Genomic DNA, 72,089 nt, shown 5'->3' on the forward strand with positions numbered 1-72,089 from the left:
TCCAACCTTGAACCCTCAAAGAATTTCAAGGACTGTAGTTTTAGGTTATGTCACCATAGACCAATCATTCACAGGAGTTTCATCAGGAGATGTCCCATCACAACAGCGGATGACAAATTATATCTGGTTACCAGCTCTCTTCTTTACCAGCTTTTTATGTGACTGGAGATACTTCATCTTAATTTATTCATATGAGATGTGTGATGTTTGTGTGTGTGAAAGCCAGCAATTTATTCGATATTGACATTTGACCAGTAGAGACAAGATACTCCTGAAATTGAGACAGGACTTCCTAAAACCAAAGATCCTGCTAACAAAAATCTCCATTTTAGTTGCCTTTGAGGATAGTAATGATTACTTCTAGTTGTTTAAATTAAATGCTATACATGCTTTGGCTTTGCTTGGTGACCACCACCCCAAAGCAATAAATGAATAAATAAATGAAACATTGTCCATACAGGAGATGCTCACAACATGTGCTGAGTTGGATGTCATTTTATCAATGAAGTTTTTCATAGGTTCTTCAAGGAACCTGTTAAATGCTACCTCTGACAATTTCCCTAGAAATCCTTAAGTACTTCAGTGACATGTGAAACAGTCTGCTATAGTGGAAAGAGCTTTGGGTTTGCAGTCAGATTCAAGGTTCATCTTCTTTCACTAAGAACCTCACTCTAGGCAAGCCAGTTCTTTCCAGAGCCTTATCCTCTGGTAAATTGTGCTAATTCTTGCCCTGCCTCTCTCACAATAGTTGTGAGAACAAAAAGCCTCAGTGGAGAACATGCTCCACTGTATGCTCTTTGGTGGATCTATTTATACATATTTTATATAAGAATTCATTCTGGTTGTTTTATTTTTTTTCCCAGTGATTCTGTTTCTGTCCCAAGTTTTCTCTGTTCTATTCCTCCAAAAAGTTCTCTACCCATCTCAACTGCTCTAGAAGAAACTATAAGAGTATTTTTTCCTGTGTATACTATGGAATAGTAATATGCATTACATAATTAAAAATTGACCCCATGACCAAAATATGTCTTGGAAATTTTATGTTAAAGAAAGTTAAGAAATGTTCTTCTACCGAGGGCTTTCTGTATCTCTGGTATGGCAATATGTTGTAAATCTCCAAAAGGTGAGTGTAGGATATAGCATCCAAATGTTCCTGAGCTTATTTGCTTGAGCTTCTTCCTCCCCAAAAAACACTTTCCAGAAACAGATTTCTAAGGAACCCTCTTGAGAGGTATAACTCTCTGTCATTCCTCCAGATCATTTTACAACATGACACATGCAGAAGGGGATAACATTTGCCCAGATGGGCAGTGACAGAAGAGTTTGCTGTGGCTAGATGGCATGGTTTTGGGGCTCCATACAGCCTCATTGAGGGTTCAGAGGAGCCACATTCAAGGCACACTTGCCACTCCTTCCTTTATGGCATGAATTTGCACAGGCACACAAGCTAGACAGCTCTGCTCTGTCAGATTTTTTCCCTATTTTAAATATAACCACAAACCAGTAACTTGAGGCTGTTGGTGTGATGATATCATTTCCTCCTAACTTTCATCCTCTTCTGGCTCCGGGGCTTTATAATAGCTGCACTGAGGCAAGAAACTCTCACAACTAGGCACAACTGTGGTCAAACCACGACCAAGTTTTTTTTTTTCCTTCCTCCAACCTCATCAGAAAAGTTAGAGTGACGCTATTCAAAACATAAATGCCATGGTGACCTTTCTGCCAAATACTCATTCACCCGATCTTTGCAGAGGAAATGCTAAATGCTTTTCAGGGCTGCACTCTTGTCCTTCAGGGTGGCTCTCCCTGACTATTGGCTGAAGCAGGCCCCTACTTCTGATATTCTCTCTCAGAGCATGAGCCAGACCATTGCCCCTTTGAGCCCCTTGTTTGTCAATTTCATTGCATCTCTCCCAGGGGCCCACTAGTTTCTTTCAGTATTGTCTTGTCAATGCTTGGCACTTTGGTACTTGATAAACATTTTTTTGAATGGATGAAAGAATGAAAGGAGTACTCAAGATAAATCACATGCAGATATTTCCTACTAGGAGCTTCCAAGCCATCTGGGGAAACACTTATGTGCACAACTATGCTGTGAGAAGTGAGGCCTTGGCAAATGAAACTGGAACACACTAAGTACTACAGAAGCACGGTGGTTAGTGGTGTAGGGAGAGATGACTGTGAAGTCTGAAAAGCATCACGAAACAGGTGACATATGAGTTCTTAAAGGACTGCACATCTAGAAAGGTGCTCTTAGGGGTTTAAGAAAAGTGGAAGACATATTAAATCTTCCCTGAATAAATCAGCTATCAAGGGGCTGACCACATGTTAAATATTGTCAGCATTTAAACTTATATGAATAAAAATAGATAATTAGAAAACACATTTCCTGGTATTATGTATATAACTTGAGTGTCATCTGTCCTTAATCTAAAGAGAATGTTATGCTTGCCTGCTACAGAATGACCAATGCATCAACATTTATCTTTTCAAGCCATTTCTTCCCTTCCCTTCCCTTCCCTTCCCTTCCCTTCCCTTCCCTTCCCTTCTCACCCTTCTCTTTCCTTCCCTCCCCTCCCCTTCTTCCTTCCTTCCTTCTTTCTTTCCTTCCTAAAAAAAAATATTTATTCCTAAAAAAAGCTACCCCAAAACAATTTGTTTCTTATTGAATTATGTTAACACCTCTATTTAAAAATCAACTGATCCTATACATGTGATTATATTTTGTGCGAATCCATCATGATGCATTAATCCATATGCCTATTCTTATGTTAATACCACACTGTCTTGATTAGTAAATCTTGAACCCTGTTAGTGTACCTTCTCTAATTTTGTTCTGTTTCATCAAATTTGTTTGGCTATTCTAAGTTCTTTGCATGTTTATATAAATTTTAGGATCAGTTTATCAATTTTTATTAAAGAGGTATCAGTATTTTGATTAGCACTGAGTTTAATTTATAGTTCAACATGTAATCTGTAGATCAATATGACACATTAACAGTATTTCATCTTCTAATCTGTAAACATAATATAGCTCTTGATTTCCTTGTCTTCGATCATTTTTATCAGTCATGTTTTATAGTTTTAATGTGTATGTCTTGAACCTCTTTCATCATATTTATCCCTTCACTGATTTTTCTATATTGACCTTATATTCTGTGGTCTTACTAAATTCACTTATTTTAATAGCTGTTTGTTTAGGTAAATTCATGTGTTCCCTTTCCATATCATCTTCCAGCCTTCCCAAACCAGTCCCCACGAGTGGCTCACCAGGCAACATTGCCACTATTCCCACTAGGAAACATTATTGAAATATTTTCTTGACATGGTTACCAATCTCTGCATATGGCTGGTGTGCTGCAAACTGTGATCACTAAAAGTAGAGCCGGTAGTGGAGGGTAGGGCTGGAGCAAAGCCCCATTTCCTGGTCTCCCCAGACTGGTGAAAGAATATCTAGAACACCTAGCTCGATACCCAGCTCTGATAAGGAAGGGCTCAGTTAGTGGTTGATTTAATTATTATAACTATTAGAATTGTTCATATGATTATTTTTGTTATTATATAAAAATTGAGTTTTGGGAAATCTAAATCAGAGACAAAACATCATGCATTTTTTTCTTCTTCTTAGCCAACTCTAGAGCATTACTGCAACATGGTGGGTCTCTCCTCTAACTAGGGCTGCCCCACCTTGGGAGCAGTCAGAGAAGTGGGAAGGTCAGACAAGGCAAACAACAGACGGGCTGCTTCTGGGTAGGCATCTTCCTGATCTGGCTTTCAAGTGAAGTATCTCTCCTGTAAAGGCTATCTGCCTGCTATCTCTCCTTGGTGCTGTTGCATTTCTACAACTGTCCCCATCTGTTGTCCGGCGCAAGAAGGGTTTTAACAGCATAGTCCATGAGATTTCCCACCCACGATGCTGGAGAGACTTGGAATCACTGCATCCCACAGCTCACCCTCAGGCACCCAACTTCTGTCATAGTGTGTAAGGCTTGGCCAGGTATTTATAGTCTTTCTTCCCCCAAAACAAAGCCCAGCTGATTATCCATGCTAATGATTTCAAGCAGTGAAGGCTGAAGTGGTCTCCATGGTGATGATTTACGCTTGGGTCTCCTAGGAGACAATTACACGTGTGACAGACTTCAGATTCATTTTACTGCCCCAAATGTGCAGTGATTTTCCTTTTACACTGAACCATGCCCAGAATTCGTAAGTTAAAATTTAATTTTTTCTAACAATTTTTTTCCCATGGCGTAAAAAAGATGAATATTCCAAAGAGGAAAGAGAGGCCTTAAAGGTAAGAAAAAACATACTGTTTCTTGCATTATATTATAAATAACCTGAAAGATACAGTGATGAGCCCAAGGTGAGGTGTTTATGTTGACCTTTGGGGAGAGTTTGGTCCAGTAAATTAGGTTCTCTATTTGAATTTGGTATTTACTTCAATTTGATTTGAGGTAATTTATAACACACAGCTCTGATTGTGGCTGGGTTTAAGAACATGAGAGACTTCATACACAGTATTTATTAACAGACTGAAGTTGCTAATCACCACCAAAGTTGTTGCCTTTCCAGTGTCAGAGGCATGGAATTTCTTGGCCAAAGCACAGAAAAATGTCATCCGGGCACAAAATTCCATTTATCTGAAAGAACAGACATGAGCCAAGTTAACAGAGACAGGCCTCACAGAGTGACACCCCGAGATTCCTGTGAGGGGTCAGTGCTGAAACATAAAGGTGGGACAGGAATGGTGGTGGCAAAATACCATGTGTGTCTAATCAGGAAACCTTTTCTGTTTTTTTGAAAAAATAAGAACTGGTTCATCTCACATTCATCCACAAGAGGGCTACCTGTTATTGTTCCTTGCTGCAAAATCACTCTGCAGCACTTCAGAAAGAAGGCAGATGGTGCCAGGGCTGGTACAGAGGGTGGATAGCAGCCCACAGTCAACGGCTCTTCTTCTGTTTGGGTCAATACAATCCAGGGCATATTTTTTAATACCTATAGTGGACCAGATGCCTTGCAAGGACACAGAATGGCTGATTTCTTCTTTCCAGAAGGTCATCTTCTATTCAGAAGCCACAACTGTAATAAAATGAGGTGGCTGCTATACCAATGCATGTTCTAAGTGTTTGGGAGCTCAGAGAAGGGAATGATGGATTTTGCCTGGAAGGAGGTTGAGGGTAGTGTGGAAAGTGTGATGAAGGAAGAAGGATGAAGGAAGCCCTTAGAGAAAGGATCATATTTGAACAAGTTGTCAAAGAACAAGTTTAAATTCATCCATTGCTTGAGTCCAGGAAGGTGGCTGTAGGAATTGAGTTCAGATTGAACAAAGGCTCAGTAGTGCCCAAGTGCCTGGCATGATAAATTGAGTATCTGGATGTCTGAAATCCATGCTGTGCTCTGGGTTTCATTATATCTCCTTATATGGCATTGTGACTCTAGTAGCCTATCTCTTGGACTAGACTATGAGGTCCCAGAGAGCAGGGCTTTTGTTTCAATCTCCTTTGACTGGCACATAAAATATATTCAAATTTGTTGAATAAAAAATTGAAATAATGAATAAATAAATGTCAGTATAATTCATGAAAAAATAAGAAATTTCATTCATTGATTTTTTTCAACGTTTTTTATTTATTTTTTTGGGACAGAGAGAGACAAAGCATGAACGGGGGAGGGGCAGAGAGAGAGGGAGACACAGAATCGGAAACAGGCTCCAGGCTCCGAGCCATTAGCCCAGAGCCTGACGCGGGGCTCGAACTCACGGACCGCGAGATCGTGACCTGGCTGAAGTCGGAGGCTTAACCGACTGCGCCACCCAGGCGCCCCTCATTCATTGATTTTAAGGTGGTCATTAGTTACAATAGATCAGGACACAAGGTTCCAGATTTTTTTCTTATCAAGCCTGTTATTGGGGTGCCTGGGTGGCTCAGTTGGTTGAGCATCCGACTTCAGCTCAGGTCATGATCTCACAGTTCGTGTGTTCGAGCCCCGTGTCAGGCTCTGTGCTAACAGCTCAGAGCCTGGAGCCTGCTTTGGATTCTGTGTCTCCCTATCTCTGCCCCTCCCCTGCTTGCACTCTCTTTCTTAAAAACAAATAAACATTAAAAAACAGTTTAAAAAATCTGTAATTTAGCATATGAAAAAAATTGCATCATAAATCTACTGCACCTCATGTCTGGCTAGCCATTTTCGCAGTGTTTTCCTTTGTTTGTTTGTTTGTTTAATAAGAAATAGAGTAACCAAATATGGGTTGCTTGACTCCTATAAATTCTCCCTTAGTTGCAATTCAATTAGGGGAACTTACATTATTTTGGTAGTATATTTATGTGATCCATGAACACATGTTCACACACACAGGAAGAACCCACTATGCCATGCAGCTTTGACAGCTTATGTGCTGATATCAATTAAAAGAGAACCGAAAGAGTATCAAGAATGCATTGCTATTTGTATCACATCTCTCTTCCATTTTCTCTAGTGAACCAATTGCCTGAGATGAAGTTTATACCTTTTAATTAGCCGAATTATTCAATATGCCGGCACATCAACCCATACACAAATGGAAAAAAAAAATTAAATGTTGGACCAAACCAAAAATTAAGTAAAAACATATATATATATATATATATCAGACCAATTTCATAATATTCGACTTGAATAAAAATTAACATTATGAATGTAATGTTTAAAAATATATCAGGACATGTTCTCTGTAGTGATGCAGACACAATATTTGTGAGCTGTAGTTGGACACTTAGGATAGTTTTCTTTTCCTGAGATTTACCAGGAAACATTACTAAGAGCAGAAGACCTGGAATATAAGCTTTAACAAACCTTTAAAAATTCATTTCAGTAAAATGATCCTAGTTCAATAAAGTCAGAATTAGAATGAAAAACTCCAGAAATAAAACTTATGATTTGAATTTGACAGATTGCATATATATTTTTATGGTATTTTGACGGAATATGAGAGAAAGTATAGTTTTAAGAATAAACACCAGAATTAGAACTACAAGGAAGGGAGGAAGAGTGGAAGGAAATAAGGAAGGAAGGAAAGAAAAAGAAATGGGAGAAAAGAGTAACAACTTTAAAACTATAGAAAGTAACTCTGTGACTTTAGTGGCTGCTGGGCTATACATCCAACAGGATGCTACATAGCTGCCTGGAAGAGATTCTTCTGCCACATGTAAGGTCATAATAAAAATTGTGTGCATATTTCTAAACTGGTGATGGTCATTGAGGGTACATGGTAATAACAGAAACAATTACAACAGTCTTGAAGGTAACTCCATATTAAAAACAGTAAATAATTGGGGCGCCTGGGTGGCTCAGTTGGTTGAGCGTCCGACTTCGGCTCAGGTCATGATCTCACGGTCCGTGGGTTCGAGCCCCGCGTCGGGCTCTGTGCTGACAGCTCAGAGCCTGGAGCCTGTTTCGGATTCTGTGTCTCCCTCTCTCTGTGACCCTCCCCCGTTCATGCTCTGTCTCTCTCTGTCTCAAAAATAATAAAAAAACGTTAAAAAAAAAATTTAAAAACAGTAAATAATTTATCCAAAGTTAATAAGAACAAACTGAGGTATATTAACCCAAGACTTCCTGATTTTCTAGTTCATGTTATTGTCCATTGTATAAAATAGTCAAAATTTAGATCAGAGAAACAATGAAGTAAAAGAGACTTTGGTTCATGTTTCTTGAAGAATAAGTACCATGTGTGTCTGTTCCATTTGTGTTTGGAATACCTACATCTATTAATATGGAGTATTTTCCAAACTGCATATTCTTGGGTCCAACCTCAAGCCAGTGAATCAGAATCTCTGATGATACAGCTAAGGGCACCACATTTTAAGTTTACCACTTGATGGATACGTACACTGAAACTTGGGAACCACTGACCTAACCAAAATAAAGAAGTCAGTGAGAATCTGTAATATTGAAGGTGAGCAGTGGTACACCAGGGCGGAATGGGGAGGGAGGATCAATGTGGTAACTCCATTTCCTATCAAGGATGTAGTGCATTCTTGGATTTGATTTTATAGCTTCACCAGTTTTTAGATTTTTTTTCTTAATAATGAGGCACATGCTAATACTCTGCCTGAATGCTCCTGTGTTTGGGGCTGTTTCCTAACTCTGGGCCTATAAGTGGATCAAGTAACCCAGTATCACAGTCTTTTTAAAAATTGTTTTTAATATTTTTTTTTAAGAGAAAAGGAGTGGGGAGAGGGGTCAGAGAAAGAGACAGAATCCAAAGCAGGCTCAAGGCTCCGAGTTGTTAACACAGAGCCTGGGGTTGAACCCACAAACTGCGAGATCATGACCCAAGCCAAACTTGGACTGACGCTTAACCAGCTGAGCCACCCAGGCATTCCACCAATATCACAATCTTTATGTGAATATTTTATGTTGTCACTTACAGAAAAGATTACTTAACATAGTCACAACTAATTATTGAAATTAATGTTAATAATTTCATTCCAGGTATACTTAGGGAGCTATTTACAATCATTCAATTAAATTTGTATGCTAAATACAGTACTAGTTCTAAACAGTTACATGAGGGCACCAAGAAGCTATTTTATTTATTTATTTATTTATTTATTTATTTATTTGTTTATTTATTTTTCAATATATGAAGTTTATTGTCAAATTGGTTTCCATAGAACACCCAGTGCTCATCCCAAAAGGTGCCCTCCTCAATACCCATCACCCACCCTCCCCTCCCTCCCACCCCCCCATCAACCCTCAGTTTGTTCTCAGTTTTTAAGAGTCTCTTATGCTTTGGCTCTCTCCCACTCTAACCTCTTTTTTTTTTCCTTCCCCTCCCCCATGGGTTTCTGTTAAGTTTCTCAGGATCCATATAAGAGTGAAAACATATGGTATCTGTCTTTCTCTGTATGGCTTATTTTACTTAGCATAACACTCTCCAGTTCTATCCAGGTTGCTACAAAGGCCATATTTCATTCTTTCTCATTGCCACATTGTATTCCATTGTGTATATAAACCACAATTTCTTATCCATTCATCAGTTGATGGACATTTAGGCTCTTTCCATAATTTAGCTATTGTTGAGAGTGCTGCTATAAACATTGGGGTACAAGTGCCACTATGCATCAGTACTCCTGTATCCCTTGGGTAAATTCCTAGCAGTGCTATTACTGGGTCATAGGGTAGGTCTATTTTTAATTTTTTGAGGAACCTCCACACTGCTTTCCAGAGCGGCTGCACCAATTTGCATTCCCACCAACAGTGCAAGAGGGTTCCCGTTTCTCCACATCCTCTCCAGCATCTATAGTCTCCTAATTTGTTCATTTTGGCCACTCTGACTGGCGTGAGGTGATATCTGAGTATGGTTTTGATTTGTATTTCCCTGATGAGGAGTGACGTTGAGCATCTTTTCATGTGCCTGTTGGCCATCCGGATGTCTTCTTTAGAGAAGTGTCTATTCATGTTTTCTGCCCATTTCTTCACTGGGTTATTTGTTTTTCAGGTGTGGAGTTTGGTGAGCTCTTTATAGATTTTGGATACTAGCCCTTTGTCTGATATGTCATTTGCAGATATCTTTTCCCATTCCTTCGGTTGCCTTTTGTTTTGTTGATTGTTTCCTTTGCAGTGCAGAAGATTTTTATCTTCAAGAGGTCCCAATAGTTCATTTTTGCTTTTAATTCCCTTGCCTTTGGGGATGTGTCAAGTAAGAAATTCCTACGGCTGAGGTCAGAGAGGTCTTTTCCTGCTTTCTCCTCTAGGGTTTTGATGGTTTCCTGTCTCACATTCCGGTCCTTTACCCATTTTGAGTTTGTTTTTGTGAATGGTGTGAGGAAGTGGTCTAGTTTCATCCTTCTGCATGTTGCTGTCCAGTTCTCCCAGCACCATTTGTTAAAGAGACTGTCTTTTTTCCATTGGATGTTCTTTAATGCTTTGTCATAGATTAGTTGGCCATACTTTTGTGGGTCTAGTTCTGGGGTTTCTATTATAATCCATTGGTCTATGTGTCTGTTTTTGTGCCAATACCATGCTGTCTTGATGATTACAGCTTTGTAGTAGAGGCTAAAGTCTGGGATTGTGATGCCTCCTGCTTTGGTCTTCTTCTTCAAAATTACTTTGGCTATTCGGGGTCTTTTGTGGTTCCATATGAATTTTAGGATTGCTTGTTCTAGCTTACAGAAGAATGCTGGTGCAATTTTGATTGGGATTGCATTGAATGTGTAGATAGCTTTGGGTAGTATTGACATTTTGACAATATTTATTCTTCCAATCCATGAGCATGGAATGTTTTTCCATTTCTTTATATCTTCTTCAATTTATTTCATAAACTTTCTGTAGTTTTCAGCATACAGATCTTTTACATCTTTGGTTAGGTTTATTCCTAGGTATTTTATGCTTCTTGATGCAATTGTGAATGGGATAAGTTTCGTTATTTGTCTTTCTGTTGCTTCATTATAAGTGTATAAGAATGCAACTGATTTCTGTACATTGATTTTGTATCCTGCAACTTTGCTAAATTCATGTAGCAGACTTTTGGTGGAGTCTATCGGATTTTCCATGTATAATATCATGTCATCTGCAAAAAGTGAAAGCTTGACTTCATCTTTGCCAATTTTGATGCCTTTGATTTCCTTTTATTGTCTGATTGTTGATGACAATCAACAATGTTAACACTAACATTAATAATAGTATTAATTAATTAATAACATTAATTAATTAATGCTAGCTGTGGGCTTTAATTAATAACATTAATTAATTAATAACATGCTTTAATTAATAACATTAATTAATTAATGTTAGCTGTGGGCTTTTCATAAATGGCCTTTATGATGTTTAAGTATGTTCCTTCTATCCCAACTTTCTTGAGGGTTTTTATTAAGCAAGAATGCTGAATTTTGTCAAATGCCTTTTCTGCATCGATTGACAGGATCATATGGTTCTTATCTTTTCTTTTATTAATGTGATGCATCTCGTTGATTGATTTGTGAATGTTGAACCAGCCCTGTATCCCACGAATGAATCCCACTTGATCATGATATAATTCTTTTTATATGCTGTTGAATTCGATTTGCTAGTATCTTATTGAGAATTTTTGCATCCATATTCATCAGGGATATTGGCCTGTAGTTCTCTTTCTTTTTTTACTGGGTCTCTGTCTGGTTTAGGAATCAAAGTAATACTGGCTTCATAGAATGAGTCTGGAAGTTTTCCTTCCCTTTCTATTTTTTGGAATAACTTGAGAAGGATAGGTGTTGTCTCTGCTTTAAACGTCTGGTAGAATTCCCCAGGGAAGCCATCTGGTCCTGGACTCTTATTTTTTGGGAGATTTTTGATAATGATTCAATTTCTTCACTGGTTATGGGTCTGTTCAAGCTTTCTATTTCCTCCTGATTGTGTTTTGGAAGAGTTTGGGTGTTTAAGAATTTGTCCATTTCTTCCAGGTTGTCCAATTTGTTGGCATATAATTTTTCATAGTATTCCCTGATAATTGCTTGTATCTCTGAGGGATTGGTTGTAATAATTCTATTTTCATACAAGATTTTATCAATTTGGGTCATCTCCCTTTTCTTTCAAAAAACCAACTCTTGGTTTCGTTGATCTGCTCTACAGTTTTTTTCAGATTCTATATTGTTTATTTCTGCTCTGATCTTTATTATTTCTCTTCTTCTGCCGAGTTTAGGCTGTCTTTGCTGTTCTGCTTCTATTTCCTTTAGGTGTGCTGTTAGATTTTGCATTTGGGATTTTTCTTGTTTCTTGAGATAGGCCTGGATTGCAATGTATTTTCCTCTCAGGACTGCCTTTGTTGCATCCCAAGCGTTTGGATTATTGTATTTTCATTTTCCTTTGTTTCCATATATTTTTAAATTTCTTCTCTAATTGCCTGGTTGACCCATTCATTCTTTAGTAGGGTGTTCTTTAACCTCCATGCTTTTGGAGGTTTTCCAGACTTTTTCCTGTGGTTGATTTCAAGCTTCATAGCATTGTGGTCTGAAAGTATGCATGGTATGATTTCAATTCTTGTATACTTATGAAGGCTGTTTTGTGACCCAGTATATGATCTATCTTGGAGAATGTTCCATGTGCACTCGAGAAAAAAGTATATTCTGTTGCTTTGGGATGCAGAGTTCTAAATATATCTGTCAAGTCCATCTGATCCAATGTATCATTCAGAGCCCTTGTTTCTTTATTGACTGTGTGTCTAGATGATCTATCCATTGTTGTAAGTGGAGTGTTAAAGTCCCCTGCAGCTACCACACTCTTATCAATAAGGTTGCTTATGTTTATGAGTAATTGTTTTATATATTTGGGGGCTCCTGTATTCGGCGCATAGACATAATTGTTAGCTCTTCCTGATGGATAGACCCTGTGATTATTATATAATGCCCTTCTTCATCTCTTGTTACAGCCTTTAATTTAAAGTCTAGTTTGTCTGATATAAGTATGGCTACTCCACCTTTCTTTTGACTTCCAGTGGCATGATAAATAGTTCTCCATCCCCTCACTCTCAATCTGAAGGTGTTCTCAAGTCTAAAATGAGTCTCTTGTAGACAGAAAATAGATGTGTCTTGTTTTTTTATCCATTCTGATACCCTATGTCTTTTGGTTGGAGCATTTAGTCCATTTACGTTCAGTATTATTATTGAAAGATATGGGTTTAGAGTCATTGCGATGTCTGTAGGTTTCATGCTTGTAGCGATGTCTCTGGTACTTTGTCTCACAGGATCCCCCTTAGGATCTCTTGTAGGGCTGGTTTAGCGGTGACAAATTCCTTCAGTTTTTGTTTGTTTGGGAAAACCTTTATCTCTCCTTCCATTCTAAATGACAGACTTGCAGGATAAAGGATTCTTGGCTGCATATTTTTTCTGTTCATCACATTGAAGATTTCCTGCCATTCCTTTCTCGCCTGCTAAGTTTCAGTAGAGAGATATGTCACGAGTTTTATTGGTCTCCCTTTATATGTTAGAGCACGTTTATCCCTAGCTGGTTTCAGAATTTTCTCTTTATCCTTGTATTTGCCAGTTTCACTATGATATGTCGTGCAGAAGATCGATTCAAGTTACTTCTGAAGGGAGTTCTCTGTGCCTCTTGGATTTCAATGCCTTTTTCCTTCCCCAGATCAGGGAAGTTCTCAGCTATGGTTTCTTCAAGTACGCCTTCAGCACCTTTCCCTCTCTCTTCCTCCTCTGTAATACCAATTATGCATAGATTATTTCTCTTTAGGGCATCAGTTAGTTCTCTAATTTTCCCCTCATACTCCTGGATTTTTTATCTTTTTTTCAGCTTCTTCTTTTTCTATAATTTTATGTGCTAGATCACCTTTTCTCTCCTCTGCCTCTTCAATCCGAGCCGTGGTTGTCTCCATTTTATTTTGCAGCTCATTGATAGAATTTTTTAGCTCCTCCTGGCTGTTCCTTAGTCCCTTGATCTCTGTAGCAATAGATTCTCTGCTGTCCTCTATACTGTTTTCAAGCCCAGCGATTAATTTTATGACTATTAATCTAAATTCACTTTCTGTTATATTGTTTAAATCGTTTTTGATAGTTCGTTAGCTGTTGTTATTTCCTGGATGTTTTTTTGAGGGGAATTCTTCCATTTCATCATTTTGGATAGTCCCTGGAGTTGTGCGGAACTTCGGGGCACTTCCCCTGTGCTGTCTTGAATAACTTGTGTTGGTGGGCGGGGCTGCAGTCAGACCTGATGTCTGCCCCCAGCCCACCGCTGGGGCCACAGTCAGACTGGTGTGTGCCTTCTCTTCCCCTCTCCTAGGGGTGAGATTCACTGTGGGGTGGTGTGGCCCCTATCTGTGCTACTTGCACACTGCCAGACTTGTGGTGCTGGGGATCTGGCATATTAGCTGGGGTGGATCAGCAAGGTGCACAGGGGTGGGAGGGGCAGGCTCTGCTCACTTTTCCTTTGGAGATCCACTTCGGGAGGGGCCCCTCTTCCGTGGGCCTCTTGTCTGCGCTTGGCTCTGGAGACTCCGTTTGGCTAGTCTTCTGGCGGTTTTCTGGATTATTTAGGCAGGTGATCTAAGTGATCAGCAGGATGTGTGGTGAGCCTAACATCCTCCTACGCCTCCATCTTCCCAGGATCCAGAGCCATTTTACATAGTAAGAGAAACTTGCAAACCTTACAATTAAACGTTACAACCACTTACAGTATACAGACAATTTTGGGGACCTTGAATTTTGCTTAATGATATTTATGTGTATGTACATGCATTTGTGCATGGGAAAGGGACATTTTAACTAAATTTATGTATTTTATATCTTAAGTTTTCTAAGGTTTGTTTTTGGTTTCCCCCTTGAAGTACAATGATCTATACTCTCTGAGCACCTAACATTTTCACTGGATAGATGGAATTTTCTGACAAAAAGACTGAGATATTAAAAAAAGGTGGAGAATATTGAAGCAAAACAAGACATTTTCTCCGTGGTAACATTAATAAACATTTTATACATTTAATTCACAATTCACATTTTATTCATTTATTTATTAATTTACCTATCTATCTATTTATTTATGGTAATATGAAATTTATTGGCAAATTGGTTTCCGTACAACACCCAGTGCTCATCCCCAAATGTGCTCTCCTCAATACCCATCATCCACCCTCCCCTCCCTCCCACCCCCATCAAACCTCAGTTTGTTCTCAGTTTTTAAGTCTCTTATGCTTTGGCTCTCTTCCTCTATAAACTTTTTTTTTCTTCCCCTCCTCCATAGGTTTCTGTTAAGTGTCTCAGGATCCACATAAGAGTGAAAACATATGGTATCTGTCTTTCTCTGTATGACTTATTTCATTTAGCATAACACTCTCCAGTTGCATCCACGTTGCTACAAAGGGTCATATTTCATTCTTTCTCATTGCCACATTGTATTCCATTGTGTATATAAACCACAATTTCTTTATCCATTCATCAGTTCATGGACATTTAGGCTCTTTCCATAATTTGGCTATTGTTGACAGAGTGCTGCTATAAACATGGGGTACAAGTGCCCCTATGCATCAGTACTCCTGTATCCCTTGGGTAAATTCCTAGCAGTGCTACTGCTGGGTCATAGGGTAGGTCTCTTTTTAATTTTTTGAGGAACCTCCACACTGTTTTCCAGAGTTGCCAGAATGTACCAGTTTGCATTCCCACCAACAGTGCAGGAGGGTTCCCATTTCTCCACATCCTCTCCAGCATCTAGCGTCTCCTGATGTGTTCATTTTAGCCACTCTGACTGCCGTGAGGTGATATCTTAGTGTGGATTTGATATGTATTTCCCTGATGAGGAGCGACGTTGAGCATCTTTTCATGTGCCTGTTGGCCATCCAGATGTCTTCTTTAGAGAAGTGTTTATTCATGTCTTCTGCCCATTTCTTCACTGGATTATTTGTTTTTCAGGTGTGGAGTTTGGTGAGTTTTTTATAGATTTTGGATACTAGCCCTTTGTTTGATATGTCATTTGCAGATATCTTTTCCCATTCCTTCAGTTGTCTTTTGATTTGTTGATTGTTTCCTTTGCAGTGCAGAAGATTTTTATCTTCAAGAGGTCCCAATAGTTCATTTTTGCTTTTAATTCCCTTGCCTTTGGGGATGTGTCAAGTAAGAAATTGCTGCAGCTGAGGTCAGAGAGGTCTTTTCCTGCTTTCTCCTCTAGGGTTTTGATGGTTTCCTGTCTCACATTCCGGTCCTTTACCCATTTTGAGTTTGTTTTTGAGAATGGTGTGAGGAAGTGGTCTAGTTTCATCCTTCTGCATGTTGCTGTCCAGTTCTCCCAGCACCATTTGTTAAAGAGACTGTCTTTTTTCCATTGGATGTTCTTTAATGCTTTGTCATAGATTAGTTGGCCATACTTTTGTGGGTCTAGTTCTGGGGTTTCTATTATAATCCATTGGTCTATGTGTCTGTTTTTGTGCCAATACCATGCTGTCTTGATGATTACAGCTTTGTAGTAGAGACTAAAGTCTGGGATTGTGATGCTTCCCGCTTTGGTCTTCTTCAAAATTACTTTGGCTATTGGGGGTCTTTTGTGGTTCCATATGAATTTTAGGATTGCTTGTTCTAGCTTAGAGAAGAATGCTGGTGCAATTTTGATTGGGATTGCATTGAATGTGTAGATAGCTTTGGTAGTATTGACATTTTGACAATATTTATTCTTCCAATCCATGAGCACGGAATGTTTTTCCATTTCTTTATATCTTCTTCAATTTCCTTCATAAGCTTTCTATAGTTTTCAGCATATAGATCTTTTACATCTTTGGTTAGGTTTATTCCTTGGTATTTTATGCTTCTTGGTATAATTGTGAATGGTGTCAGTTGCTTTATTTGTCTGTTTCTTCATTATTAGTGTACAAGAATGCAACTAATTTCTCCACGTTGATTTTGTATCCTGCAACTTTGGTAATTCATGTATCAGTTCTAGCAGACTTTTGGTGGATTCTATCAGATTTTCCATGTATAATATCATGTCATCTTCAAAAAGTGAAAGCTTGACTTCATCTTTGCCAATTTTGATGCCTTTGATTTCCTTTTGTTTTCTGATTGCTGATGCTAGAACTTCCAACACTATGTTAAACAACACCAGTGATAGTGAACATCCCTGTGGTGTTCCTGATCTCAGGGAGAAAGCTGTCAGTTTTTCCCCATGGGGATGATATTAGCTGTGGGCTTTTCAAAAATGGCTTTTGTGATGTTTAAGTATGTTCCTTCTATCCCAACTTTCTCGAGGGTTTTTATTAAGCAAGTATGCTGAATTTTGTCAAATGCTTTTTCTGCGTCAATTGAGAGGATCATATGGTTCTTATCTTTTCTTTTATTGATGTGATGTTTACATTTATTGATTGCCGAATGTTGAACCAGCCCTGCATCCCAGGAATGAATACCACTTCATCATGGTGAATTCTTTTTATATGCTGTAGGATTCGGTTTGCTAGTATCTTATTGAGAATTTTTGGATCCATATTCATCAAGGATATTGGCCTCTAGTTCTCTTTTTTACTGGGTCTCTGTCTGGTTTAGGAACGAAAGTAATGCTGGCTTCATAGAATGGGTCTAGAAGTTTTCCTTCCCTTTCTGTTTTTTTGCATTAGCTTGAGAAGGCTACGTATTATCTCTGCTTTAAATGTCTGGTAGAACTCCCCTTGGAAGCCATCTGGTCATAGACTCTTATTTGTTGGGAGATTTTTGATAACTGATTCAATTTCTTCGCTCATGATGGGTCTGTTCAAGCTTTCTATTTCTTCCTGTTTGAGTTTTGGAATTGTGTGGGTGTTTAGGACTTTGTCCATTTTTTTCAGGTTGTCCAGCTTGTTGGCATATAATTGTTCATAGTATTCCCTGATAATTGCTTGTATTTCAAAAGGATTGGTTGTAATAAATCCATTTTCATTCATGATTTTATCTATTTGGGTCCTCTCCCTTTTCTTTTTGTGGAGCCTGGCTAGAGGTTTATCAATTTTGTTTATTTTTTCAAAAAACCAACTCTTGGTTTCATTGATCTGTTCTCCAGTTTTTTAGATTCTATATTGTTTATTTCTGCTCTGATCTTTATTATTTCTCTTCTTCTCCTTGGTCTGGGGTGTATTTGCTGTTCTGCTTCTATTTCCTTTAGGTGTTCTGCTACATTTTTTATTTGGGATTTTTCTTGTTTCTTGAGATAGGCCTCGATTGCAATGTATTTTCCTCTCAGGACTGCTTTTGCTGCATCCCAAAGCATTTGGATTGTTGTATTTTCATTTTAATTTGTTTCCATATATTTCTTAATTTCTTCTCTAATTGCCTGGTTGACCCATTCTTTCTTTAGTAGGGTGTTCTTTAACCCCCATGCTTTTGGAGGTTTTCCAGACTTTTTCCTGTGGTTGATTTCAAGCTTCATAGCACTGTGGTCTGAAAGTGTGCATGGTATGATCTCAATTATTTTATGCTTATGAAGGGTTGTTTCGTGACCCAGTCAGTATGTGATCTATCTTGGAGAATGTTCCATGTGTACTCGAGAAGAAAGTGTATTCTGTTGCTTTGGGATGCAGAGTTCTAAATACATCTGTCAAGTCCATCTGATCCAATGTATCATTCAGGGCCCTTGTTTCCTTATTGATCCTGTGTCTAGATGATCTATCCATTGTTGTAAGTGGAGTATTAAAGTCCCCTGCAGCTACCACATTCTTATCAATAAGGTTGCTTATGTTTGTGAGTAATTGTTTTATATATTTGGGGGCTCCTTTATTTGGCGCATAGACATTTATAATTGTTAGCTCTTCCTGATGGATAGACCCTGTAATTATTATATAATGCCCTTCTTCATCTCTTATTACAGACTTTAATTTAAAGTCTAGTTTGTCTGATATAAGTATGGCTACTCCCGCTTTCTTTTGAATTCCAGCAGCATGATAGATAGTTCTCCATCCCCTCACTTTCAATCTGAAGGTGTCCTCAGGTCCAAAATGAGTTTCTTGTAGACAGCAAATAGATAGGTCTTGTTTCTTTAATCCATTCAGATAACCTATGTCTTTTGGTTGGAGCATTTAGTCCCTTTACATCCAGTGTTATTATAGAGAGATATGGGTTTAGAGTCATTGTGATGTCTATAGGTTTCATGGTTGTAGTGATGTCTCTGGTACTTTGTCTCACAGGATCCCCCTTAGGATCTCTTGTAGTGCTGGTTTAATGGTGATGAATTCCTTCAATTTTTGTTTGTTTGGGAAGATCTTTATCTCTCCTTCTATTCTAAATGACAGACTTGCAGGATAAAGGATTCTTGGCTGCATATTTTTTTCTGTTCATCACATTGAAGATTTCCTGCCATTCCTTTCTGGCCTGCCAAGTTTCAGTAGATCACTAGTCTTATAGGTCTCCTTTATATGTTAGAGCATGTTTATCCCTAGCTGCTTTCAGAATTTTCTCTTTATCCTTGTATTTTGCCAGTTTGACTATATGTCGTGCAGAAGATTGATTCAAGTTACATCTGAAGGGAGTTCTCTGTGCCTCTTGGATTTCAATGCGTTTTTCCTTCCCCAAATCAAGGAAGTTCTCAGCTATGATTTCTTCAAGTATACCTTCCGTCCCTTTCTCTCTCTCTTCTTCCCCTGGAATCCCAATTATGCATATATTATTACGTTTTATCGTATCACTTAATTCTCTAATTCTCCCCTCATACTCCTGGATTTTTTTATTTTCTTTATCTCAGATTCCTCTTTTTCCATAATTTTATATTCCAATTCATCTATTCTCTCCTCTGCCTCTTCAATCCAAGCTGTGGTAGCCTCCATTTTATTTTGCAGCTCATTTATAGTATTTTTTAGCTCCTCCTGACTGTTTCTTAGTTCCTTGATCTCTGTAGCAATAGATGCTCTGCTGTCCTCTATATTTTTTTCAAGTCCAGAGATTAATTTCATGACTATTATTTTAAATTCATTTTCTGTTACATTGTTTAAATCATTTGTGATAAGTCCATTAGCTGTCGTTACTTCCTGGAGTTTCTTTTGAAGAGAATTCTTCCGTTTTGTTATTTTGGATACTTCCTGAATTGGCACAGAACTGTAGTCCTCTTCTTCTGTGCTGTCTGGAGTAACTTGCATTGGTGGGCATGGCCACAGTCAGACCTGATATCTGCCCCCAGCCCACAGCTGGGACCACAGCCAGACTCGTGTGTACCTTATCTTCACCTCTCCCAGAGGCAGGACTCACTGTGGAGTGGTGTGGCCCCTGTCTGGACTACTTGCACACTGCCAGGCTTGTGGTGCTGCTTCTATGGGATCTGGCATATTAGCTGGGGTGGATCTCCAACGTGCACAGGGATGGGAGGGGCAGACTCAGCTCATTTTGCCTTCAGTGGTCCACTTCGGGAGGGGCCCTGTGGCACTGGGAGGGAGGCACACCCATCCTGTCAGAGGGATGGATCCACAGAAGCACAGCTTTGGGTGTTTGTGAGGTGCAAGCAAGTTCCCTGATGGGAACTGGTTCCCTTTGGGATTTTGGCTGGGGGATAGGCGAGTGAGATGGCATTACCCAGCACCTTTGTTCCCTGTTAAGCTGAATTCTGTCCTCCGGGGCTCAACAACTCTCCCTCCTGTTGTCCTCTAGCCCTCCCGTTCTCAGAGCAGAGGTATTGACTTATAACATTCCAGATCTGAAGTCCCGCTCGCTGTCAGAACACATTCCTTCCAGCCCTTCCGCTTTTGCAAGCAAGACTTGGGATCTCTGCCTTGCAGGGTGGGCTGCCCATCCACCATCCTGGCTCTCTCCCACCCGTCTGTGTAGTGCGCACTGCTTCTCCGCCCTTCATACCCTCTTCTGTGGGCCTCTTGTCTATACTTGGCTCTGGAGAATCCATTCTGCTAGTCTTCTGGCAGTTTTCTGGGTTATTTAGGCTGATGTGGGTGGAATCTAAGTGATCAGCAGGACACGGTGAGCCCAGTGTCCTCCTACGCCGCCATCTTCCCTGCTCTTCACAATTCATTTAAACTATGTCCCAGGTAACAGTAACTAGATAAATATGTGAAGTAGTACTGTTATTGGGACTTTCTTCAATGATGGGAATGTTCTGGATCTAGGCTGCCAATATGAGAGCCACTAGCAACATTTAACAATCAAAATGTACCTAGTGCAACAGAGAAACTAAATTTTAATTTTACTTAATGTAAATTGAAATGGCCGTTTGTAGTTAACTACTGCTACATTGGCAGGTGCAGCTCTCTAAGGTAGTTTCGTCCAAGTAAACTAGTCCAGATGCTTAAGATGTTTCCCCTTTACAACATGGCATGTTTTAAAAGTACATATGTAAGAAGGTGGTATAAAAGTAGTTTCCTAAACCAATTTTCATGAAAGAAAATTTAACATCGTATAAATGAAATGTAGACAATTTTACACAATGCAAGGTTGAAAAACATCTCTAACTTTGGGAATGTACCAATGTCAAACTGTTCTAGGATTGCCATGTTGAGCCACAGCACTTGAGTAAATATACCACTTTGGCTAATAACTGGTTTCTTCTAAAGTGTCCAGATGTTCCTATATTCATTAATTCTAATAAGAGATTAATTTTGAGGCAGGAAATAAGGACTTGAATTCAGGTAAGGGAGAAAAAAAAAGCTCCAAATTTTTTTTTTAATTTTTTTTGGAATTAAAATTATGTTTGGACTCTTCTCACTTACTGGATATAGAATTATAGCTTGACAATTCTTTTAGCACATACAAATATGTCATACCACTTTCTTCTGGCTCCCACAATTTCTCATAAGGAATCTATTGTCATTCAAATTGTGTTTTTTTTCCTATAGCTAAGTTGCTATTTCTCACACTTTTCAAAAAACATTTTTTTTCATTGAGTTTAGTTTTCAGAAGTTTGACTATTATGGGTCTTGGGGTGGATTATTTCAAGTTCATCCAGTTCTGATTTGTGCAGCCTCATGTTTCTCCGGGTTTATGGCCTTTGCAAAATTTGGGATGTTTTCAGCCAATATTTCTTTGAGTGTTTTTTTGAGCTTCTCCTTCCCCACCCAGCCTTCATCAACACTTGAGGAAAGGAACACCTCCTCATAAGGAATGGGTGAGGTAGGAGTTGTAGCTCCACAGTAGACCTCTGCTGATGTCACCTTGGCTAGAATGCATATAACTGCCTTTACTGCTATCCATATGGCCTCTACGGGGATGAGAGAGGTGTGGTGTGGTCTTATTACTACTGGACAGTGATGGAAGTCCTGAATATCCTTCAGCTCTCCTCTGATTCAGCCACAGATGGAAGAAGTGCTTGATACCACCATGATGACCAGGAAGTCCAGGCTCCTTTTATGGTCTCCACCAACATGATGGTTAGGGGAAAGAGGAGAAGGGGTCATTACTACCCATTGGGGATAAACATCCTTGTTCCTTATCAGGTTTATCTGATGCTAACTCAGTGGGAATAGGATGCTGGTCCCTTCATTATACCTGGTGAGCATGGAGGTTTAGGCTCCCCATCTGGCCTCTGCTGTCCTGGGTAGATATAGGTCTACAGTGTTTAGCTGCAGTAGAGAGGATATCGTGTAAAACTTTTCTGTCCTACTAAGCTACCCCTTTCTTGCTGTGTTGGTTAGAGAAGGTATCTTTCCTTGGGGATTTTTTTTTTCTGTTCCTATTGACATTTGTGGCTCACCAGCTTCTTCAGCTCTAAGTTGCGTCTATATGAGGCAAAAAAAGTAAGCCCAGAGAACTCACCATTGTGTTCCTTGGGTGTCCTGGTCCCTAACCACTCTTCCATTTGCTATTCACCTTTCAGAGTCTTCTTATGATTGTTTCATATATAATCTCCAGTTGTACTTAGTTGTACTTAAAGGAGAGAATAGGAACATGCATGGATACTCAATCTTCTTTGAAGTGGAAATAATTGGTATTATTTTTTAGTCTAAAAATAATCAAATGGAGTTCTTGTTATGAGCCAGGCATGCTTTTGAACACATTACATGTATATGTATACATTTTATCCTCATGATAAGTTTGTGAGGCAATTATTTTTTATTAGCCCAGTTTTCTCAAAAAGACACCAAGTCCCAGGGAGGGTGAGTAACTCTGCAATGAAGGGTTAATCAGGCTTAGGTACTCACACTCTGCACATTCCAGGGAAAGGACTGGTCCTTGGCCAAGTCCTGGGAGATGACTTCTGGGAGCTGATGAGAAGGGTTTTCTATGACTGAGGCCCTGGACCAGGTTGTGTCAATGTGACCAGTTTACGCTAACAATGTGACTTAGGGTGATATTCTGTTATTGTATGCCTGAGGCTTTAGGCATGTTGTATCTGTTTCATTTATGAGGGTGCTAAATATTGAGTGGCTGTCAGTCTTGTCGTTGCTGCATGACTCTATGACAGATATCCAATAAAGGCCCTGGACACCAAGGCTCAGATGAGTTTTCTTGGTTGGTAACACTGAGCAGGTGTTGTCATACATGATTGTCAGGAGAATTAAGCACCTTCTATGCAACACCACATGGAGAGCATAGCTATTCACTGTGGAAATTTGTGCCTTTTTGTTCTGGACCTCATCCTATGTGCATTTCCTCTTTGCTGGCTTTAACCTGTGTCCTTCTATGGTAATAAACTAAAACTTGAGTATAACAGATTCTTCTGAGTGCTGTGAGTCCATCCATCAAATTGTTGAACCTGAGAGTGGTATTAGGGGATACCAGTGTACCAGTTCAAGGTCTGGTAGTGAGGAAATAAAAGATTCATCTTTCTCTGGAACCCATGCTCCTAACTACTCCCAGGGTACTCACTTCTTCAGTTACATGGGATCAGGGTTAAATCCCTGCACCTACTATTGCTTCTTTTAGATAATGTCTGACATGTGATGTGTGATAGACCAAAATCACTGGCTTCATATAAACAAATCCTTTTATCTTCACAATGATATCTTAAACCCTTACTATTCTTGCTTGCATATATCTCTTTTCCCTTGAAAAATAAAATATTGAAGAGCTTCTTTAATCTGGAAGCAAAATAAGCCTCAAAACCCCCACCATTTATGAATTTTAGGGAGGAAGACAGACTACAGATGATATCACAATGAGAATGCTTTGAATCACAACTCAAGGCTTGTGGCCTGCGACAGAGTATGGAGTTTCAGTGTTAAACTTATTCTCCATGCCACAGATCTCAAAATTATATGAGAAATGGACCAGAAGACAGCTAATTATTGCAGTAATTTGGATAGTAAATGCATCATCAAATCTTACATTTAGGAAATATCATCATGACATTTAAAAACTTTCCCTTTGTGTAATGTAAGACCGAAAAAATTTATAAAGTAGTCATAAGGCTTACTTTTGGTTCTTGAAAGGATTTTCTTGCAACCCAAAGTTATTTGGGAACAGATGTTACTCTTCCATCCTCACTACACTCCATAAGCCCAAGAATCTGAGACATTTACATTCATACCTTTTATGTGTCCTATGTTTCCTGAATCACAGTTCAGACCAAAGAGGGCATCATTCTGGGGCTGAATGTCAGTCTGACACTGCTTTCTCCCTGTGGGTCTCTCTAGGGACTGCATACTTCTTAGACATCATTTCCAGAAGGATCATTGGGCTATTAAAATTAATTAATATAATTTTATAATTAACTTTCATAATATTAATCTCTTAATTATCCTGTAAGCAGTAATTATGGAGCTCATGGTTCTTCTTCCACCACCTCCATGACTTATATGTGGAAATTAGCATTTTAACGCGAAGTTCTACTACTTTATTGAGAACTCAGGGTCTTTGAGATAATTGAAAAGATTGCATCTCATTAAAGGGCAAGTGAGAGAGTGGAACTTTTATCCTTGAAAACTGAGTCCTGGACTATTATTTTGGTAACTTAAAAAAAACCTATTTGGTCAGTCATGTCCAAGTCAGCTCTCTAATTATTGCTCTTGAATTTTGATCCTGAATCTATATTTTTGTCCCTCTGTCTATGATGATTTGCAGTGTATAGAAATTGAAGTTGTTAAAGGTTTCAGGCACCATACATCTTGCATTACCCTTCTACTTTCACTGATATTTTTGCACTGTGTACTTTATTTGGTATCAGGAGTGACAGTATGCCTCCCTTACCCCATGCATTTATTCACTCTGTGTTGAGGGTGAAAGAGGGGTTTATCTGACTCTGAATTGCAGAAGACTAAATCCAGAATGCTCAATTTGGGTCTATCCTCTCTCTCCTCTGAAAAGAGGAGCATTTCCTCCCCTCTCCTCTCAGCCATGGGGATGATTGGGAACATGTTGTCTTGTTCTAGAGTATCATTTGAAAAGTCCTCATGTCCACTGATTTAAGACACATTCTTCCATACTTATTGTTGTTCTGTAAAATTATGGTATATTGGTTCTCCATCTGATGTCTTTTGCTTTAATTCTCTGGTGGTTTAGATATTGGGTGGGTAAAAAAGGATATCTTAGATGCCCAAACCCAGTCTCTTCCACTGGTCAGTTGGCACTGTCTACTGTCTGTGGAAGCAGAACACCAGAGCAATTCTTGCAGTGTTCTAACCACTGCAGCTGGGCTATACACCTGGATTTATAAGCAAAACACTGAACTTTATTTTAGATAACATATAAAAATCTGAAAATTATTAAAATGTGTACTGATCTCTCCTATTTTTTGTAACATATATCGTGTTTCCAATCATAATCTAAAATCCCAAAGGATGGTAATTATGCCTTATGCCTCTTTGTATCCTCCCCAGATCTTAAAATGATGCTTCAACTATAGTAGACATTTGTTCAGTGTTGGTGATGGTTTTCCACTTGGGGTTACAAGTGTAGGTGTATGGAGATCTACTAATGAATGAAATAATATTTAGATATGTGTCATCTAACTCCCAATTCACAAAGTAAATTTATAAATTTACTTAAAAATTTACAGCCATCTCGTGTTAAAAGGTGCATGGTTACCATTATCAAATCATAGTTACCAAGATAGTTGTTTGCAGACATCCCTCTGGTAGTTCACTGTCTTCTCCACCAACAATTCATAGCAGAAATTTCAGTTGTAGTCTAGCAAGGATTCAATGGTACAATTATGAGTCCAGTTTATATGTTATACAAAAACACAACACCCTCCTTCTTTCCACCCCTTTGCCACTTTTAACACCTCCCTGGAAGCCACCTCTCTGGATATCTCGCAATCAAGTGCCAGCTGTTAGAAGCCTCCCATGCATTTACTCTTTTCTCTGTTATGCCTTTTATATCCCATCCTAATTATTACCTGGAATCAAATAAAATTGCTTATTTTTGATCCAGGGAAGCTTATTTAGTAGTGTAAACTATTAGTGATTCTTCCTCTGAATTACAATGAATTACTAATTCAGATGATGCAGTGTAACAGCAGAAACACTTGTTCTCTTGCGTCATCGGTTAATATATTATTAACTCCCGTGCTGCTCTTCCTCTTTCCACCAAGTTATGAGAAGTGATCACTTGTGCTGATTAGCTCTTCTTGTCTGCTATTTTTTGGTACTTATGTGTCTGGCTTATGGTTCACGCTGTGTTCTTCCTTGGAAATGAAAATGAAAGGTGATCCCTCTTTATGTATATAGTGAGAGACGAATATACTTTAAACATTTATTCCATAGACAAAATGAAGAAACAAACAAACAAAAAAGAACAAAGCTGTCTATAGAGAAAAATGCATCCATAATCTCTAGAGCTATAATAGAGTCAGTAATATACATGTTGGGATATTAATAAATGTATGCTGGATAACAAGGTCCTAAACTCAGTGTTTTCAGTGCTGTTTCATGTGTCTCAGAAGCAATTTAAGTTCAAACCTTGTTTTGAGAAAGAAAGTGTGTCCAAAAGGGCAATTAATATATGTATAGTCAGACCTCATTATTCATAAATTCAATATTTGCAAAACTTTCTTACTCACTAAAATTTGTCTCTCCCAGATCTATACCCTCAGTGCTTTTATGATCATTTGCAGACATGCACAGAAAAGCAAAAATTTGAGTCTCCCATGTACATATTCCCAGCTGGGGTTGAAATAGATGTCACTCTGCTTTCTTGTTTCAGCTCTCATACTGCAAACAAGTGTCCTTTTTTGTGGCCTACTTAGTGTCACTTTTTGTAGTTTTGTGCCTTTTTGATAATTTCACTATTTAAAATGGTTCCCAAGTGTAATGCTGAAGTGCTGTCTAGTGTTCCCAAGGGCAAGAAAGCTGTGATGTGCCTTGCAGAGAAAATCTAGATAAACTTCCTTCAGGCATGAGTTATACTGTTGTTTGTCAAGAATTAAATGTTAATGAATCAACAGTATGTATTTAACAAAGTGTCTTTATTTTTTTAGAGTTTATTTATTTATTTTTAGAGAGAGAGATAGTGAGAGCACAAGTTTGAATGGGGCAGGGGCAGAGAGAGAAGGAGAGAGAGAATCCCAAGCAGGTTCCACACTGTCAGTGCAAAGCCTGATGCTGGGCTCAAACTCATAAACTGTGAGATCATGACCTGAGCCAAAACCAAGAGCTGGATGCTTAACTGATTGAACCACTTCGGTGGCCCTAATAAATTTTCTTTAAACAGACACTCACTGTTTAGATACGTAGTTATCTATCAATCAGTTAATAAAAAATTGTGACCAGAGACTCATAGGAAACTCACCCTGTATTTCCCCTAGAAACAGCAGTTCAGTGTTCATTGATTCAATGTTTGTGGTAACCTTGTAAGATGAAACTCTTGTGAATAAGAAAAATTAACTGTATTATGTATTTTACTTTGATTGGTTTTCAATTACTGATTAAACAACAACTATATATATATATATATATATATATATATATATAGTGGTTGCTATCCATAACAAGAATAGCCAGTAGCTTTTTTCAATATCAATATTTTGAGATACAGTACAACCATTTCCAGTTCAACATGGAGATATGTAAATGTAAGACCTATTAATACAGAAGTAGATTGCTGCCACAAATGACCTGGGCAAGGTGCCTGGGGAAGGTTACAAGGAAGAATGACAATTATTACAGTCATTCCCCATAGATAAAAATACTGTTTACTTTAGGAAGATCAAAACCCCACTTACTCTTTGGTGTGGTGCCTACTTGGGACCTTAAGAACTGGCTAAATATCTTAAGAATGATGGGGTGCTCCTCAATAAATATAAAAGAATTGGGATCATACCATGTACACTTTCAGATCACAATGCTATGAAACTTGAAATCAACCACAGGAAAAAGTTTGCAAAACCTCCAAATGCACGGAGGTTAAAGAACATCCTACTAAAAAATGAATGGGTCAACCAGGCAATTAAAGAAGAAATTAAAAATATATGCAAACAAATGAAAATGAAAACACAACAATCCAAACGCTTTGAGATGCAGGAAAGGCAGTCCTATGAGAAAAATAAATTGCAATCTAGGCCTATCTCAAGAAACAAGAAAAATCCCAAATACAAAATCTAACAGCACACCTAAAGGAACTAGAGGCAGAACAACACAGAAACTCCAAGGCCATCAGAAGAAGAAAAATAAAGACCAGAGCAGAAATAAGCAATATAGAATCAAACACACACACACACACACACACACACACACACACACAGTAGAACAGATCAATGAAACCAAGAATTGGTATTTTGAAAAAAATAAACAAAATTGATAAACCTCTATCAAGGCTTCTCAAAAAGAAAAGAGAAATCACCCAAATAGATAAAATCATGAATGAAAATGGACTTATTACAACCAATCCCTCATAAATACAAGCAATTATCAGGGAATACTATCAAAAATTATATGACAACAAACTGGACAACCTGGAAGAAATGGACAAATTTCTAAATACCCACACACTACCAAAACTTAAATGGGAAGAATTAGAAAATTTGAACAGATCCATAACTAGTGAAGAAATTGAATAAGTTATCAAATATCTCCCAACAAATAAGAGTCCGTGACCTGATGGCTTCCCTGGGGAATTCTACCAGACATTTAAAGCAGAGTTAATATCTATCCCTCTCAAGCTGTTCAAAAAAATAGAAATGGAAGGAAAACTTCTAGACTCATTCTATGAAGCCAGCATTACTTTGATTCCCAAACTAGACAGAGACCCAGCAAAAAAGGCAAGCTATAGGCCAATATGAATATGGATGCAAAAATTCTCAACAAGATACTAGAAAATCTAATTCAACGGCATATAAAAAGAATTTTTCACCATGATCAAATGAGATTCATTTCTGGGCTTCAAGGCTGGTTTAATATTCGCAAATCCATCAATGTGATGCATCACATTAATAAAAGAAAGAATAGGAACCATATGATCCTGTCAATCGATGCAGAAAAAAGCATTTGACAAAATATAGCATACTTTCTAAATAAAAACCCTCAAGGAAGATGGGATAGAAAGAACATACCTAAACATCATAAAAGCCATTTATGAAAAGCCAACAGCTAATATCATCCTCATTTGGAAAAAATGAGAGCTTTCTTCCTGAGATCAGAAACACTGCAAGGATGTCCACTCTCATGACTGTTGTTTAACACAGTGTTGGAAGTCCTAGCATCAGCAATCAGACAAAGAAAATGATATCAGAGGCATCAAAATTGGCAGGAAGAAGTCAAACTTTCACTTTTCTCAGATGACATGATACACTACATGGAAAACCTCTGATAGACTCCATCAAAAATCTGCTAGAACTGATACATGAATTCAACAAAATCACAGGGTAAAAAATCAATGTACAGAAATCGGTTGCATTTTTATACGCAAATAACGAAGCAACAGCAAGAGAAGTAAACTGATCAAATTTACAATTGCACCAAGAACCACAAAAGACCTAGGAATAAACCTAATCAAAGATGTAGAAGACCTGTATGTTGAAAACTATAGGAAGCTTATGAAGGAAATTGAAGAAGATACAAAGAAATGGAGAAACATTCCATGCTCATGGGTTGGAAGAATAAATATTGTTAAATATCTATGCTACCCAAAGCAATTTACACGTTCAATGCAATCCCAATCAAAATTGCACTGGCATTCTTCTCAAAGCTAGAACAAACAATCCTAAAATTTGTATGGAAACACAAAAGACCTTGAATAGCCAAAGTAATACTGAAGAAGAGAACCAAAGTGGGAGGCATCACAATCACAGACTTTAGTCTCTACCACAAAGCTGTAATCAGAAATATAGTATGGTGTTGGCACAAAAACAGACACATAGACCAATGGAATAGAATAGAGAACCTGGAATTGGACCCACAAATGTATGGCCAAATAATCTTTGACAAAGCAGGAAAGAATATCCAAGGGAAAAAATACAATTTCTTCAGCAAATGGTGCTGGGAGAACTGGATAGCAACATGCAGAAAAATGAAACTAGACCACTTTCTTATACCATACACAAAAATAAACTCAAAATGGATGAAAGACCTGAATGTGAGACAGGAAACCATCAAAACCCTAGAGGAGAAAGAAGGAAACAATCTCTTCGTCCTCTTTGACCTCCAAAGGCAAGGGAATTATTATTTTTTTTTAAATTTATTTATTTTTTATTTTTTAATATATGAAATTTACTGTCAAATTGGTTTCCATACAACACCCAGTGCTCATCCCAAAAGGTGCCCTCCTCAATACCCATCACCCACCCTGCCCTCCCTCCCACCCCCCATCAACCCTCAGTTTGTTCTCAGTTTTTAACAGTCTCTTATGCTTTGGCTCTCTCCCACTCTAACCTCTTTTTTTTTTTTTCCCTTCCCCTCCCCCATGGGTTTCTGTTACGTTTCTCAGGATCCACATAAGAGTGAAACCATATGGTATCTGTCTTTCTCTGTATGGCTTATTTCACTTAGCATCACACTCTCCAGTTCCATCCACGCTGCTACAAAACGCCATATTTCATTTTTTCTCATTGCCACGTAGTATTCCATTGTGTATATAAACCACAATTTCTTTATCCATTCATCAGTTGATGGACATTTAGGCTCTTTCCATAATTTGGCTATTGTTGAGAGTGCTGCTATAAACATTGGGGTACAAGTGCCCCTATCAAAGGCAAGGGAATTAAATGCAAAAATGAACGACTGGGATCTCATCAAGATAAAAAGCTTCTGCACTGCAAAGGAAATAATCAACAAAACTGAAATGCAACCAATGGAGTGGGAAAAGATATTTGCAAATGACATATTGAATAAAGGGCTATATCCAAAATCTATAAAGAACTCACCAAACTCCACACCCCAAAAACAAATAATCCAGTGAAGAAATGGGCAGAAGACATGAATAGACACTTTTCCAAAGAAGACATCCAGATGGCCAGCAGGCACATGAAAAGATGCTTAAGGTCACTCATCATCAGGGAAATACAAGTCGAAGCTACACTGAGATACCACCTCACGCCAGTCAGAGTGGCTAAAATGAACAAATCAGAGACTCTAGATGCTGGAGAGGATGTGGAGAAATGAGAACCCTCTTGCACTGTTGGTGGGAATGCAAACTGATGCAGCCACTCTGTAAAACAGTGTGGAATTTCCTCAAAAAGTTAAAAATAGAATTACCCTATGACCCAGCAATAGCACTACTAGGAATTAATCTAAAGGATACAGGAGTGCCGATTCATAGGAGCACATGTACCCCAATGTTTATAACAGCACTTTTATCAATAGCCAAATTGTGGAAAGAGTCTAAATGTCCATCAACTGATGAATGGATAAATATGTGGTTTATATATACAATGGTACCACCTGGCAATGAGAACAAATGAAAACCTGCCATTTGCAGCAACATGGATGGAACTGGAGGTTATTGTGCTAAGTGAAATAAGTCAGTCAGAGAAAGACAGATACCATGTTTTCACTCACACGTGGATCTTGAGAAACTTAAGAGAAGACCATGAGGGAAGGGAAGGGGGAAAAAATGTTACAAACAGAGAGGGAGGTAGACAAACCAGTAAGAGACTCTTGGGTACTGAGAACAAACTAAGGGTTGATGGGGGGTAGGGGAGAAGGGATAATGGATGATGGGCATTGAGGAGGGCACTCGCTGGGATGGGCACTGGGTGTGGTATGGAAGCCAATTTGACAATAAATTATATTAAAAAAAAGAATGATGGGTTGTTCTTTTATCACTTCAAGTATGTACAAAGTAAGAAGAGAAATGGAAACAGAGTGATTATGCCTCCAAAAATTGTAAAACAAATCATGAAAATTCTTAGTGTTATATTTTTTTTTTATTTTTTTATTTTTTAAATTTTTTTTTTTTCAACGCTTTTTATTTATTTTTGGGACAGAGAGAGACAGAGCATGAACGGGGGAGGGGCAGAGAGAGAGGGAGACACAGAATCGGAAACAGGCTCCAGGCTCCGAGCCATCAGCCCAGAGCCTGACGCGGGGCTCGAACTCACGGACCGCGAGATCGTGACCTGGCTGAAGTCGGACGCTTAACCGACTGCGCCACCCAGGCGCCCCTCTTAGTGTTATATTTTAAGGTAGAAAAATGGAAGTAAGCAAACAGCAAGAAAAATAAGAATTTTCTTACTTTCCAAACTTTATTCTCATCTAAACCAAATCTGTTTTGTTACTTTTTTTTCAGGCACATGTATAGGTTCTCTCCCTCTCTCTCTCTAATTTGAAGAGTCTAAAGTTATGTTTTAATTTTTTTGTAGGTACAATAAATTATCTTTGAGAGAAAGAATTAAAATATTTCAAGTCCAACATTCCATCAATTATTTGATGTATGGTCAAGATACTAGAACTTTTGGAGAAAAAATACATTTTATATTAAATACACTTAAAAATATGCATAACGATAGTACACACTTTTGCATACAATTACCTCCAACTTTCCTAATCTCCATAATTAAAGTTTGATTCTAAATTATGTTTGTATTTGTAGACTCAATGTTTTTTCTGAATTACTTTTGGTCATTAGCAATTATAAAAAGAATCCTGTATATAATTTTCTTTCCTTATCTAGTGCTTGAGATTTCGACTGCATTATAACCTTTAGGATTGACTGTATAATCTTCAAAGGGAAATCAAAGAATACCAGAGAAAATTCTGTACACATTTCTGTCAAGCTAAACCCATTTCCATTTTTTCTTTAACTGAATAACATGTTGCTAAAAGTTAAATAGCTTCTCTTACATGTCAAGAACTGTGAAGGGTCTGCAATTTCACCATATTTGTAAGCTTGCATGTTAGACTTTCATTGCTTTATGGATGCTGGCAGGATACACAAGACTCTTGGGTCAAAGGTGAAGAACAGTGTATTACAGTAATAGCAATAGCCAGAATATTAGCATTTTTATGATAATTCGTTGAACCCCAGTCCTACAGGGTAGCACTGAGAACCTGATGATACCTGCCTATGCAGCTGGTGGTCCTACAGTAAAGGAACTCTAATCTTAAAAACTCAAATTATTTATAGTTGGCAGTAAGCATGGCTGCCCTGTGTGTGTGTGTGTGTGTGTGTGTGTGTGTGATAGAGAGAGAGAGAGAGAGAGAGAGAGGGAGAGAGAGAAACAGACAGATACAGAGAGACAGAGAGAGACAGAGACAGAAAGAGAGAGACTATCTCTGTCTTCCAAGACTGCTGACTCTATGAACATCCCAAAAAAAGTAGACCAAAACAAAGGTAATCAGGGCTGTCAACACCTTGCTCACAAGACATGAAGAAACACAACAGACCCGTAGAGAATTGTCACCTAACAAAATCTACACATCATTTCTACGCCATCATGACTCTTGGCAAATATTCCCATGGCTACATCACTCTGTCAGCCACTCTGATTGGCAGACGCTGGGACCAAATCTGTTCAGTTTGTCTCATACAGAGTTTAATTAAGGCTACTGCCAACAGGACCCCAAGTAAAAGGCTACTGCAGTGTTTGTCTCAGTCATGTCCCCTGCATCCTCAAGATTCCAGAGTTAAGAGTTGAATAAATCTCATAAACTATCAGGGATGTTTTAGAAAGCTAGTTGTCCTTCTCCTTAAGTTTCATCACTGACCTTTCTACTCACCAGAAACACTAGTTCAGGTTAGGCAGGATATAGTAGCAATTGCACAGACTCTACCTTAGCCTACCAGAAGGAAGTCTAGGGGGCAATTCTATCATTCATAATAACTGTGACCCAAGACTTAATCCTGAGCTGAATGCTTTCCAGGCTTAGGGAGAATCACAACTAAAATCATAGAAGATTGTCATCCAATATTATATAGAATCACAGTGTTTTAGAAGAGTTTTCCAATTCTAGAACAATGATACTTGAAGATACCAACCTCAACTAACTGAAATTTCTACATTCTCTTCCAAGAGGCTTGGCAATGTCTACTGCCCAGAGTTTCACTGTTGGCAAATTTATGTATGCCCAACTTTTTGTTTCAATAAAGAATGATAATGTCATCTCATGGAAATCATTTTAAATAATAACAAGAGTTATAAAAAACTCTACAAGTCCACTCCTTATGGAACTACCAATGAAGATCATCATGGAAATCAAATGAAAGAAACCTTCATCTCAGTGGGTGTTTTCCCTTGGATAAAGGACTTGTCCCAAGGTGTTACAACTTATTCCTCCCTTTATAGCAGACATCTTTCTCAAGTTCAGAAATATTAAACATAAAAATAAAAACATGCATACTAGAATTGGAGAAAATGTCAAATGTGTGATTTTTAGAATGCTGAGGTTGAGGAAAACAATAGGACCTTAAGACTTCATAGGTGAAAGGAATTTAAATAATCTCTTGACTTGGTGACTTGACACCATTTTCTTTTCTTTTAGCAACCCTCATTATAAATATCTTTTTAGCCAAAATAACATATTGTAGCATTTCAAATAACCACATGTTGCTGTAGGTTTTGAAAAGATTCTAAATGCATTTAAAATCAAGGGCAGTTGAAGATTTTCTAGATCTATGTGTGTCCTCAGTATTACTCATGGCATTCTCAATTTCCTCTTACAGGATTTTGCCAGGAACTAAATCTGTTAATAGCTAGAGGATTCTGTTCTTAACCAACAGAAAAGTACTAAATGAAGAAAAACAGTGTCTCTCATTCATTCATAACCCATGAATACATGCAAATGTTATTTTCCTTAAAGTGAAACATACAAAATTCATAATGACTAAAAATATACTTATATTACCATTCAAATGTTATTCATTCACTAAATGTGTTATCTGTGTACCAATTACATATAAAAAACAAAAGGAAGGTTTCATATTATCAAAAGCTACACAAGCATATTTTTTTCTTTTACATGCAAACACACACATTGTAAAACCAGAGCAGCAAACATTGTTCCTCCCTAAAAATAATTGTTTCATTTCTATTTTTTATTATTTAAAAATATTTTATTATTTATTTATTTTGAGAGAGAAAATGAGCAGGAGAGGTGCAGAGAAAGAGGGGGACAGAGGATCTGAAGTGGACTATGTGCTGACAACAGAGAGCCTGATGCTAGGCTCGAACTCACAAACCATGAGGTCATGACCTAAGCTGAAGTCATATGCTCAACTGACTGAGCCACCCAGGTGCCCCATTAAGTTTAATTTTGGTATTTTTTAAAGCCAATACTCCATTTCATCACAAGCAGCTATAATTAATTTTTCCATATTGGATGCTACCAAAACCGAAGTGGTTCCAAGAAGCACATACTGTTTGGGGGAAAAAGAAGAAAAATGATACAACTTCACATGTGAATGCTAAAAATTGATTCCTTAATTCTTAGTTTCTTTTCCTGTTTGAAATGTTGATAAAGTATTTTATGATTCGTCTTTTAATAGAAATTACAAAATCTATAGTGTGTAGATGGAAAAAGGACTCCCTAGAAAACATTTATGTCCTAATCCCCTAATCCCTGGGACTTGTTAGAAGAGAAAGTGGGAGGTGGAAGGGGAGGGGGAAAAAGGGAGGAAAAGGGAGAGGGAGAAGAAAAAGAAGAAGAAGGAGCAGTATCTGAGTGACTCAGTTGGTTTAGGGTCTGATTCTTGACCTCATGGTTGTGAAATTAAGCCCCAAATTAGTCTCCATGCTGGCATGAACCTACTGAGGGGGGGGGGGAAAAAGGAGGAGGAAGGGTGGAAAGAAGAAAGAAAAGAAAGAAAAAAATATTTTCAGATGTGATCAATTAAGGATCTTGTGATGGAGAGATTATTTTCCTGGGTTATCTGGGTTGTTCCTAAAGACAAACACTTGTATTTTTATCAAAGGAAAGAAGAGGGAAATTTGACATACCCACATAGGGGAAGGCAAAAAGAAGATGGAACAGAAAGAATATTCTGGTCTTGAAGACTGGAGTGATGCAGCCCAAAGCCAAGAAATGCTGCCGGCCACCAGAAGCCTGAAGAGACAAGAAATGGTTCTACCCTACAGCCTCTGGAGGGAGTGTGCCCCTGCTTCCATCTCTATTTTGGCTCATTAGTGCTAATTTTGGATTGCTAGCCTCCAGAACAATGAGAGTATACATTTCTGTGGTCTTAAACCATGAAGTTCAAGGTGATTTGTTATAGAAACCACCAGAAACTATGTATATAACTTCTAAGCAAGTTCTACTTAGGTATTAAAGATACACTTAGTAGACACCTTGCTGTCTCCTGTAGCCCTCATCTTAAACAACAATACAAGGTAGGCTCATTTATAAACCAGAGGTTTTGAGTTTGAGAGAAGGCAGTGGACCGAGGTCTTAGGTGCTGGTGACAGGTCTTGTGGGGAGAAAGAGCTGCTTGGGAGTTACAGAAACATCACAGCCATCCTGACTCACACACTAATTTTATCATTCATGCTACTCACTGAGCACCTATCACAGCACTGGTCCCTACTCAAGACACTGGACATGGATAACTGCGGCTGGCAGGCAAAGTCACTACTCTGGTGGTTTGTGTTCTGGTGAAGGGGGGGAAACTTGTGTATAAATAAGTAATCATAAATATGTTAGTTGGGATAGGTGTTATAAGGGATAAAAGAGGGAAAGAGAATAGAGGGACCTGGGGCAGGTTGGGTGCTGGTGTCTACTGGATATTCACATGAGAGTTAAGGTAAGGAGTATTGGGTAAGGAAACCTAAACGCAGTGACAAAAAGTTATCTCTGTGGGTGTCAGAGAGAGAACATTCCAGAATGATGTGATGGTAAATGCAGAGGACCTGAGGCTGGCATATGCTTGGTGCCTGATGCATCTGGAAAACATCAACTGAGGAGGAGAGAAGGTAGCAGAGGGACAGAGAGGTTGCCAGATCCAGGTACTGCAGACCTTGAAGTCCATGGAAAGCCTGGGCCTGGTCTACATGCAGGATTTGCAGCAGTGGAATAGTATATCTGACAGCTATTTTGAAAGGGGGAGAAGGGCACATGTGGCTAGTGGCTACTGCACACATTGGTGATTCCTGCTTACCCCTGACATGTCGCTTCAAGTGGCTGTGGTATCTCTTCCTTCACAGCCCCCAGTATTCCTTTTCCCACTGTGGCATCTCTCTTACATGATGAAATCACCTTCCTCTCCCTAAGGTAAATTCTCTCCTCTCCTGGTTTGGAGGAAAGCAGAGGATTCTCTCTCCTCTTGCCAAGTCAGAGGGTCTGACACAAACCTGGGGGCTTTAACACACAGGCAACATCAATGTCTTGTAGACTTGACATTTGAAAACACGATTGTCTTCTTCAGATCAGCTTCTGCAAGGCCAGTAGATTATTTATCAGCCTATGTTATCTAGAGGGCAGGGGCAAGAATGGACAAATTGTTCATGTCTATCTTCTTAGGAATTTTCTAATTTCAAAACTGACTAGAAGAAAGGTACTTTCAGTTTATTTATGCCTTTAGGTTTTGGCGGGGGCTGTGCAGACTGTTGGTGAGAGGTTTTCTTTAATTTAACAAGGTTGAAATGATTTTACAATCTTCTAGTGCAGCATTCCTCCAACTTTACCATGGACAGAAAACACCTGTATCCTTTTAAAATGCAGATTCTAACTTGAGCCTGGTGGGCTGAAACTCTGTTTTTCTTTTCTTTCTTCTTCTTTTATTATTATTATTTATTTATTTATTTATTTTTAGAGATAGAGCAAGAACACATGAGCAGTGGGGAGGGGCAAAGGGAGAAAAGAGAGAATCTTAAGCAGGCTCCACACTCAAGGTGGAGCCCAACACGGGGCTGGATCCCAGACCCTGAGATCATGACTTGAGCCAAAATTAAGAGTGAGATGCCCAACTGATTGAGCAACTCAGGCGCCCTGAGACTCTGCAGTTCTAACATACCTCCCAGGTGAGGCTGATGCCACTGGTCCACATTTGAGTAGCAAGGTCTCAGTGTTGAGTCAGGTTCCATTTATGCATCAGTGGAAATTCTGAGAGTATAAGGATGCAAAATCTTAGCCAAAATTAGAGTGGCTATTGTTTTGTAAGCTGTGTACTTCATGCTTTCACAATGTCTTTGTTGTTTCTTTCCCTTATCATCTATTGAACTGCTATACTGTTTCAATGTAGGGTCTTTGTTTTTATTTGCTTTGATCAGTTGTTTATCTGTATTTTTACAATGACTGCTCAACTTCGAAAAAAAATCTTAAGAAAATTTCATTCAGTAATTAATTGAAATGAAAGAATAAGTGCTAATGACTAACATGGTCAATAACCTCTGATGTTTTATCAATATTATTAAGTCAGAAACATTTCAAGTGTTTCTTCTTTACTATCAAGCATGCTATAATACCATACTCTAAGTCTACTAATATATACACGTTTTAAAACAACATAAAAATATTTCAGTTTGTATTTCAATTCATAAAATTGTAAGCCAGATATCTTGCCTTAATTGAACTTAAGTGGATTTGGGTTACATGGCCTCATTATTGCATTACAGGGCACTATGAGAAGATGCAGCCCCTCTCAGCCTGGATTTCAGACAAATAGAGCTCTCCCAACCTCTCCTCCCCCGTCCCCACTCTTCACAACCTCTGAAGGACATGAGGCCCAATCAAGGAATAAACTCTTGTTGCTTAAACCCACTGAGATTTGTGTCTTGTTTGTTACATAGCATCATCTAATCTGTCCTGACAAATATAGTGATTGTCACATGGAACAAGGCTACAGCTACATCCAAAACATAATTATGTGGCTAACAGTGAGGACACTGATGTGAGAGCTTTAAGAGAAGACTATTTTTATTATGTAGTGGCAAAGCATTTGTTGAAATTCTCACCTCTGATAACTTCAGAGGAGTTGTGCCTAGTGAACCTAATGAACTATGAATCTAATATATTTATAGCCTTAGAAGTTAATACACATGACAGTAATACTATTATTGATAGCTGTCAGCTTTGTTTGGCAAGGTATTACAAGACAAATGCTAACTTAGGAAATAATTGGTGTTTAAGCAGAAGTAAAAAGAAATGTAAAGCATTCCAAAACTCAGAGTCTGGCAAGTTAGACAATAATATTCTTGACCCAAAATAGTAAAAGACAAAATTAAGAGAGGCTTCCAGGTTCAAATGCCCTGTATAATCTTTAACCAACTAAGATGTTTCAGAGAAAGGATCAGAAGTAGAGTGTGACACCCAGTACATTTTCAATTGGATTAAAATCAGGATAGAGGATAAATCACAACTGTTGTGGTCCTCCCAACATAAGCTAGATATATTCATGGTCCTAGCCTCTAAATTTAATAAAACTCTTCTGAAGCCAAGATAAAAAAAAATTAGCACTCTAGACACCATCTCAAAAAATGATATAAGTAAGACTATTGGCTGGCATATACCACTCACTGGAATCAAACTGATAAAGAAACTGGCTAAATTTTTGATGAGGGAACCAGGAAGCTGAGATTATTCTAGGTGTAAGGTCACCCTTGAGCACCTATCCATCTAGATAGACATGTAGAAATTCTCACAGCCCTTCCTTCCAGTAACTCCCCATGACAAAGTTCATCCTCAGCACCTACTTTACTGTAGTTGCAGAAGCAAATGAAAAGGAAGACTCCCCAAACTGAAGGCGGAAAATGAAGAAACACAAACAATGTTTTTTTTGAATAGTGGAATTGAGACTTCTTCCCAAGGAGAGGAATTAAGATATACTCTCCCTTCACAGCTCAGGAACTCTCACATCATCTGCCTAGCAGGGTTTCAGTGTTGCTCTGTACCAGTGACAATGTGTGCCTATTGTTTCCCTCTCCAAAGAGGAGTGTTTGATGCAGAGATCCTATCCTTGTTTCACCTTGGTAGGGTGGTTCGATAGGGAAAAAAAGAAAAAAAAAATTTGTTGTTATTGTTGTTGTTCGTTGGTCAAAAGGATCAAAAGAAGCCGTATTCACACACAATGAAGACATTTCTATGTATCCTTGAGAGCTTGGTGATGTACTAAATGGGACTTTGGGTACTTTGTAGAGAGAGGATGAGTATTGACTAGTTGTATGTGGAAAATCCCTTTGGTAGATTGTACTAGACATTTGTAGGTTTAATTCATTACTGTTTCTCCCCTCTCCTAAGGCACACCCCAATCCCTTGATGTTAGGGTGACTTTATGGCTTGCTTTGATTAAGGAAATTTGAGGTAAAGAAATGTATTCCTTCCAAGTGGATGTAGTTAAGAACTGGAGACCAATTTTCCAAGCTCACTCCCTCCACCACAGCATACCCTGAAGTTTGAGTTGAGATAACAAATGGAACATTTGTCACCTGAGTTCCAAGGTAACAGTGAAATAAGAAGAGACTTCTTGTGAAAACATACTCTATATATGCATGTTGTAAGCAATTTGGATTTCGAGTTGTTTGCTACTGCAGCATGACCTATCTTGACTAATACATCACTCATACACTGTAGTATCATAATAACTTGTAAATGCACATACTAAATCCTTAGGAATCTAGTTTAAAATATGAAATGTCAGAATCAAATATTTACTTCTGGCAAGTCTTAGTGGCCTTTGACATTCATTTGGTATTGATCCCATAAAATTTTAATTTTTAGTTGAATTGTGCATTATGCACTCCATCCTCTTGATTATTGTGTATGTGTCTTGAGAGGATTTTCTACAGTGTGCTTAAGAAAAACTTCAATACCCAAAGATCTAAGCATCATCCTTATGCAGAGAACAGAATCAGGGGAATTGAATTTCCAAGGAAGTCACAATTTTCTACAGAAGATCTTTGAAATAGAGATAGAAATGAGAAAAGTATTTGAAAATGACATTAATAGAACTGAGATGGAAAATTTCTTCACTGCATCTCATAGTTTTCCACATATTGAGGTTATTGGAATTATGGGTCACACTATATTGTTTCACATATAACTTCCCCACAAGACTCTGAGCTTTTTGAGGTGTGGGAGAGTGCTTATTCTTTTGTGTGTTTACATCATATAGTAAGTTCTTCATACATCACAGGCTGAAGTACTTCAATGGAAACTTACATGTATTATTTTACTTGCTCCTCACCATACCCCATGATGTAGGGATTGTTATACACACACCATAAATACAGAAACCTGGGTTCTAGGAAGCTGGGACACTTATTCATAATAAAGTGATGGAGCCAAGGTTCTTACTCAGGAATATCTTTATTCATTTTTTAAAGTTTATTTATTTATTTTGAGAGAGTGGGGGGTGGGGAACGGCCAGAGAGAGACGGAGAGAGAATGTCAAGTAGACTCCACACTGTCAATGCAGAGCCCGATGCAAGACTCTATCTCATGAAACGTGAAATCATGACCTGAGCTGAGATCAAGAGTCAGACGCTTAACCAACTGACCCACCCAGGTGCCCCAGAAATATTTTACTTTAAACTAATATCACTTATTCATTTATGATTCAACATTGTTGTATAAATGAATAAGATATCTATAAAACATATTTCAATCTATAGAAGAGTATGGAAAAAGCAAGAGGCAATTCCTCTATGGTAAAGATTTTTAAAAGGAACCCCTTTTGTTGAAAATTAATTTAAAGAATATTTTCATTAATACCAATTCCCTCACAATTTTACTTCATCATTAATAGGTCTCTTTGTGGAGGCAGAGCACAAGACCACCACTTGTGGCTCCCTCCTCATGACATCACTAGCTACCAACTTTGCTTCTGGGTTCTCATTGAACATTCTTCCCTAAAGAGACATATCTTTTTAGGCAACCAGAATGCCCTCCATCAATGCATTTGGACACAAAAAGTGTTTAAATCTGACATGTAGGTCACTTACAAAAAGAGGACAACTATTTATGGTAACATTTTAAATTTATTGTGATGAGTCAAGGCTAATGCAAGGTGAACTCCTTTTACCATCATCTGCACGGCTACATTAGCTCATTCATGTATTAAAAAATGTGCCTCTGGACAGTTAGTTGGCAATTTGGCAAATTGCTCATGTATAATGCAAGAGAAGAAAGTCTAGTTTCAACTCATACTGATTGCATCTCTACTTTTCATGAATGATTTTGATTTTATCATAAAATGAGTCATGGGTTTACTCAAGAAAATGGGAATAAAAAAAATCCAGCAATAAATTAATTTCCATTATCATTTGCTCAATTTGTTATAGTCACAGATTATGTTAAGGGTGCTTGCCTTTCACTGTTAGAATTATATATTTTTTTTCTGAGAAACTAATACATTGATTTAAGATGTTGACTTTATTTTTTTTTTCTTTTTCATACTACACGCTTTATCAGTCCTTGCATCTATGAGATGGATAAATTCTAAGTTCCTTGGGACAAAGAGTATTTCCTAAGCTTTTGGGAAAAACAAGTGGTTTATTAGCCAGCATATTTTCCATTCGGAAATCACATTGAACCATTGCCTTGATGAACTTTTAAATTAGGTAACAAATTACCTAATTTTTATTTTCAGTTTCCTTCATTCATTCATGTATTTATTGGCAAACTTTTATTGAGCACTTGCTTTGGAGTAAGGATGGTACTGGAATTGGGGTTCCTATAGTCATAAATGAGACAGATCCATTCCTACCCTTATCCTTATGGATGAGTCAGGAAGAGATATTCTTAAAAATATGACAGGGAGAAAATATATACAAAGAAAGTCCCTACTTACCTGTCTAGGATGAAATGCAATTAAATTTCCTCCTCAGGGCACTGGGGTGGTTCAGTTGGTTAAGCGTCCGATTTGGCTCAGGTGACAATTTCACAGTTTGTGAGTTCAAGCCCTGCATCAGGCTCTTTGCTGTCAGCACAGAACCCAGTATAGATCCTCTGTCTCCTCTATCTGCCTCTCGCCCGCTCATCCTCTCTCTCTTTCTCTCTCAAAAATAAACATTTAAACAAACAAACAAAACGTTTCCTCCTCAAGGCATTGCTAAAACCAAAATGTTTGTTTTGGTGTCTAAGTGAACACAGTGTTTCCATTGTATGAGCATGACTAAGGCATCATCTGGCACAAGATGTGCAGCACCAAGTCTTTGAAAGTGAGCCTGTAGGGGAGGTGGTAAGCTGAGTGGTTACATCTCTGGCACCTTGTTCTCTGTAAAGTTAGCAATTGAACCACACTCACTGTTCCCATATACCTCCACAGACTCATCTCTAGAGACCACTGTGGTGATTATTTGTTACCCAGAATCATTCTCACATGATTTAAAGAATGAGGTGAGGCTTCATGGGGCTTGTGATCCACATGTATATAGGATTAAGGCACACTTCTCTTTATTAAGGCCTTCCAGAAGAGAACAGCAATCATCTTCTTCTTTGTTTATTGAAAATCTTTTAAAGATGTTGATGATCATGATGATACAAATAAGGAGGAAAGATCTACATTCACTTTAAGTCATTTCTATCTGGGAATAAATTCCCAGGAAGATTAGTTTTCCTCTTTTTATTAAACATGAAAAAATGATTACAATAATTTCTATGACTATGTTCTTAGATTTCTCTAAAATATTCAGAGATAAATGCTCTGAATTCTTCTCCAGGTAGAAGTAAGAAAGGGCTGGAGTGGACATTGGAGACAATATTTTAGGAGGTGAGATGGTGTATTGTGTCTATATTCACACACAAGCACAACTGCATGGAAGGAATTCCATTATCAAGCCTCATTACCAGGAAGCTGGACTGTGCCATCCAATTTGAGCATAATATCCAGTTGGAAACAATGTCACATCCAAACTAGTGTTCTCTTTCTCATCCTTCAGTGATTCATCCTTATCCATTGGTCCTGCTCCTGAATGCTTGTCAATATGTTAACCCAGGTCTTCTCTAGTATCATTCTTGATTTTAGTTGACAGAGAACCTGGGCATTTTATTTGCTTTTTGAGCCTAATTAACATTATATATTCTAGGTACATTCCATAGTATTTGATACTTCAGCATTGATTCCATAAACTGTTTGAAGAAGCCTGATAAGGAGATAAGAATCTCATACTCAAATGCATATGTCTTTTCTAGGGGTACCCCTGGTTCTACCAATCTACCCTTAATTTGCAAAACATGCTATACATTTCTTCATTAGTATTCATTAGTATTGCCTTGATTGCTTTTCTATATATCTAGAATTTCCTTTGTCTTTCTTAGAGTGCTATTATCCTAAAACCTACCAAGAAATCCCCACCCCCTAAGAATGAGTTTCATCCTCTCAGTTGAGCCAATAGTAAAAATATAGTATTAACTGATATTCTGATCCCATTTCTGTTCCATTTTAGGTTATTCTTAATTGTGGTGCACATTACGATGACCAGGAAAACTTTAAAATGCACAAACATCTGTGTTAAAACTAAGATCCAATGAATCAGATTCTATGGAAGTGGGGACAAGGCATGATATTGATAAAATTGATATATGATACATATGATGATATAGATATATGATAAAATAAAACACCAAATAACTAAGTGATATGTAACTTGTAACATGTGTAACACATTGTAACATGTTTCCAGGATGAAGATAGTTCAATCAAAATGTTAATAGGACAAGTGCCAACACCCGGTAACCCATTTAGCTTTGAACAGAGACAATCTAACCAACAGCTTCTTAAAAAACCCTTAAAACATAATCAACAATGAGTCACTTGTCACAAAGCAGAACAAGCACATTCAATACAATTTGTTTCCAGCCCTGTAACAAACACAGCATAAAATAAAGCCTTCACTATGCCAGATTAGGATTCTTTTCATGTAGAGTCATCTGAGCTACAAAATTGTGCATTTCAACAGTAGAAAATTATGGAAGGCTATAACCAGAAGTCTGGGCAGAACTGAAGGTCATGAAAAAAAAACAGGTTATCTGAACACAGGAATGAGAGTAATGTTTGGTTGTGTTTGGGTAAGGCATTTAAAGGCATAAAATCTGAAACTGGATTATCGGTTTAGGATGACGAGGAAAAGTAGGGCATAGAGACAAATATCATAAGACCCTGACTTAACATAAGAACTGGGAGAGGACATAGCAGGTGAGTAATAGAGATGTAAGGCAAAGATTCCAGCAAGGAGGAAACTTATGCTCAAGTAAGATAAGGGACAACTATAGAAGATGTGCGCCCCCCCCCCCCCACACACCTCCAGCCATAAACGAATTGGCTTTGAGTGTAGGGCTGTCAGATCAACTATAGCATGCCTAATTAAATTTGAATTTCAGATAAACAGCCCAATTTTTAGTATAAGTATATCCCAAATATTGCATGGGATCTTCTGTCAGGATTGGGGGGCTTGTGGGACAGAAGGAGCTATTCATCTAATTCACTCCTAATGACCAATTCCTTCTTGCAGAGAATACTCTTTCTCTTCTTGTATGTCCCATGTCCAGCTGGTTGTACCATCACCCAGTTGACTCCCATTAAATCAACTGCAATATTATAAGAATGTTGTTAGTAACAGATGGGCTTGAACACTTAGTTGTGGGAGTCTAGTTTCAGTTTCCCAGTGAAAGAAAGTCTGCTCTGAGTTTAAATCAGATTTGGCTGCATGTCTAAGATTTCTTTAGATAAATTTTTATAATTCTGAGAAAAAAAATCCTAAAAATTCATTTGATTAATTTTTGTCCTGAATTTTCTATGTGTAAGTATGAAAAGGTTACTTTGAATGATGTACTTTTCATTCTAATAGTAGTAGAGCCTTTTAAACTTGAGGTCTCTTTAATCAATAGAAATTGACAGAAATGGCTTTTAGCTTTCTATTGATTTAGCATTGAAAGTGCCATCTTCGAAGCTCTAAGGAATCTAACTTTAACCTCCTTCAGTCATTGATAAGTAAATCACTGTCTCCTTGGAGACATGGTGGTACAAAGAACACAGGAAGGAATAAGGTGAAGAAGGGATCTAGTGCCACAAAACAAGAAAACATTTAAAGACCAATGAGGTCACATAAAATGGGCTCAAATGTTTTATTATAGTAGAGGGGAATACATTTAAGCAATAACATACATGGGTTCATGGAACTCAGGAAAGACAGCACCAGAAAAAAAAATAATTAAAAGTCATGTTACTGCTTTGAAAATCAGTGTCTTTATTTTGCTTTTTTAGTAGGAACTACAGGTGAGGTGAACAAATAAACCTAGGTGATAACGAAAGCTCTTTGTTATATGAGAAAACAACTAATAGTGATAAGAATGAAAGAAGTCATAGAATTAGAAACATCATCATTATGGCACCACATTTTATTCATGGGCAACTGGATTTTCACAGAGTGTTAGCATAATACCACATAGATTAGTTTCAAGGAGCAAGAGAAACAGCCTAATTGCACAAGGAAGGGTAATATTGTCATAACCTCCATTCAGTTTTTGATTTCCAATCACTAACCATTGATCAACCAGATGTCCTGCCTCCTGCTGTCCTGCATTACAAAGTACACAATATCACAGAAAATGAATGGTGGCCAATAATGTTTTGCATGAACTTATCAAGCTTGGAGATCTAGCTGCCAGTTTGTAGAAACTATAGGAGCTAGAGAATTAAACTGAGAAATACCGCAAGGACATAACCAGACAAATTCATATGGCTGAATATTCCTCTTGGGATACTTAGCTTTGGAAATTTTTTCTATAAGTTGGTGTCATGAATAAAGACAAGGGAAAGAAGGTGTACTGTACCAAAGTAATAGAGATGTAAGAGTCATCACCACAAAATTCAAGGTATAGTTGTGGATTTGAATCCTGATTTGGACAAGACAACCATAGAGGAGATTTTACATACAACTGAGGACAGATGATATTTCATAGAATAAAAAAAATTAAAGTTTATTTATTTATTTTGAGAGAGACAAAGACAATGTGAGTGAGAGAGGAACAGAGAAAGAGGGAGAGAGAGAGTCCCAAGTAGGCTCCATGCTGTCAGCATGGAGCACTATGCAGGGCTCAATCCCACAAACTGAGAGATCATGACTTGAGCCAAAATCAAGAGCAGGACACTAACCAACTGAGCCACCCAGGTTCCCTGAATAAAATTTTTGACATAACAAGATGTACATATTTTTCAAATATAATATGTGGTATGGCCTTATTTTGGTAAAACTATAATGGTAGATGGTCATATACAAAGAAAAAGGTCTAGAGACATCCACTGTGGGCAGATAGTGTCACTTCTGAGTGACAGAGTATATTATCACGTCTTAGTTTTGTTGATTTATATTTTCTAACTTTATATAGGCAGTAGACAGCTTTTGAAATTATGTAAAGATTTTTTTTTAATTAAAACACATATTCCTGATAAAATGCATTATCTACATTTTAGAAAAAAAATTAATTGTTGGATTTTGCTTTCTACAACTTTGGCTTAGGTTTTAAGCTGAAAACATTCTACTCAGAGTTTCTGAATGGTTCAAATAACGTTTTTCTCCTCCTTTTGATTTCACATGGTTTTTCAACCTAGCCTAGAAGAAATCCGTTCTAAATCCCTTGAGAAAACTCTATTTTCACTGAACTTTGATCCTACCAGGAGCAATATTTGTAAAGAGAAGCCTACTGCTTCTCTTTACAAATTCAGTCTGATGTTACATCAAAGAAATTCAGATAAACATTGGAGAAATAAGTTTCAAGTTCAAGATAAATTCCTAATTTAAATTTCTAAAAAAGTTTTTGAAGCTTTTACATAACTATAACAAAAAACTTCAGGAAATAGAATAAAAGATAAGCTTAACAGTAACAGCAATAACATTAATAAAATTATTAAAACCATAACAAGCTTCATTAATATGTTTAACAATAAAGAGAAACTGAGGCCAAAAATTCACAAACAAAAACCTTGAGTTGATTCAGAAACATGTGGAAGAGTTACAATTCTAAGATTTATGTAAAAATTTTCAGTGGCGGTAGTAATTTTTTTTAAATATATTTTTTTAGCATCTATGTAACCAGTAGTTTTGTTTTTCCAGTAGTACCTGGGACAGAGCCTTGTAAGGAATGATACACTTAACACATATTAAATAAATTATGCATTTTCTTCAAATGAACACAGAGAAGTTTTCCTGCTGTATATTAAAGCTGTTTATATACAACTGTCTGAAAATGAAAAAAGTGTAGTTGGGCAGTGTTCATGTCTGAAAACAACTTGCAGCTACCTTTACTTTTGTATTGATTTATTCACTATACTGAGTAGCATATACACAGTATTTAAATGTAACCTTGCAAATAAATCTTGAATATAGAGTATTATTATTATCTATGCATCCATAGTACCTTACACAAAACTACTATAGCCAGATAAGTTTGAGAATTTAAAAAATTGGGACCTAAAAAGTCATTTGGTACATATCACCATGTATATTGCTTGCACCTTAGCAGTATCAGACACAGCGCCATGTAATAAAACACATTAATATTCTGCAGTAAAAATAGAAATATCCAAAAGTTGAATAAATGAGATCTACCTATAGCTTTCCATTAGTTCAGATCACGTCTTGTTGGCAAGTTTTTGTGCCAAATGTAAGACAGATTTGGGTTTTCAGAGCTTTGAGGATTGTGCAATTGCAGATAAGTACTAGTATTGTGGACTATCATCATCAATCAATAACCCGTTAGAAAGTAAACTCTACTCCCTTCCTTTTCAGGCTGAAATATATTATATTTCAGTGCTTAGACAAAACTGTCTTAGGATGTATTTTAAATATGTCATTGTCTTAATAATAAACAGATTCTCTCAGACTTAATTTTTTGTGTGTTATTTCTTGAGAAAGCTTACAGAGAGAGTGATTAGTCAAGATTCTGACCAAAGGATTCAAGAGGTCAGAGGTGGTAGGTGGTAGAAACAAGTAGGCAACAAGAGCTGCTCTCAGTCTCTGACATGGAACTTGCTCATGCCATAGCATAGAGGCAGAGCTGGACAGGTATCTGGCCAGAACTATATACCAAATGTCATATTTCATTGCCATTTGGGAATAAATGACTTTCCACAAGTAGACCATTTTGCCGTTATTAAGAGTAACTGAAATAAAATACTGCCTCAAACAATGGTTTCCAATATCTTTGAAAAATAAAATAACATTTGAAGATAATGTAGATCATATCATAGATATCATATTAATTATTGAGATCTGTAATCAGTGTAAAAAGTTTGCCACATGAGAGAAATAGATTCACTCACTGAAACCCAAATTACATAAACATTTAGCACTTTTAGAGGGAGTTAAATCTGATGTCATGTAATTCCCTGATGCTGGAAATATAAAAGGAATTCCTTTCCCTAAGAGTAATCTATAGACAAGGTTAGCACTACATTGTATTTCACTAATTTCAGCCTTGGCTCTATACTTGGGACAAAGGGTCAAAGAAAATGGTAGGACTCAACATGGACCTGGAAATGGGACAAAGATTAAATAGGGAAATTTATGTAGTTTATTGGGGAAGAGGTACAACTATCTTCTACCCAGGGAGCAGATGGAGTGGGAGGCATTTCCCTTCCTTTCTCCTCCAACATCGCCATGCCTCCAAGTGAGGGTTGGAGCCTAGATAGGATGGAAGGAGAAAGAACTGGTGTGACAGACCACAGAGACCTCTGAGCCTGTGAGGGCCTTTAAAGTAGGAGCCTCCTCCTTTAGGAGGGAGGAGACATCCTTGTTTCTGTAGAGATAGAGATGATCCAGGAGGAGGAGCATAAAACAGGATTTACTCTGGCAATGGGTAGCTTATCTGACTTCGTTTACTAAGGTCAGGCCATGAAGCATATGCCTTTGACTGAAAAGCCCTGTGTAATTTATATCTTAAAATCTTAGTGTTATGAGCTGAATTTTGTCCCCCAGAATTCATACTTTGTATTCCTAGCCCCTAATTCCTCAGAATGTGACTGTATTTGGAGATAGGGCCTTTAAAGAGATGATTAAGTTACAAAGAGGCCATTAGGATGGACTGTAAATGAATATGGCTGGTGTCCTTATAAAAAGAAGGAATTTGGACAAAAATACAGCAGGGATGGACACAGAGAGGAAAGATTTTGTGGCACAGTGAGAAGACATTTGCAAGACAAGGAGAAACCAGACCTGTTTGCACCTTGATCTTGGACTTCTGGCCTCCAAGACTATGAGAAAGTAAATTTCTGTTGGTTAAGCCATGTAGTCTGTGGTGCTTTGTTTTGGGAGCCTGAGCTGAATAATATACTTAGTATAATAAAAATTCTACAAAAGTATGGTCAACCCCATTAAAAGAAAGTATTACTTGAATGGACAGGAAGTATAATCAGAGAATTCCTCAAGAATCTCAGAAAGTAAAAAGAATTTAACAACAACTGATAATTCATTTATTTAAAACAATCCCTTCTGTAGGGGGCATAATAATATCCATCCAAAGTTGCCCATGTCCTAATGCCTAAAACCTATAAATGTTAGTTTACATGGCAAAAGGGCCCCTTGAGATGAGGAGATTATCCTGGATTATCCAGGAAGGCCCAATGTAATTACAAGGGTCCTAAAAAGTAGAAGACCTTTCTTGGCTGGTCAAAGACATGTATGTGGTGACAGCAGGGTCAGAGAGATGGCACACTTTTGGTTTTGAAGAAGGAGGGGGAATCAAGAAGCATGAAATGTGGTCAGCCTTTAGAAGCCGGGAAAGGCAAGGGAACAGATTCTCAAAGTCTCCAGAAGAAATGCGGCCTTGCCAACATCTTGATTTTAGCCCATCAAAAATCTGTATCAGACTTCTGACCTCCAGACCTTTAATTAAGGTAATAAATTTGTGTTGTTTTAAGCTAGGTTGGTGGTGGTTGATGCAAAAGCAATAAGAAACTAACACACACACCTTCCAATCTGTCCCCTAAGTTTTGTGATTATTCCAGGGACAGGAGGGAGCTTCTGGTGGAGGGGGATCATTGCTTCAAAGGCAGTACTTCCTATTGTTGAATTGTTCTTTCTGTTGGAAATCTTTTGTTTCCCATCTCCAAGTTGTCATGTCTTCGGTATAAGACAAAATTAATACAATCTCTTTCCTCAAGTGAAGTGGGAAATTGTTGATCTTTAATTAGAAGTGGTGTGTGTGTGTGTGTGTGTGTGTGTGTGTGTTAGACTATACATTATAGTTTATTTTCAGTAGTTATCGCATGGGAAGCTGGACAAGTGACTACATTTCAGTTTTCTTTTCTGTAAAATGAGCTGATAACCATTTGAACCTCACAGGGTTGTCAGAGGAGTAAATGAGTTAATACATATGCATATGGTTTGTAAACTTTTGAGTGTTAAAACTTTTGTTTATATATCTATTAATGTTTTCTTTTTCCAGGTGGTCTTTAAAATACATAAAGACAGCTGTGATGTACCCTCCTAATATCCTCTTTTCTTTGAGTATCTTCAACCTCTTCAACTGTATGCAATCCACACAATTTCTAGTCCATTTGCCAAAAAAAACCTTTCTACTTAAGTATTAGCCAATTTCTTCATGAAAAAAATTATACAAATTAAGATTCACAGAAAATGTAAAACTATATGCTCATTTTCATTTGAAACCTCTAGCCAAAGAGTTATGAAGGACAACTGCGTCCAACTATCTTCTTGAAGGCAGGAGTTATTCCAGTGTTATTGTAGCCCCTGAACTGAGGACAGGCTTTGTCCCTGGATAGCGCCTCAGTGTTTGTTGGCTTATAGACCTGGAGAGGCACAGGCAGCAACTGTCAGAGTCTTTGGCCAGCTGGAATTCTGAGCCTGATCACAGCATTACTCACTATCTATTCTTCTGTTTCCATTCCTGACACTTCTCTTTCCTTTGCTAAAGGTCTAAATCATTGCAGTGGCAAAGAGAGAATGTATGAATATTCCCTGTAGAAAGCTTATTTTTATGATACCTTGTAAAATATATATATAAATATGACCTACTTTTCACATCTATGCAGTGTCAAAGCCACTCATTCCCTAGTAGACTTGCATTTCTTCAAGGGCATACCAGTGAAAGAAATTAAGGATGACCATGGAATTTATATATTGAGATAGGGGTTTCATTGACATTTGTTACTCATGTGTGAAGAAGACTTTTTAATGTTAGGAGTAAAAAAAAAATGTTTGATGCTAATGTCCCCCCAGGAAGGGGGGACAGAACAAGACAGATAAATAATTTTGAGTTTGAGAAGGTGCTATTTACTCCAAGAATACAGATATATTTCTTAAGACATGAGGTTTCTTTAGACAATGGCTCTAACCCTGGTAGCTGAGTTGGGACTGCAAAAAATCACCAAACACCAGTGCTGATTAGTTTGGAAAGGTTTCCAAGACTTCCAGCATCCCAGTCTTGACAAATGACCTGTAGCATTGTCCTCTGTAGCAGAGTTAATGATTCTGAATATGGGTAAGAGGGGAAAATTGAATAAAGAAAAAAATCAAGTAGAGAACATTTTCATACACTGTATAAGTATCAAATACATTTCTTTGTTCATGAAGTTATTTTAGCCAAATCCATTAGGTCAGAAGGAAAGGCTTTTTGTTGTTGTTGTTGTTGTTTTGTTTTGTTTTGTTTTGTTTTGTTTTTCAAAGGCAGTTGCAGAAGTTAAAGCATGATTTTAAATGCCTTTCTTAAGTAAGACTACAGGTGGATATTCAGTGACACAGCATGACGTCAGGGACTGTGTCTTCTGCATTTCAATGACTTCACACTGAGTTACACAGTGAGTCCTCCATCTAGATGTGGACTGTTTGATTGTGTGCACGTTTCAATTCTCTCTTCATAGATTGAAGAAATAGTATTGAATGTTCAAAGGCACTCTATTAAATATAATAGGAGTTATAAGGAGAGTTACTTGTTGACTCCTTCCCTCAAGGAATGTACACATATACAAAATGGAAAGGCAGGCAGAAAAGATCAGTGCAAGAAAGATCCCCAGGTGTTAATCAAAATGACTGCTGTGGTGATAAAGTATGGGTAGGCTGACAAAGGATACAGATGGTTTGCTTGGCTTAGCTTTTCACCATGGCATAAAACAAATAGGTGTCTGCATCTGTAGCTGTCTCTCTACCACAGGGCTCTGTGGGAACTTTGTGGAATCCACCCTGTTGGTTCAGGATTAGAGTTAGTGCCCATAGCATTACTTGCTATCTCCCACAGTCTGGTTTGGATTACTTTATTTATATCTAGCTGCCACCACATTCTCATGAGTTTGATTCTTCAGTGTCTATATATACTGGAAAAATTCAGGGCCAGGATCTCTAATAGCATCACATATGAAGTAGAGGGTTTGGAGTCACAATCCTCAGCTCTAAAATGGTGTCCCTTTATTGTGAAAACCAGTACTTTATGTGTTGTCCTTAAATTTACCATTTCAGGACTTTACTCCTTGCCAAAGTCCCTCAAAATATGTTCAAAGACTCAACAATTTAAATTAAGATGCTGTAATTTACTAAAAATCTATTTGTAAGAAGGAGTGAAACAAGAGTCAGGGAAAGGCAGAAACACCAGTAAGTGTGCACTACATGCAGGCTATCAATCTCCTCTATGTCACCTACCCAGTACCTTAGAGTGCCTGAAGGTGTTTGGGTCTTTGGTCAGGAGCTTCCTTTGACCGTGATGGAGAGGAGTATTGCTTTCCCAGAAAATTTCTATTTCTTTATACTGTGCTCAGGGATCCTTTGTGACACAGGAGAGCTTTGGAGAGAGGTATTTTGTAGCAAGAGAGGTTATGGACCTCTGACAAGGGTGAGACGACATTTCATCACATTTTTCTGAAACTTTGTGTTCATAAAAAATGGGTGTCTTAGTGATGTGGTATTCCATGGACACTGGTCCCTTTCAGGGGTGCTGCCCTTCTGATTAGGACTACGACTGCACACAAACTGTTGACACACTGAAATCCTTGATGTATCAAAGCCATGTGAGCACAGGACTCAGTATCTCCAGAAAAGAGCACCCAGAAAGAGCCAGGAAATGTTTACAACACCAGATCCTATAGATGGAGAAGCCAGCTCAAGTACTAATGCACTGGTTGCATGCAATTTGAAAATCATTCTGGAAGACAACAAGGAGTGTGGGACTTGCAGAGACAACCACAGAAACAGAAAATGAGGAGAATACACCGGATCCCAGGAGCGAGACCATTCTTTAGCTACACTTGACTAAAAGATTTTGTTGTTTCTACTATTTTTAAAAATACAAAAAAACAGAAATCAATACCAAACCACAGTGTAAAGTATTAAGGACTATAGCAGTTTTTTTAAGGACTATAACAGTTTCAAAAATCTAGAAAATGATACGCAGGTCTCATTTCATAGCATGAATCCATCATCATTCTCAATGATTCCATTGCTTGCTCCATGGACTGGGTGGGCTACACTGATTTTTAGAGTTGACCTTCTATTGCCCTGAAAGCTTTCTTGAAGCCTTGTCTGTGGTCGGACAAGGCGAAGGACAATTTATAACAAATTCTGATTACAGAGGGATATTTTTAAACCATAAGATAATTCTTAGCTTCAAAAACAAAGCTTGTCAAAAGAAAAGGACATCCCCCCCAATATTCAGATTTGTTTCAACAAACATTTGTTATGCCCTTCCCATATGCCACATGTAGAGGGAAGAGCAGAGAATGTCAATTAGAGACATTCAATGCCTTGGAAGATCCAGGATTGTTTCCCTCCAATGAACAACACCCACACGGAAGTGCACAAGTACAAAGAGGCAGAATTGTGTGAAGTATTTCTTATGATATCAAAACAAAATGTTTCAGAGAAGGTGTTTACATGACAACTGCATTCTCCACAGTATTACATTGCATAACTAGAAGTGTGGAATTTTTTAGTGAGTAAAACATATTTTCAGGAGAATTTCCTAAGCATCAGGGAACTATAATAATAATAGGTAATAAATATATAGTGACCACAGCTCCAGGAGGACACAAGCAGCCCTAGACTTTGCAGTAGCTACTGGAAATATCCAGCATTTGCTGGACCATTTGTGCCTCTCATAACTGGGGCAAATATAACTGCCACATCTGCAGCTGTAAATGTGTGGAGCCAATTCCCAGGAGAGAACTGGGAGTGACAAAGATCTTTCCCTCCTTTGAAGTAAAATCTTTGATATCTGAATGTTTCATAAACACTCTGGTAGCTTTGTGTCTCATCATGTGGCTACTTTAACATAACAATGTGTGGGTCTCTTCATTATTTATTCTTCCCACATTCTGGACCCTGTGTGCTGGAAACTTAATAAGAATATGCAATTTCTTCATACACACGAGGAAATAGAAAGGGATTTAAATGGTGTTCATTTATTGGGTTTCAGATGACAAAATAGAGATCTAGTCTAAGATTGCTAATTGGTCAAACAAGTATAGTGCATTCTGTCATCTGATTTCACAAAGCTATCTATTAACAAGTCAGCATTCTGGGTCTCTTTGCGACATTTCATGCATCCTTCCACACTTTCTTTTCAAAATCCCTCAACCTCTCTTATTTTTTATGCTAAATATTAATCCAAAATAGCAATAATTGGGATGTCTGGCTGTCTCAGTTGGTAGAGTGTGCAACTCTTGATCTCTGGGTTGTGAGTCCCATGTTGGGCATGGAGATTATTTTTTTATTTATTATTTTTAAATATAATTTATTGACAAATTGGTTTCCATACAACACCCAGCGCTCATCCCAATAAGTGCCCTCCTCAATGCCCATCATCCACTTTCCCCTCTCCCCCACCCTCCACCAACCCTCAGTTTGTTCTCAGTATCCAAGAGTCTCTTATGGTTTTCCTCCCACCCTCTCTGTAACTTTTTTTTCCCCTTCCCCTTCCCCATGGTCTTCTGTTAAATTTCTCAAGATCCACCTATGAGTGAAAACATATGGTATCTGTCTTTCTCTGACTGACTTATTTCACTTAGAATAATATCTTCCAGTTCCATCCACGTTCCTGCAAATGGCCAGATTTCATTCTTTCTCATTGCCTAGTAGTATTCCATTGTATATATAAGCCACATCTTCTTTATCCATTCGTCAGTTGATGGGCATTTAGGCTCTTTCCATAATTTGGCTATTGTTGAAAGTGCTGCTATAAACATTGGGGTACATGTACCCCTATGCATCAACACTCCTGTAACTCTTGGGCAAATTCCTAGCAGTGCTATTGCTGGGTCAAAGGGTACTTCTATTTTTAATTTTTTGAGGAACATCTAGATGGCCAACAGACACATGAAACAATGCTCAACATCACTCCTCATCAGGGAAATACAAATAAAAACCACACTGAGATACCACCTCATGCTGGTCAGAGTGGCTAAAATGAACAAATCAGGAGACTATAGATGCTGGCAAGAATGTGGAGAAATGGGAACTCTCTTGCACTGTTGGTGGGAATGCAAACTGGTGCATCTGCTCTGGAAAACAGTGTGAATGTTCCTCAAAAATTTTTTTTTAAAAATGTAGATTACTTTAAAAAATAGCAATAATCATTTTACTTTTTAAAATTGACCTAAAACATTTTATTAGTTTCAGGTGCACAGCATAATTATTTGGCATATGTGTATATTGCTAAAAGAATACCACAGTAAGTGTAGTTAATATCAATTATCACAAATAGTTACAAAATTTGTTTTCTTCAGATGAAAACTTTTTTTTTTTTTTTTTTTTCAACGCTTTTTATTTATTTTTTGGGACAGAGAGAGACAGAGCATGAACGGGGGAGGGGCAGAGAGAGAGGGAGACACAGAATCGGAAACAGGCTCCAGGCTCCGAGCCATCAGCCCAGAGCCTGACGCGGGGCTCGAACTCACGGACCGCGAGATCGTGACCTGGCTGAAGTCGGACGCTTAACCGACTGCGCCACCCAGGCGCCCCACTTCAGATGAAAACTTTAAAGATCTACTCTTGTAGTAACTTTAAAATTTGCGGGGCGCCTGGGTGGCGCAGTCGGTTAAGCGTCCGACTTCAGCCAGGTCACGATCTCGCGGTCCGTGAGTTCGAGCCCTGCGTCAGGCTCTGGGCTGATGGCTCGGAGCCTGGAGCCTGTTTCCGATTCTGTGTGTCCCTCTCTCTCTGCCCCTCCCCCGTTCATGCTCTGTCTCTCTCTGTCCCAAAAATAAATAAAAAACATTAAAAAAAATTTAACTTTAAAATTTGCAATACAATGTTGGCAACTATTGTCACATTGTACATAACATCCTCAGAAATTGTTTTTCTTTCTTTTTTTTTTTTTTAAATTTTATTTTAATTCCAGTGTAGTTACATACATATTTATTCCAGGTGTATAAACCACTCTCTGGAAGACATTTTACCTTTCATTAACAGATGATCCCTGCTGATAACAAGAGGAATAAAGGGAACACCAAATTCAGAGCACCCAAGCTCCTCTGCTAACATACAGATTCAAGCATAGCTCAGAGGAAGTGCGGATGTCACAGGCCCCCAGTTGGAGCCCTGTTTCTCTCTTTAAAGAATTACTGGAAGGTTTTTGCGTAAATGGAGTTTTCCAAACCTTATCTGTAGCTGGAAGGAGAAATTTTTAGGCCACTGACACAGATGTGGTTCAGAAAGGCCCCGATAAAGACCACAAGCAATAAGACCAGCGAGAAGAAGGAAGCCATTTACTTCAGGCAGCAATTCTTTCAGGAAAGTCAAACTGTGAAATCTCCCAAGCTGCACATAGATCAGAATTCTAGCCTTGCAAATCTCTAGCCCTGGGCTTCCTAATTCTCTGGCAGCATAGTCTCAGTTTCCATCTCTATTTAAAACATTTTTTAAATTCCTTCAGGAAATGCAGTATTCCCTACAGGAATTGCTTTACACGTTTCTCATAAATGGAATCTTTTAAGCAATGCTGGGAATCCATAGAGGAACCGAAACTTTTAGTATTTAGCACATTTCTGTCTGAAATATTCTGAGATGGCAATTCTCTGAAGGTCAACTTAGGTTAATCTTGGCTATGCCATACAATCTTGATATATTTTTCTTCATAAAAAGCTTGATGCTTAGATATATAATGTGCATTTTTAAAGATTATTATTCTTAAACGATTGGCAAATTCTATAATAGAGTAAATATAGTAGAATGTGTGTGTTTAAGAAAAAAAAGTAAGTGCAAGGTATTTTTTCCTGTCATGTATCATGGCCAACAGCCATTGAAACCCTTTATTTCAATATACTTCATCCATTTTCACAAAGGTAACAGGTACACTCTCTATTTAAAGGCTCCCCAAGAAAAGCCTACAATTAGAATTTTCAACCTAGAAGTCTATTATTGTTTAAATATGAATATTTTCTCCTCTTTCCTGTTGAGTAAGCAGCAATCACCTCAGAATAAGTGAGAAAGTATGTACAAGCAAGGAGAAACAGCACCAGGAACAACAGGACTAAGAGCTACATATTTGAAGCAAACAATATGGTTTCATCCCTTATAATTACAGTGTGGTTTGAAGGCTCATACTATGTTTGTGAGGAAATAAACAAAGTGTAATTGGGTTGCAGTCATACTTAATAGTCTTTGCTGATATGTGCCTAAATATGACAGGGCAGCAGGGGAAGACTTATCTGAGACATGATAACTCTGAGAAAGATGTTGAAAGCCCCAAAACATGGTTTTTGGAGATAGACTTTTGCAGAAACTCAAGCAGTGAAAATAAGCCCTCGAAAAAGATGATGGACTCTGACCACTGTGCTTTTCACACAACTGACATACATCTCTATAACTAAGAGTTGCTAATATAGGTGGCTCCATTGATTTGTTGCTTAGACAAAAAGGAGTTGATAATGAGGGAGCTGTGTGGGATAACTCCTAGACTGGCATTGACAGGGATCAGTGACTTAACAGGTGTATTTTCTTTATATTTTTAAAAATTTGAATCCAAGTTAATTAACACATAATGTAATAATGATTTCAGGAGTATAATTTAGTGATTCATCACTTACATGTAACACCCAGCGCTCATCACAAGTGTCCTCCTAATACCTATCACTCATTTAGCCTATTCCACACCCATCTCCCTTCATTAACCCTGTTTGTTCTTTATAGTTAAGAGTCTCTTATGATTTGTTTTTGTCTCTGTTTCTTTTCCCTATGTTTATCTGTTTTGTTTCTTAAATTCCACATATGAGTGAAACCATATGTTTATCTTCCTTTGATTGACTTATTTAGCTTAGCATAATATACTCTAATTCCATCCACATTGTTGCAAATGGGAAGATTTCATTTTTTTTTATCACAGAGTAGTATTCCACTGTATGTATGTATATATCATACACATAATTAGATATGTATATATATCACATCTAATTAATTTATTCATCAGTTGATGGACATTTGGTCTCTTTCCATAATTCAGCTATTATTAATAGTGCTGCTATAAACATTTGAATGGATGTGTCCTTTCGAATCAGCACTCTGTATCTTTTGGATAAATTCCTACTAGTGCTATTGCTGGGTTGTAGGGTAATTCTATTTTTAATTTTTTTGAGGAACCTCCATACTGTTTTCCAGAGGGCTGCACCAATTTGCATTCCCACCAAAAGAGCAAAAGGATTCCCCTTTATCCTCATCCTCACCAATATCTGTTATTTCCAGAGTGGTTAATTTTAGCCATTCTGACAGGTGTGAGGTTTTGATATGTATTTTTCTGATGATCAGTGATGTTGAGCATCTTTTCATATCTGTTAGCCATCTGGATATCTTCTTTGTAAAAAGAGGGCACCTTTTGGGATGAGCACTGGGTGTTGTATGGAAACCAATTTGACAATAAACTTCATATATTGAAAAAAAATTTCTATTCATGTATTTTGCTCATTTCTTCACTGGATTATTTGGGTTTTTGTTTTTGTTTTTGTTTTTGTTTTTGGGGGGTGTTGAGTTTGATAAGTTCTTTATAGATTTTGGATATTAACTCTTTATCCTATTTTGGATATTTTGAAAATCCTATTTTGGAAATTTTGGATATTAACCCTTTATGACCTATTGGTCATTTGCAAATATCTTCTCCCATTCTTTCAGTTGCCTTTTAGTTTTGCTGATTGTTTCCTTCACTGTGAAGAAGTCTTTTATTTTGATGAGGTCCAAATAGTTCGTTTTTGCTTTCGTTTCCCTTGCTTCTGGAGACATGTCGAGTAAGAAGTTGCTGCAGCTGAAGTCAAAGCTGTTGTTACCTGTTCTCACCTCTAGGATTTTGATGGTTTCCTGCCTCACATTTAGGCTTTTCATCCATTTTGAATTTGCTTCCGTGTATGGTCCAGAAAGTGGTCCAGGTTCATTCTTCTGCATGTTGCTGCCCAGCTTTCCCAACACCATTTGCTGAAGAGACTGTTTTCTTTTTCCATTGGATATTGTTTCTTGCTTTGTCAAAGATTAGTTGGCCATACGTTTATGGGTCCATTTCTGGTTTCTGTATTCTGTTCCATTGATCTATGTGTCAGTTTTTGTGCCAACACAATACTGTCTTGCTGATTACAGCTTTGTAATACAGCTTGAAGTCCAGAATTGTGATGCTTCCAGCTTTGGTTTCTTTTTCAAGATTGCTTTGGCTATTTTCGGTCTTTTCTGGTTCCATACAAATTTTAGAATTGTTTCTTCTAGCTCTATGAAGAATGCTGGTGTTAGTTTGAGAGAGATTGCATTGAATATGTATACTTTTTTTTGGGTAGTATGAACGTTATAACAATATTTGTTCTTCCAATCCATGAGCATGGAATGTTTTTCCATTTCTTTGTGTCTTCTTCAATTTCTTTCATAAGGTTTCTATAGTTTTCACTGTATAGATCTTTTACCTCTTTGGTTAGGTTGATTTTTAGGTATCTTATGATTTTTGGCGCAATTGTAAATGGGATCTATTCCTTGATTTCTACTTCTGTTGCTTCATTATTTGTTTATAGAGATGCAACTGATTTCTGTATGTTGAGTTTATATCCTGCAACTTTGATGAATTCATGTATCAGTTGTAGCAGTTTTTTGGTGTAGTCTTTTGAGTTTTTCACGTAGAGTGTCATGTCATCTGCAAAGATGAAAGTGAAATTTTGACTTATTCCTTGCTGACCTGGATGCCTTTTATTTCTTTTCGTTGTCTGATTGCTGAGGCTAGGACTTCCATCAAGTACTATGTTGAACAACAGTGATGAGAGTGGACATCCCTGTTGTGTTCCTGACCTCAAGAAAGCTTTCAGTTTTTCCCCATTGAGAATGATATTAGCTCTGGGTCTTTCATATATGACTTTTGTGATGTTGAGGTATGTTCCTTTTATCCCTACTTTCTTGATAGTGTTTATCAAGAAAATATGGTGTATTTTATCAAATGCTTCTGCATCTATTGAGAGAATCATATACTTCTTATCCTTTTTTTTTTGATTAATGGGTGTATCCCATTGATTGATTTGTAAATATTGAACCAGTCCTGTATCCCAGAATAAATCCCGCTTGATTATGGTGAATAATTCTTTTAATGTACTGCTGAATTCAATTTGCTTTCTTGTGGAAAATTTTTGCATCCAGTCTCATTAGGGATATTGGCCTGTAATTCTCCTTTTTAGTGGGATCTTTGTCTGGTTTTGGAGTCAAGATAATGCTGGATTCATAGAATAAGTTTGGAAGCTTTCCTTCTATTTCTAATTTTTGGAACAGTTTGAGAAGAATAGGTATTAACTCTTCTTTAAATGTCTCGTAGGTTTCCCCTGGGAAACGATCTAGTCCAGGACTCTTGTTTGTTGGAAGATTTTTCATTACTGATTCAATTTCTTTGCTGGTTTTGGGTCTGTTCAAATTTTCTATTCCTCCCTGTTTGTGTTTGGGTAGTGTGTGAATGTCTAGGAATTTGACCATTTCTTCCAGATTGTCCAGTTTGTTGGCATATAATTTTTCATAGTATTCTCTTATTATTGTTTGTATTTCTGTGGTGTTGATTGTGGTCTCTCTTCTTTCACTCATCATTTTATCTATTTGGGTCCTCTGTGTTTTCTTTTTGATAAGTCTGGGTAGGGGTTTATCAATTTTGTTAATTCTTTCAAAGAAAAAGCATTTGGTCTCATTGATGTGGTTTACTGTTTTGTTTTGTTTTTTTCTTGTTTGTTTCTCTGTCATTTATTTCTGCCCCAAACATTTATTATTTCTCTTCTTTTGCTTGCTTTAGGCTTTACTTGCTGTTCCTTTTCTAGATCCTTTAGGTGTAAATGTTTGGTTGTGTATTTAGAACCGTTCTTTCTTCTTGAGATAGACCTAAATTGCAATGTACTTTCCTCTTAGGTCTGCCTTTGCTGCATCCCAAAGGGTTTGAACAGTTGTGTTTTCATTTAATTGCTTCCATGTGTTTCCTTTTTAATTTCTTCTTTAATTTCCTGGTTAACCCATTCGTTCTTTATTAGGATGTTCTTTAACCTCTATGTACTTGAGGGCTCTCCAAATGTTTTCTTGTAGTTGATTTGAAGTTTCAGTGTTGTGATCTAAAAAATATGCATGGCCTGATCTCAACTTTTTTTTTTTTTTTTTTTTTTTTTTTACCTATTGAGGGCTGATTTGTGACCCAGTGTGTGATCTTTTCTGGAGAATGTTCCATGTGCACTCTAGAAGAATGAGTATTCTGCTGCTTTAGGATGAAATGTTCTGAATATACCCTTAAGTCTATCTGGCCCAATGTGTCACTGAAAGCCATTGTTTCCTTGTTGATTTTCTCCTTAGGTGATCTGTCCATTGGTGTAAGTGGGGTGTTGAAGTCCCATACTATTATGGTATCATTATCGATGAGGTTTTTTTTTTTATATTTGTTATTAATTGATTTATATATTTGGGTGGTTTCAAGTCTGAGACATAAATATTTACAATTGTTAGATCTTGGTGGATAAACCCTTTATTATATAATGCCTTTCTTCATCTCCTGTTACATCTTTGTTTCATTTATTTATTTATTTATTTATTTACACTGTTTTAAAACTTAGTTTATCTCATATAAGTATGGTCACTCTGGCTTTCTTTTGACATCCATTTGCATGATAGATGGTTCTTCATTCCCTTACTTTCATTCTGCAGCTCTAAAATGAGTCTCTTGTAGGCACTCATATAGATGGGTCTTATTTTCTTATCTATTCTGTTACCCTATGTCTTTTGATTGGAGCATTCATTTCATTTACATTTAAATTGATTATGAAAAGAGATGAATTTCGTGCCAATATGTTGCCTGTAGAGTTGGTGTTTTTGATGTTCTCTGAAACTTTCTATCCCTTATTGCTTTTGGTCTTTTTTTTTTTTTTTTTTTTTTGTCTTTTCTCCAGTCAGAAAATCCAACTTAAAATTTCCTGGTTTGGTGGTCATGAACTCCTTTAGTTTTTGTTTTTCTGGGAAACTCTTTATCTCTCCTTCTATTTTGAATGACGGCCTTGCTGAATAAAGGATTCTCGGCTGCATATTTTTCCTATTCAACACTTTGAATACTTCTGCTACCCCTTTCTGGCCTGCCAAGTTTCAGTGGACAGATCTGCTGCTAACCTTATGTGTCTATTTTTATAGGTTAAGGACCTTTAGTCCCTAGCTACTTTCAGAATTCTCTTTTTATCTTTGCATGTTTCAAGATTCACTATGATATATCATGGTGTTGACCTGCTTTTGTTAACTTTGAGAGGAGCTCTCTCTGTCTCTTGGACATGAATGCCTGTTTTTTTTCCCCAGATTAGGGAAGTTCTCAGCTATAATTTGTTCAAATGTTCAGCCCCTTTTTCCCACTCTTATTCTTCTGGGACTCCCATGATATGCTTATAATTTTCTCTTCATAATATCACTTAGTTCTCTAAGTCTCCCCTCATGGTATAATAATTTCCCTTCCCTCTTTATTTTCAGCTTCATTATTTTCCACGATTTTATCTTCTATATCACCTATTGTCTCCTTTGCTTCTTCACTCCTCATTATGACTGTATCCAGTCAGTTTTGTCTCTAGCATTTTTTATTTCAGCTTGACTAGGATACTGGGTACATGTGGGGTGCTGCCTATGCTGGTCTTCTGGAGGAGATGCTGGCTGTGTTGGCTCAGAGTCAGTCTTGTCCCAGTAAATAAACAGTTGCTAGAGAGTTGCTGCTAAAACAGCAAAGGTTATATTCCCTTTGTGTGTGCCTCTGTTCCCTGTTGATGAAAAGCTTTTTGCTGGTACCAGCAGGATATATTGTCCTTGGGGAGGCAATATACCCTCTTCCAAAAATCTTCCAGAAAGGGGAATGTTCTCTCCCAAAGTGCTCCAGAGATCCCTACACCATGTTATGCACTCCAGGAGCAGATACCTCCACCCTGGGTGTTGCAGCTCTGCTCCAGAGAAAGTTGCACACTTCTAAAACCTCAGAGTTTGAGCTCCAAGCATTGTTTGCAAACAACAACAACAACAACAACAACAACAACAACAACACCCAAACTGTGACACTCAGTACTTATTGCTCCCCAGTCCATGGTCCTTCTTCTTGTGTGAACTTAATGCTGCACTTTCTTAACCCTTCTCTGTCTCTCCCTTTCTCCATGGAAAGGATTCCTTCCCCTCTGCAGTACCATTTTTCTTTCCCCCAATTCACTTACACGCACCTTGTACTTGCCACACTATCTCCCTGCAACCATGAAGATCCTTCTGTCAGTCCACAGATGGCTTTCCTGGATGTCTCAAGTGATCTGACCTCAAAACAGCTATGTTTCAGGGACAATGGAAGCCTAGGGTGCCCCTACTACTCTACCATCCTAACTCCTCAATGATTTTTATTTTTTAATATGCTTATGTGATGGATGACATTGATTGATTTTGGATGCTGAGTTAGTCTTTTAGAACTACAATAATTCCCACTGGGTCGAGGTGTGTAATCCTTTCTTTTTAAAAAACAATTTGGGGGGCGCCTAGGTGGCTCAGTCAGTTAAGTATCCGACTTTGGCTCAGGTCATGATCTCACCGTCCTTGAGTTCAGACCCCACATCAGGGTCTGTGCTGACAGCTCAGAGACTGGAGCTTGTTTCAGATTCTGTGTCTCCATCTCCCTCTCTCTCTGCCTGTCCCCTGCTCATGGTCTGTCTCTCTCTGTCTCAACAATAAATAAAATATTTTAAAAATCTTTTTTGTTTAATGTTTATTTTTGAGAGAGAGACAGAGAGAGGAGAGAGTGAGATCATGAGTGGGGGAAGAGCAGAGAGAGAGAGAGGGACACAGAAGACACGGGGCTCGAACTCACAAACCATGAGATCATGACCTAACTCGAAGTCAGACACTTAACCGACTGAGCCACCCAAGCGCCCTGAGGTGTGTAATACTTTTTATACACAGTTGGATTTTACTGCTAATATTTTGAGAATTTTTGCATCAAAGGTAATAAATATTGATCTATAGTTTCCCTTCTATAATTTCCTTTCTCTCTCTCTCTCTGTCTCTCTCAAGCCTTTTTTTTTTTCTGCATATGCTATTAGGGTAATAATGTCCTGAGATAATTAGTTGGAAATATTCTCCTCTTCTATTATCTGGAAGAGACTTTGTGAAATTATTAATTCTTTTAAAAATGTTTAATATAATTTTGAAATGAAATCATGTGGGTCTTTCTTGAATTCTTTTTCTGGAGCTTTTAAATTACAAATTTAGTTTCTTTAAAGATAGCAAGACTATTCTGATTCTATTTCATCTTAATGGAGTTTTGGTAGTTTGTGGGTTTTGAGGAGCTGGTCCATTTCTCCCAAATTGTCAGATTTATGAGTGTAAATTTGTTTGTAGTATTCCCTTATTATCTTTTTAATGACTGTAAAATCAGTGGTTGTATCCACTATTACTTCCTAAAATTGGTGATATGTCTTTTCTTTTGTTATGTTTGTCAGTCGCTAGAAGTTTACAATTTTATTGATTTTTGAAAGAAACACATTTTGTTTTTGTTTCATTCTTTTTTGTTTTTTGGTACTCCTATTTTGCATATCATTGATTTCTATGTTTATGTTTACTCTTTCCTTCTTTTTGCTTCTCTGAGTTTATTTCCTTCTTTAAAAATTAAAAAAAATGTTTTATTTATTTTGAGAGAGACAGAGCATGAACAGGGGAGGGGCGAGAGAGAGGCAGAGAAAGAGAGAATCCCAAGCAGGCTCTGCACTGTCAGCACAGAGCCCGAACAAGGGTTCAAACTCATGAACCATGAGATCATGACCTGAACCATAATCAAGAGCCAGCTGCTTAACCAAGTGAGCCACCAGGCACCCCTAAAAAAATTTCTTGATGGAGTTATTTGGATTGTTGATTTGAGACTTTTTCTTGTATCTAGTGTCAGCACCTAGGCTTCAGTGTCCTCTCTGCACAGCTATAGCTGCCTTCCACATATTTCCATATGTTGTATTTTCATTTTCATTCTATTGTACATATTTGTATTTCCTCTGAGACTTCCTCTTTGATCCATGAATTGTTTAAAAATGTGTTGCTTAATTTCCATATGGATAAAGATTTTCCTACTGTTATTCTGCTATTGATTTCTACTTTGATGCCAGTATAGTCAGAAATACAATCTTTATTACTTTAATTATCTTAATTTTGTTCAGGGTGGTTTTATGTTTCCAGGATGTGGTCTACCTTAATGTTGCATGGACACTTGAATAAAACATGTATTCTGCTTTAGTTGGGTGGAGTGTTCCTGCTGATTGATTTTGTTGTTCAGATCATCCCTATTCTTGTTGATGTGTGGTCTAATGGATCTACCAGTTGGTGAGAGGGAGTGTTGAGGTCCCCAACTATAATTGTAGATTTGTTTGTTGCTCTTTTCAGCTCTATCAGTGTTTTGTTTCCCATAGTTTGTGTTTTCTGTTTGTTATATTATGTTGTCACGCATATTTTGTTGTTTGATGCATACGCATTTAGGATTATTATGCCTTCCTGGTGGTGTAATAATTTCATCATTATGAGTAATACCCCTCTTTATCTAATAAATGTCTTTACTTTGAGGTTTTTCTGGTATTAATATAGTCACTCTTGATGCTTTAAAACTGTTTGCATGGTGTATCTTTTTCCATCCTTTTATTTTCAACCTATGGATTGGATTAGAAAAGAATTTCTTTTTATAGCATTTAGTTGAGTTATATTTTATTAAACATGTTTTGTTATACGTTATGGCAATCTCTGTCTTGGGTTTGTTAAATTTAAACTACATTTAAAATAATTACTGACATGTTAGGACTTAAGTCTGTCACTGTATTATTTACTTTCTGTATGTTTTTTCTGTTTGTCATTCCTGTTTTTTTCTTGCTTTCCTGTGGAATGAGTGTGTGTGTGTGTGTGTGTGTGTGTGTGTATATGTATATATATACATACACACACATGTATATGTATATAATCTTTAGAATTTTACCTGATTTACTTAAAAGGTTTTTGAGTATACCTCTTTGCATAGTTTCCATAATGGCTGCTTTGTGCATAACCATATACATATGTGACTTATCACAGTTTACTAGTATCACCATTTTACCACTTCAAAATGAATTGTGGAAAACTCACTTCCACTTAATACCTTTTTTTTTTCTCATTTTAAAATACACTGTGCTATAACTTTTGTTTCAATCATCAAATATGATTTGTAAATTTCATGAAGAAAAGGACAGCCTACTGTATGTATCCATATTTCTGCTCTTTCTTCTGGTCCTTCTTCCTTTCCAGTGCTCCAAGATTCCTTCTTTTATTATTTCCTTTCTATTGAAGAGCTCCTCTAGCTTATCTTCAAGAGCAGGTGTTTTCACCACAAATTATTTTAGTTTACCTCTAAGAATATCTTTATTTCCTTGTCATTCTTTTTTTTTTAATTTTTTTTAACGTTTATTTATTTTTGGGACAGAGAGAGACAGAGCATGAATGGGGGAGGGTCAGAGAGAGGGAGACACAGAATCTGAAACAGGCTCCAGGCTCTGAGCTGTCAGCACAGAGCCTGACACGGGGTTCGAACTCACGGACCACGAGATCATGACCCGAGTGGAAGTTGGCCGTTTAACCGACTGAGCCACCCAGGCGCCCCTCCTTGTCATTCTTAAAGATGGTTTTGCTAGACACAGAATTCACTCTTAAAAGTTCTTTTTTTCTAGCACTTGAAAAGTGTTGAGGTGCATCCTTCCAGTTTCCATGTTTTCACATGAGAAATCCACTCTTGTTTGAATTGGTGTTTCCTATAGGTAATGCATCATGCATCTCTCTTCTATAGGTAATGCATCATACATTTTTCTAGGTACTTTAAGGATTTTTTTCTTTGTCTTCATTTTCACTATTTTAGTTTATGACTTGGGATGGATTTCTTTGGGTTTATTCTGTTTTTCACTTCTTGAATCTGTAGATAAGAAATGTGCTAATGGATGAATGGATGATGGATGTCTTAAAATCCTTGTGAGGTATTTCCAACATCTGGTTCATCTTAGTGCTGGTGGCAACTGATTGTTTGTGCCCCTTTGGTTTGTAGTTATATCCCAAAGTGAAAGAAATACTGTCTGGCATTAGTGAATGGATTACTAGGAAGAATTTTCTTTGGCTAATAGCACCACAGAGAAATTACTTGCTTACACCTGAAGCGAATATACTTCTAGGCGTAAAACAGAGGAAGAAAGAACTCCTAGAGTTTCCATGATACATTAACAACAAATGCTATTAGAAACAGAAAAGAAAACGTCTTGCCACACTCTATACAAATTGGCCAGGAGACATCTCTTTTGGGAAGCCCACAGATATATCAAAGTTCATTAATCTTTTCTGCCAAATCTTTCCTTAGTTGTCCAATACCTGTCTCAGACAGATGAAAATACTCATTTAACTGAAAGAAACTATAAGTCATCCTGGACATCTTTTTCCTTATCATCAACATGCAACCTGTCACCAAGTCTTGGTGAATTTTCTCATAACCATATTGGTATAATATTTTTCTTTTATATTTATTTTCTGTTTTCTCTTCTCTAGTCTACTTTTTATTTTGTAATTTCTTTCTTGGTAAACTCCAATGCTGACTTCTAATCTCTGAGCCTCTTCTCTTGCTCCTCCCCCAACCACCTCCCATACTGTCTCCTTGAGGATCTTCCTAAAGTCTGTAAAAAGCCTTTCCTCTTCGCACAGTAACCTTAAATATAAAAATATCAACCATTTAGTCTAGGACTGCTACTTAGTACTTAAGAGGTGGCTAGTCTAAACAGAGATGCACAATAAATGCAAACTACACACCAGATTTCAATGACTTGGTACAAAGAAAGGAAGTAAAGTATCCCACTCATAATTTATATTGAATGTATATTGAATTGATGATTTTGAATATATTATATTAAAATAGTATTAAAATCAATTTTATCTGTTTATTTAATTATTTATTTTTTATTTACTTGTTTATTTTTATATTTAAATGTGGTATTACAACATTTTATTTTTTTTTTTTTTTTTTTTTTTTTAAATGTTTTTTATTTTTATTTTTGGGACAGAGAGAGACAGAGCATGAACGGGGGAGGGGCAGAGAGAGAGGGAGACACAGAATCGGAAACAGGCTCCAGGCTCCGAGCCATCAGCCCAGAGCCTGACGCGGGGCTCGAACTCACGGACCGCGAGATCGTGACCTGGCTGAAGTCGGACGCTTAACCGACTGCGCCACCCAGGCGCCCCATTACAACATTTTAAAGTATACCATGGCTTGCATTCTATTTCATTACATTTTCATTGGATATTCATTATATATCTACTGTTCTAGAGCCTAATGCCTTTCCTTTTTCTCTAATCTAGTCTTTGCCATTTTCCTACAGAATTCTGAATTCAAGTTTGGCAGACTTTAATGTCTCTGAGTCTGATTTCTCACTTAAAAGCTGCACATAATAATAACACCTTCTTCATATGGTATTTGCATAGGAAATCTTCAGAGGAATTAAATGAGATAATGCATATAAAAAGTCTGAGGAGTTTCTGGCTTTAGTACTCAACAAATATTAGCCATAAATGTCATTAAGAAAAGATCTACTGAATTCCACTTCTGGAATGGCAGGGTGAGGAGGTCTGCAGAACTGCTTTCCAGTAAAACAAACACAATTGGTGAGAATTATCTTTTTAAAATAGTTTAAGTTTTTGGAAGATTTCAGTTTCAGAGGTCCAACATGTAATGAGCTTGGAAGATGTCACTCCTATCCTTACTACAAGAGAAAAAGTTGAATAACTTGAAAAATCACTGAATTTTCTTGAAACTGCCAGAGAATGGCAGTCACAGTTCAAACCACCACCCTGAAATGTAGGAAGACAGAAGAATACAGGACACAGTGAGATCTGCTTACCTGGAACAAAAGCCACTGGAGCCATAAACTGGTAGGAACATTCAAAGGGTAATTTTGTTTTGTTTGCTTGTTTGGTTGGTTGGTTTTTGTATTGTATTGTATTGTAATGTATTGCATTGTATTAATTCAAGTGTAGATAGTATCATAGTTTCTGGCGTACAATATAGTGATTCAACATTTCTAAACATGCTCAGAACTCATCACAATAACTGTACTCTTAAACCCCTTCAACTATTTCACCCAGCATCTCACTCATCTCCCCTCTGATGATCATCAGTTTGTTCACTGAAGTTAAGAGTCTATTTCTTGGTTTGCCTCTCTGTCTCTCTTTTTTATTTTACCTTGGTTCACTTCTTTGTTTCTTAAATTCCACATATGAGTGAAATCATATGGTATTTGTCTTTCTCTGACTGAGTTATTTCACTTAGCATAGTACACTCTAGCTCCATCCATGTTGTGGCAAATGACAAAATTTTATTCTTTTTGATGGCTGAGTAATATTACGTGTGTGTGTGTGTGTGTGTGTGTGTGTGTGTATAATGGACTCTTGGGCTGCTTCCATAGTTTGGCTAATGTAAATAATGATCAATAAAACTGAGGTGCATGTATTTCTTCAACTTAGTATATTCTTTGGGTAAATACCAGTACTGTGATTACTGGAACATAAAGTAGTTCTATTTTTAATTTCTTGAGGAACCATGCCATACAAGCTTCCACAATAGATGCACAAGTTTGCATTCCTGCCAACAATGCACAAGAGTTCCTCTATTCAAAGGATAATTTTTTTAATATGAAATTTATTGTCAAATTGTTTTCCATACAACACCCAGTGCTCATCCGAACAGGTGCCCTCCTCAATGCACATCTCCCACCCTACCATCCCTGCCATCTCCCATCAACCCTCAGTTTATTCTAAGTTTTTAAGAGTCTTTTATGGTTTGCTTCCTTCCCAGTCTGTAACCTTCTTTTCCCCTTCCCCTCCCCCATGATATTCTGTTAAGTTTCTCAGGGTCCGCATAAGAGTGAAAACGTATGGTATTTGTCTTTCTCTGTATGACTTATTTCACTTAGCATAACACTCTCCCATTCCATCCACATTGCTACAAAAGGCTATATTTCATTCTTTCCAATTGCCACGTAGTATTCCATTGTGTATATAAACCACAATTTCTTTATCCGTTCATCAGTTGATGGACATTTAGGCGCTTTCCATAATTTGGCTATTGTTGAAAGTGCTGCTATAAACATTGGGGTAAAAGTGCCCCTATGCATGAGTACCCCTGTATCCCTTGGGTAAATTCCTAGCAGTGCTAATTCTGCGTCATAGGGTAGATTTATTTTTAATTTTTGGATGAACCTACACACTGTTTTCCAGAGTGGCTGCACCAGTTTGCACTCCCACCAACAGTGCAAGAGGGTTCCAGTTCCTCCACATCCTCACCAGCATCTATAGTCTCCTGATTTGTTCATTTTAGCCACTCTGACTGGCGTGAGGTGATATCTCAGTGTGGTTGTGACTTGAATTTCCCTAATGAGGAGTGACGTTGAGCATCTTTTCATGTGCCTGTTGGCCATCTGGATGCCTTCTTTAGAGAAGCATCTATTCATGTCTTCTCCCCATTTCTTCACTGGATTATTTGTTCTTCAGGTGTGGAGTTTGTTGAGTTCTTTATAGATTTTGGATACTAGACCTTTGTCTGATATGTTATTTGCAAATATCTTTTCCCATTCCATCGGTTGCCTTTTAGTTTTGTTGATTGTTCCCTTTGCAGTGCAGAAGGTTTTCATCTTCAAGAGGTCCCAATAGTTCATTTTTGCTTTTACTTCCCTTGCCTTTGGGGATGCATCAAGTAAGAAATTGCTGCGGCTGAGGTCACAGAGGTTTTTTCCTGCTTTCTTCTCTAAGGTTTTGATGGTTTCCTGTCTCACATTCAGGTCCTTCATCCATTTTGAATTTATTTTATTGAATGGTGCAAGAAACTGGTCTAGTTTCATTCTTCTGCATGTTGCTGTCCAGTTCTCCCAACACCATTTGTTAAAGGACAGTCTTTCTTCCATTGGATATTCTTTCCTGCTTTGTCAAAGATTAGTTGGCCATACTTTTGCGGGTCCAATTCTGGAGTCCCTATCCTATTCCATTGGTCTATGTGTCTGTTTCTG

At 37.6% G+C, this 72,089-nt stretch overlaps 1 long non-coding RNA gene across 1 annotated transcript; it reads left to right on the plus strand.

Moving 5' to 3' along the window:
• Nucleotides 1–4,066: 4,066 nt before the first annotated feature.
• On the plus strand, nt 4,067–38,404 carry LOC131516192 (uncharacterized). Its single transcript, XR_009263937.1, has 4 exons — nt 4,067–4,294; nt 35,625–36,039; nt 37,308–37,383; nt 38,260–38,404. It is a non-coding gene; the product is annotated as an uncharacterized LOC131516192 (long non-coding RNA).
• The last annotated feature ends 33,685 nt before the right edge of the window (nt 38,405–72,089 follow it).

This window comes from Neofelis nebulosa, chromosome 7, assembly GCF_028018385.1.
Source record: "Neofelis nebulosa isolate mNeoNeb1 chromosome 7, mNeoNeb1.pri, whole genome shotgun sequence".
Lineage (NCBI taxonomy): Eukaryota > Metazoa > Chordata > Mammalia > Carnivora > Felidae > Neofelis > Neofelis nebulosa.